Source organism: Electrophorus electricus, chromosome 14, assembly GCF_041902795.1.
Source record: "Electrophorus electricus isolate QZ-2024a chromosome 14, ASM4190279v1, whole genome shotgun sequence".
Classification (NCBI taxonomy): Eukaryota; Metazoa; Chordata; class Actinopteri; order Gymnotiformes; family Gymnotidae; genus Electrophorus; species Electrophorus electricus.
Genome location: NC_137510.1, coordinates 15675521 through 15747609, shown reverse-complemented (window position 1 = coordinate 15747609; position 72089 = coordinate 15675521). Strand labels below are relative to the sequence as shown.

Here is a 72089-nt window from a genome sequence, read left to right as displayed (position 1 = left end):
TCTATAATCTATTTGTTACCATAAACAATTTGCATTAGCCAGGCCCCAGTCCTATATCAACAATCAGATTCAGCAGTAAACTTGTTATAGCTCTACACTCATAACCATGGACCTAAACAGTGCTTTGAAAATTTTAAATTTCACTTCACTGTCCCAGTGCTTATAAGTAAATCAGTAATTAGTAAATTATTTAGGGTCCAGATGGCATATATTATTTCCATTTTAGACCTATAAATAAAAATATTGGTTATGTGGGCTGCATGCACAAACATTTTGGGGTGAGTGTAGAAACAATTAATTCTCAATTTTTAAATTTTACAATTCAAGTCTTGCTTGGAATAATGGTATAAATCTCTACTCCAGAATACCTCCAGGGACACAACATTTGTTTACACATAATTTGAATGAAATAACAAGCATCATCCCAGTAAAAGGAACATTTTCTCCAGGATGACTTGGCCTACACTGTGATTTAAAATGATCTCTTTTTGTATGGAAGAACTCAGATAAAAAGTCTAGCAAATGCCAAGCTGCTCTTGGGTTCTCATTCAGAATATAAGACTTTGAGAAACCATTCTCCCTGGGAAGCAGTTCCCCCTGAGAAACCCCCTGGCTAACATCAGAAGTAATCCTCTGATCAGTTGCTTGCATCCACTGTGAGTTTCATCAACGTAATAAGACATGCTGTAAAGCAGTTATTACACTCCTTTGTATGAGAGAAACTACTGCTGTTTCCCCCCTCCCCAAAATATATAAATAAAATAATGGGAATCCCTATCTTCAAACAGTACTTGACTTAAAACCTAGTGTGTGTGTGTGTGGGGGGGGGGGGGGGGGGGGTGGATGGATTATTGCAATAAAGGTTTATTAATTTCCTTTAAAGCTGAAAAGACAGAAAAGAACTCAAAAGAAGTAATTTCTGCATGTTCTAGCATAAAAAAAGGATTAGTCTACCAAAGATTATTCCAAGCAAGTTAACTAAAGTTTAAAGTAAGTTTTAAAGTAAGTTAAATCTACAATACCTTTAATGTACTCTAGCATTTTCAGCTTCACTGCAGTTTAGCCTTCAGAAATACTTTGCTTGCACAGCAATACATATATGCCTGTTCTACAGCATTTATGGCCAAAGTGAATGTGAGCAAAGAACTTAATAAAGTACATGTGGAGCTGAAGCATGATGGAACTCTTTCAGTGGACACTGGGAATATGTAACAGCTTCTAAAATGTGTCTGAGAACCACAGGACTCTTGTCTGAGAAATACCAAGGACAACTCTTCATGACAGGCATATGACCATATCTGAACTGCTTCTTCCTGCACGCCACAATTGTCCAGGAATGCTTCTATAAAAATATCAGCAGTGGCTTCCATAGTCACTGGACCTTAATCCTGTCCCCTGAGTAGCCCCTTTATTAGATGCAATTAAGTGCAAGCTGGGGGTTTCCAGATTCCCCCTTCATGACATGGTAAACTTGTTAGAGTTGGGGCCTCACTAAAGCTCTGAAATCTTACCACAGGGTGCTAGTCCTTGTGGCTGATCTTTTGAGCTGTTCCCTGGATTAAACTGAGACGTAGTGATTAGAGAGGCCAGTGTCATGAGATTCTTTTACTTCATACCGCTACCGTCATTCAGATGAAGATCTAATTAAACTATTGCTTTGTGGAAACACACACCATGGTATCATGTCACTGAGTCTACAATTCACTTTACCCTAGAAATATACAATAATATAAATACCATAGGTTACTTAACAAGTGCTAATTACCTATGGCATTATAATATTACTGTTACCCATATAAATTATAACATAATGCAAAATCAGAATTATTTGACAAGAGCAGTGCAGACAAATGTTTGTTTAATTTATGCTGTCATTAAATAATTTGTCTAAGAGACACCAATTCAGATTGTGAATTGTTATCTTCATCCCAGCATTTCAGTTGTCACATGCAAATCTATGTGAATTGTGCTGCATACTTAATTTAATGTTAATGTTGCATCCTTCAGTCTGGCTTTTGGGATTTTAGGAATTTTAGTCTAAAAACAGTCATTACATCAGGCTGAGCATGTGGCCCTGGCACAGTGGGTTTTGATAGCGACTGTAGGCTCTGCCACCTGGGGTGCTGCTGGCCTTAAGATGAGAAGTAGTGGTCACATTGTATTGGTCCTGCATAATGATAAATAAGAGCACAAATATGGCTTGTTTTTCACATGTAATTGTATGTAATTGTGAATGTGCACAGGAGGGCATTAATGTATTTAAGTGCTCCTTTACATGGTAAATTCATTCATTCGATCCATATCAGTATTTATATTATTTACTAACATTATTTTTACCATTCAGCTGAACTCTTTAAAATCAACTTTTCAAAATAGTTATGATACACATTGAGCCTCCCCAGTAATTCATAAATCTCCATCAACCATAAAGTTGTTTTACACCTACTTTCCTGTTGTTCTATAACCTTTCAGCCCAAGAGGGGTAGTTATTTCCTGTGTAATTTGACACTGTATCTTTTGCCCAGCGTAACCTGTCTCTGTTAGATTACCGTCAAATGCACTGAAGCTGAAACAAAGACAAAAACAGTAAAATGTAATGAGTGTGGATAAATCAGAAACACAAAGCGAAGCAAATGCAATAATCACAAGATTGGTGCTACATTGCCCCATTGGTATATTAACACAGCAGGAAAATGCAGTAAGCAATTTGCAAATATTTGCAACTGCATCATAGTTATTGGGATATATGGACAAAATTATTATGATAATTAGGAATGGCAGACATTGAAAGTATTAGTTGTTGAAATCTTTCATAAACTATCAATATTTAAGAGGCAGGATCTGTTATTTAAGAGGCAGAAAGGTTTATTTATTTGTTTACGTACTGAACTATAATAACCCCCTCACCTTTACATTTTGATTTGACCATATTCACAAACAGCAGCAGCAGCAGCAGCAACAACAATAACAAACTCAGTACAGTGAAGAATTCCCAAATGCAGGACACAAACAAACACTGCAAAAATTAAATCTGCACTGGAAATTGTGCTGTGTGTAAACCCAGAAAAGCCCAAGGGGCCGAGAGATACGTCCTCCCCTCCTACACGCAACAAAGGTGTCTATAGTATAATAATAATAATCACAACAACAACAATAATAGTAATAACATATTATGAAACACCATACGACTCCTTGCCATGCGAAAGTAACTGATTTGAGTTCCCTGGAGTTGGAAACAGTGCTGTATATTTAATGCTGAGCCAGACCTAGTTAGAACACTTTCTTGTTCTTTATTAGTCAACGGCACGCATCTTCGACGTTGTCCATGAACACGTTGATATTATGGGAGGATTTTCGCAACAGCTTGCTTTTATTATTTGTTATAGACTATTTATTTAATTACGGTCAGATTACCATATCAGGTAACACTTTCGAGCCTCCCACTGATTCCATCATTTTCCGAAAGTTATTTCAGCCTATTTTTGCTGTAGGCTCTTGACGGTTGTCCACTTCGATAATTTAACGCTATAGCTCTATAAGTGTACTTAACTGTACTTAACCTTACATTTCTAAGTGATATATTAAATACGGAACCTGGCCATCCAATATTCTGACTAGTTCGATGATGACGACGAAAGATAACCAGGGAAACAAAACATATTGTGTTTTCCTGGTTGTCGATATTTTACAGTCCGAAGCAAGTGAAGTTTTACGTTCTTACTCTAGCATCACCTAAGCGGTCAATTCTGAGCGTTACTCTTTCACATGCATCGGCGGTATATATAACGGCGTATGTCGGCTATTTAATGCTACATGTAAAGGGGATTTTATATACCTTCCACTGTGTTAACTCTGTTTATATGCTTTCGAGTCCTAAATAATTACAGAAACGTGACCACAAAATGAAAATGATCTGGAAACATGATTAGAGACTAGATGTTCTCAATCTCAGTCGCTTAAAGACTCCAGGAACAGCTGCATATGTTACTTATATGTTTATTTGTTTTTTGGCATGGAAAGTTTAAGTATTTGGAGAGATTGTTGTATTTTGTAGAACAAGTTTAACAGCAAAAGAAACATTTTTAATTATTTTATTTTATTTTATTTACTATTTTCTTATTTTTCGCTTAGAAAGACTACTCCAACGATGACTCCATCACAGGTTTTTCGTCTCTCACCAGTATGTGGTGATGTAGGGGTGGGGCCAGCTCAATAGTTTGCACGCTGAAATTGCACTGGATGGAGTTGGATGCAAACTTCCTGAGACAGAGGCTCGCCGCGCGGAATTGGATGCTGTCCGGGCTTTAAAATTGGATTTATGTGGAACTTACTTGAGCATGAAAGAGAACAGTAAGGAAACCAAGGCCTTTGAGGGTTTGTTGCAGTTGAATGGATCTAACAGTTTATCAAAAATATTTATTTTTAAAGGTTATAATTTTTCACATTTTGCTTTTAATTTTTTGCAAGCCTTCCATAATTGGTTACGGGAATTATATAGGTTAAATGATACCACATTTTGGTGACATAACTCAGAGACCTTGCTGCAAAACGTTTGTCCCATTGTAGCCTAAAGAGACAAGCTGTTGATCCCTGAAGGTGTTTAGTAACACACATTATTTACAAGCCAGCAAGGATACCCACATAAGCTCTACTGAGGTCCTCCACAACACTGAGATAAAATTGGGAGAACTGGGAGAACTGGGAGTCCTAACGGCACATAGTAGGTAGGTTGAATTATTATTATCATTCAGAATGAATTGTTAGTTATTCACATATGTATTTGTATTTGAAGTGAAGTAATATCAGCTTGTTGACGCATAGGACATGTTTTCTTAAACTATTATGCATATTTACTTATTTTTAAACTCAGGGTTTACTAATAGTTTATCTTCTATTGGGTTAATGTAGGCTAACAAATATTTAGCTGTTTATTGGTTTGCGACTCTTTGAATTTCGTGGTGTAATATATCTTTAGATGTCAGATTTAGAATTTAGGCTATTATTATTATTATTATTATTATTATTATTATTATTATTATTATCATTGCACATGCTACTCACATTTTCCCCTTGTTATGAAATCTGCATGCAAACAAAGAAATATGTTCTCACTAATGTTATTAGATATAATGGTATCTATATTTTTACTGCCTAAGTTGGGCTGAAATATAAACGCCTTAAATTCCTCCATCTGAGTCTAAGTAACATCGCATTTGTTTTAGGGCACACTTTTTAATATCTTTGACTAGTTATGGTCTTTCAAAGCCAATGCACATTTAAGGAACAGGCTACTGGGGAGCTTTATTCTGGCACTGTGCACTTGACATTGCTGATCTGTCTGTGGATAAAACAAGCTTTAGGGTAGAGGGCATGCTTATAGCATTCAGCCTGTTGCCTCTCCCTTCCCTGACCTTTGTGAGTGGTGCTTTATACACTGTGGGAGGGACAGTGATGGAGGTTTTCTTTATTTATTACTTTATCAAATGCCTATTTTATGACAGTTTTCTCAGGGACAATTTCTATGACATCTTTTAACTTTTTTAAAAGCAGTATGTTTGTTCAGTATGATCAAAAATATTCTTGTTATTCACAAAATCCAGTCTTTGCAGTTCTCTCAGGAAAGATTGCCATAGGCTATGTAATGGATGTGAGCTGTGAAAAACTGGGATATACTCAGTGAAACAGTGATACAAACAGCTTGGTTCTTTTTGGATGTCTGGCCCTGGAACCCCAGGTTCCAATCCAGATTCCAGCTGCACAGTTCAGCTTTTACGAGAACCAGTTGGTGGTTTTAGGCAAAGAAATTTGAGTGAACGAGCATGAGTGACATGCAATATGTTTAATGAGAGTACTTTCTCATGGCTGTTTATACGTGTTAAGTGAAAGTGTAGAAGTGGAACATGCTCCTGTTCTGACACAAAAGCTGGAAAGGTGGGTGTGACATGAACAGAGCAGTGCCTTTTTAATTCCTTGGCTGATAAAGGCATGTGAGCTAAAAGCAACAGAAGAAGAACTTCAGGATAGACTCACATTTGTTCCACATTCTGGGCACTTTTAGTATACCGCAGGAGCTGAGCCGAACGTCTGTGGGTCCTGTTCAGGGTGTGTGATGGTGCCAGGTGTTTGAGTGTGCAGATGTTACATTTAGAATTTTGTATGGCTTTATGCCCCGATAATATTAGTGGTGTAAGAAATTAAATGGTACTTTATTGTCTGCATCTTACTCTCACAGAACATTAATCAGCAGACCGAGTTTAAACTTATTTATGTACCATGTCTGTAAAACTGCTCTGTTAAATTTATATATCAATTTTCAGTACGTTACATACACCTGCAATGGACTCTTAAACTGTTAAAACAAGGGTCAGCTCTTTTTCACGAGCTGCCCGGAAGAGACAGCAAAGCTTATCAATTGTCTATGTTTTGCTCTGCTTGCTATAGTGTATAGCTTTTAAGTTAGCTTACTCTTGAACATAGAGCAGACCAGACATCCACTTTGCTTTGTTTGGGGCTTTACCGCTGAGTGTGTTTATGGCCTGTTTATTGCTCTACTCTTTTCAATGTTCCGGTTCAACTTGCAGCTGAAATCTTATGGATTACGCAGGGCTATAGGGCTTTTTGATCTATACCATCATATCTGGGTCTCCTGGATAAGTGGGGTGTGCTATATGTCCTCTGGCTTTTTAGGGCTCATTTTATTGCACCTATACAGGGAATGGGGCATTTGTGTTCCCTCTTTGAATAGTGGCAGCTCCCTTTCAGCACTGTTTAAATAATTAATAAATCTAAAGAATTTACAAAGCGGGCAATTCAATCTACCGAGTGTTAGGCGAGGGGTTTCAGTTGCTAGTTTTAGTTTGAGGTCAGGCTAAAAGGAGGATGCATGGAACAGAGAGACGCCTTGGTAATAGATGGAGAAGCAGAGGCACAGGAGAGGTACCTAAGTGCCCCTCAATAAGACGATCACTCATGCACAGACGATGCCTCCTATTGCGCTGTTAGGGCTGCGTTATTAGATCAGCAAAAGGGCTAGACAGCATAACAATTTTAAGTAGATTAGATTAAAGAGATTACAGAAATATCTTTCTATCAGAACAGTACTCATAATCCCACTGTTTAGCTACAACTAACCTCCCTTTTTAAAATTGTCCTGAAAAAGCTTATTCTGAGACTGGAAACTGGGTCAGCTCTGGCATATCCCTGAGTCAGACGTGATACATCTCGCCCAATTAATATTATTTGACTGGGTCAGGCACTGGGACATTTTTGGCTTGTGCTAATAAATATGAGGAAGGTGTTGAAGACATTTGTCTATTATTCATCGTCATAGACCAATAAACTTTACACGGAGAGGCTACATCCTTTGAGGTGGAGCAGAATGAAAGCTAAGCTGTGGAGATAATGTGAGGGTTATAGCCTACTCAAGAGAGCTCATGCTCATTTAAATTGTGGCTGAAGTGAAAGATGGAAACAATCAAGTTACTTTTGTACATCTGTATTGTGTGTCTCTACTGATGTCTGCACATGTGTGAGTGTGTATGTTAACAATCCTTGGCCACACTATCTGTTGTTGGTAATGGGGTGGGGGTTCTAGATTTTCTTAAACATGACTGAATCTAGTGTACTGCTGATTTTTTTTCCCTATTATCAGCTGCATATCTCACATTTTACAGTGTGGCTCTAGGGCTCAGCCTGGTCACCCTGTTGTGTACACTGTGGTAAATCAGTAGACAGTACAACATGTTGCCTATGGCTCTAGTCAGAGCAGGGGTGGGACTCCCCTCTGAGATGTGTTCCTTTTGCAGATGATATATCACACACTGCAATTAAGCACTGTACTGTTTCACATTAATAATGTTTCACAATGACTTGACTTATTTGCACCGGGGTGGGGGTGGGGGTGGGAGTGAAGGGGGTCCCAAATAAACTTTGACGTGTATTTTCATCTGTTGCTTGAAGAAGGCTGTCTGGTCGATCTCAAGATCAATTCAGATTACTTTTCTGTTGGTCTGTAAACTATGCAGATGGAAAGTTATATTTATCTGCTATGTCTGGCCTTTCTCTGTATACTTCAACTTACTTTTCTTCATTACTGAACAATCAGTTAAATAACAGTTTGCTTACTGAAACTTTCTTTACTCAAAGGATAAAAAACATTTAGAAAAATGTGATCTTATCGATGTGACAGCTGGTGATGTGTAGGGAAACAACAGGATTATCTTGAATGAAATTTAATTGTTTGTAAAGCTGTCAGTATTTAGTATATTTTGGTATGCTAGGAATCAGTGCAAGTCTTCTTCACTTTTAAAATGACGCAATAGCCAAAGGGACTGTAGCCTAATATGGCTCTGCTCTTCGAGATGTTTCCAGGCATGAGGTCTCTTTTGCGTAGATTCAGACTAGGCATCAATTTCCATTCAGACTAGGCATAGCAGTTTCTAGAGTCCATTTCTCTTCTTTAAACAAGTGACAATTTGGATGATTTAATGTCTGAACCTTGTGCTGTGATTTTCTTTTCTGACTTCAGAAAAATTTGTCTGTTTTTTCCATTCATCATCTTTCTCAAAAAGGCAGCATGAAGTGCATTAACAAAAAAATATTTGTGGTATTGGGTTATACTTTGGCTGGTAATGACTGGGGAGGATTTAACCTTGGCTGTGATTATCTTGTTCCACTGAAACATGGGTAACAATCAGTACTATCCTAACTACTGAACTGTTCTTAGAGATTATAAGGATGAAGAAAAGCCTACACTGTTATAATATTAATTCATAAGTTGTATTAAAATATATTGCAATGTACTTTACAGTGTGGTCATGGTTTACATTTACCTCATTCTGTTAAAGAATTTTAGTTCATGCAACATGATTTAGTGAAAAGCTAAAAAATGTCTATCTCCCATTGATTAAGCTATTTGGATTTTCTTTTGTTGTACTGACATAACAGTAATTTGAAAGCTCATCTCATTGTGTTTTTCTCTCTCTCCACCCACCCCACCCACCTTCAACTGTCTCCATTTCCCTCTCTCCCCAGCAGGTGTAGAAGTCCAGAACCTCTCCCCATTATTTTTGTACTCCACCTCTTCCTCCTCCCAGCATCCCTAATAAGATACATGCTCCTGGGCAGGGGCTCTCACTCACACCAGGCTCTCCTGGCTGCTGCTGCTGCTGCTATGGGCTACGAGCTCCGTCCAGCTGTGGTCGGCTTTGTGGGTTGAAGGGCTGCTTGCTCTCTGGTGACAGGATCCTCTCACTATGTCTATTCATGCCTGAGCACCACACCACACCACACCACCTTTTCCACATCCTCCTCAGCCTCATTCAGTCATGGCTTGTGTCCTGGACATGTTTGCACTTGTGACTGCTGTAGCCTGTACTCAAGGGAGTGACAGCCACAGCTGGCAGTAGACTGCCCCAGCATCGCAGCAGCTGCAGTGCTCCACCTGCCCCAGCGCGGAAGTAGGGGGCACCCGCCAGATCCGACTGCCTGCGGGGAGACCCAGCGTGGCTGAGCAGCAGGGACTATGCAGCTGGGACTGGTGGCGCTGGCGGCGATCTTCCTCAGCTCCATGGGTCACGGCGACAACCTCAAGGTCTCCAGAGGAAGGAGGCAGAGACAGAGTGAGTCAGGACATCTGTAATGCTAGCACTCATGATCTCTCTCTCATCCTCTTTGTGTTTCTCTTGCTCTCTCTTGCAGTCCATATCTGTCTCTCTCGCTCACTCTTGTCACAAAGTAATTGCATCCACTGGCACGTTTGTTATAAACGTTTCACCGCAGCAGTAAAGATTACACTTATTTTTAACCGTATTGTTTACTCTGAAGTTTCCTTCAAATAATCTTTTTTTTTTCATTTTAATCATTTTCTTTCTTTACCTTTATATTAAGCTTGTATTTATGTGCAATGTGTATTGTTTTAATGCCTTCTCTCTTAAAGATTGAATATCATGTATAGTATTATAACTCAGACAGACATGCTTTTCAGAACATTGTAGCATTGTAAGCTAAAGTATTTGCAAACATACATAAATAGATGTTTATTTCCTGCAAATAAATGATATAAATACCTTTATGGGTACTGTTCTGTTTGAGGAGTAAAGTGATATTAGATGTTTAACAAATGTCAGATTCAAGATACAATAGCTTTTTGTAAGACAGCGTTAATATATACTAATTGCAATTTCTGCTGAGCACTGATTAATGAAAGAATTGGATTTGAAACTATAGCGCACAGCTAAACTGGCATTAACTAGGAATACTAATTGTCCAATTTTAGTTTGTTTGAAAATATTCAGATACTGTTTGCTGGTATTCTGTCAGAAGCCTTTGTTTCAAATAAAACCAAATTCTTTGGAAGTTATAATATGAAATATTTCCAAAATCATCTCCCACACTTCCAGTTTATAATATTATGGTTAGTGTGTGTTGTTCATTTGCATCCATGTCACATAGTAGTTCTTTCTATAAGGAGCAATCTGGAATTTGTATTGTATAAAAGAGCTCCCTCTAGAGAGTACTGTAGCTAACTAAACACTGGAGGCTTCGCTGAGCAGATTTTTACAATTCAGTAACAGTACATACGTATGTATTTGTGACTAGTTTATGACCTGACATGCTTTTTACCATTGTAATCAAAATCAGTGTGATCAATATGCTCATATGACGATGATATTGTTTCTCTGAATCACAGGGTCTTATAATAAGAAATAAATCATAAGGCATAATTAGTAAAAAGTCATCGTTGCTGATCAAAGTCTGCCTAAATTCTTTGAAGACATTACTTTGATATTCTTTCATGAATGTTATGGGCAAAATTTATTCAGATATCTGCTATTTCAGAACATGCTACTGTCAAATTCTTGTACTTGCGGGTAGTTTATAAATGCAATTTAAACAAAAATGTCTAATTTCATTTTGACCAAGCGTATAATTGTGTTTGGATTTCAGATTGCTTTAGAAAGGATAGATTTCCCTGCATCCCAGTATGATGGCACATTGCCTAATGCATTTTGTTACACAGGAATCAAGTAATCAAGTGATCTACCTGACTCATGGTAGCAATGGAAGAGATGAGATGAGATATGTTTTTGTACATTTTATTAGCTTTTAATAGCTAATCTCACAATCGTTTTTCTAACTGAAATTCAAACATGCAAAATTTAAATGTAATATAGACCTAAGGTTAAATAAATATTTTCCCATGTCACCATTTACCATGTTTTCTTAATATATTAGAATTTTTGGGACTAAATGTCCAGTCTTCTTTTTTTTCTTGGGTTTTGTCACTATTATCTAAATGCCATCCAATTTCCACTAATTCATACAGCTATCTTCACTAACACTGTTCCTAGAAAATGTTTTTGTGTGCTTTCTTGGCCAGAACTGACTTTGAGGCCAAAAATGTCTTGGTTGTGATGTTCAGCTAAGCTGAGCTCAATTCCTGTTTTCAGTTTAGGAAAACAGACTGCAGTTCATTTAGCCTATCCTTGTTCATTCCCTCCAGGATGCTTGAGCAACAGCAGAGAGTTGGGGGCAGATTTGTGCCCTAATGTTGCTTTACTCCAATCCTGATCCTTTCACTGTGAGTTGTTCATGAAGGGTACCCGGTCTATGTTCCTATTACTTCCTATTAGGCTCTATGTGAGCTCTTATTCCAACTAGCTTTTCTGTGTGTAGTGTTGGGTTTCCTACTGTTGCATAACGGCCAATGCAAGAGTATTTAGGCCTGTCCATATATCATGCTAGCTTCATATTTGTTGTTTCTGTAGAGAGGATTTTTTCATTTCTCATAACCCCCAGGAATGGGAAGGAATGCAGTGATCAGATGGAGAATGCCTGGGTGCTTGATGACTTCTGCCCCAGAAGTGTAAATGGTTTGGAAGATGTTTATGTTTAGAGTCACTGGTCAAACTCATTTTGATTCACTTTGAGGTAGGGTTCTGTACTAGGTTACATTGGAGGAACAATATGGATCTCCTCTTGTATGTTTTGTTGATAACTGGGCACTTTCTTGTCTGGCCACATGGTTTAATTGATGTCTGTGATTTATGTAATGAACCTGCATAATGAAAAGAGGAAAAATGGCAATGTTTTGTGCAGATGTTCTCCTCTAGCCTGAGGGTCTCTCATGTCAGCTCCATTTCTTCATGTGCACATGACTTTCTTGCCATATGCTGAGAACGAATCTACTATACTCCCCCTGCCTCTACCTCATATACTGCTGTAGAAGAAGGATAAGAATCAGCATAGCATCAAAAGAGTGTTCCAATGGGCTATTAGAATTGAATTACCAGTATGCTTAAAAATGATGTTGTGTTCCACTTGAGCACCCCTGGCACATCTTTGCCTTCAGTTAAATATTACAAGATATAAGATAATGATTTAAGTATATTACAGGATAATGATTTCCTTAGTGTTATTAGTGGTGGTAAGAGGATTGCTGCATTCTCAGCTGCATGCACACATCCCCATGGAATGATACCATGATGCACTGATGGTACAGCATATTTTCAGCAGGACATTTTTAATGCTCTTACCAACTGCTTTATCTCTGTGAGACAGGCTTCACAGATGAATTGCCTTGAGAGTGTGTATGTGTGTATATTTAGAGCTGATACCACATAGGCCCGTAAATCATCATAGATGACCGTGGCTCTGGCAGAGACTAGCCCCAGAAACAGGATATGCACTTTGTACAGAGATGAGCATTTTTCTGCCATAAAACAGAGTGACACTGCAAATGCACATATGTAAGAGGAACAAAGTGGAGAATTTGTGAGTTTCTTTAGCTATAAGTTATATGTGAGTTTATAAATAGAAGTCCCTCTGTATCTCTTATCTCCATGAGCAGGCTAATTGTATTACTGATGGTGCTGTGATGCCCAAATCATCCCACATCCCTCTATAACGGAAATGCCTTCTAGTAAAAATCTGTTGAGGATCTCATACAGTGAGATTAAACATTGTGAGAACATTAGAACAATATTGCTCAGCATGCTTTTAGTTGAACTAGAAGCAAATATTAAACTCATTTTGTTTAATAGCTTTGTAGCCTAAAGCATCTTTAAGATAAAAGTCTTTCAGGGAGTGTTAAGTAAGTCTTATTTTTTGAATGAGTCATACTGATGCCATTGGAGCATCATTTCCACATATTCTTTTATTGATGCTTATAATATTTGGTCTTCTGCTTCTTTCTTGTGTCCCTTACTGTGTCCCAACAGCAAGCACGGATGGACCGGCATCTTGCTCCAGTGGCTGTGAAAGCTGCTCAGAATACAATGGATGCACAAAATGCCGTCCACGCCTTTTTATCCTTTTGGAGAGGAATGACATTCGTCAGACAGGGGTGTGCCTCGCCACCTGTCCTGTAGGATATTATGGCATTCGAAATCGTGATGTGAACAGGTGCACACGTGAGTATTGGTGGATGGGAAACGGCATTGTAACATGCTTAAAAAAAATTAGTAATCAAAGCAGGTTTTAAACTTGACGGCTCCACCTGGAACTGAATTCTTGGTTCCCCCTATTTTCCTACAAATGAGCAAATGGAACTACTAATGTTAGTGGACCTGATAGATTTTGTTTCTGAACAACTGTTCAGTTGGCCCTTTCTTTAGCATGTGCTCTATAGGTTTCTTTGATGATGTGAAAATAGGGAAACATTCACTGCATGTATTTATTGTTTATTTTAAGAACTCCATCAGTACTAGTAAACCAATGCAGCTTGTCCAGCCAAGCCAATGATCTGTTTTCTTTTACTTTGTGTGTAAAAAACAGGATCCCGGGGGGGGGGGGGGGGTAAAGGAAAACATTGGTCCTACACTGTTTGTTTCTTTAAAGAGGGCTACATTATAGCTTTGGTCAGTAAATGCAGTGTTTATGATAATCATAACTCATAAGTTGCTTATATACTAAATTATTATCTACATTTTAAAGGGATTTCCATTTCATCTCATGTATGTGTACTGAATATGAATGCACTGAGGTCTATGATACCAACAGGTGTGAACATTTTAGTGTAATTAAAAGAATGATCTGGGAAAATCCTGAATAAACAGTTGCACAGTGTCTATTATGAGCTGGTTGAGGGTATCTTGTTATGGAAAAGAATTATTTATCTTTAGCATTTTCCTACTTTGATCCAAGGGAGCTTTTCCAGTTGTAAATTGAATGGGCCTTTCCTTTTTGATGTAGGAGCACTTTTTGATAGCCAATTACTGTGAACTGCACCTTGGACTCATTATATATTGTTACAGGAAGAAAATGACTTTTGTTTTGCGGGATACACTCTTGCATCACATCACTTAATACCTCTCAGATGTTGAGGTGATTCAGATCTTTTCTAAATGATCATTAAAGGTAATCTTAATACAGACATAACAGGGAAGCTATTTCCCTGTGGTGTTTATTTTTCACAAGCAAAGCCAGTCTTTTTGAAGTTTAACATTGTTGATAGCCTGTCTCCTTAGTAGTGCTATGTACTGACAGGGACCCATTTGACAGAACAATTGCCCTTGTTATCAGCAGTAAGAGTTGGTGTTTCCACAGATGTGGACCTGTCCAGGCTATTGTAGCTTTACTATACATAATATTTAATATTCATAATAACATTTGTGCTGCCTTAAACTGATGTAAGAGGACAAAGGAAGGGAAACGTGAGCTAATGAATGGGAAATGAGTATTCAATATTCACTATTGTGTGTTGTTGTGTGTTGTCTCTGCTCCAGTGGCTCACTCACTGCAGTCATTCAATTGGTCTCTTGCATTTGATTCATCTCCGTATTTCCAACATGTCTAGTTAACAACATTTATCTTAGATTAAAGGTACATTTGCAGATGCTTGAGTTCAAATATATTCTCTCCAAACATTAGAAATGTCAAATTTACTTGTTAAGTATTTTAATATAGTAATTGAGAGCAGAGGTTATAATAAAAACCATGAACCAAGAATTCTCCAAATCCCTCTCGTGTCTTTGGCTCAGGCCCAGCTGGAGTAGATAAGAATGTGTAACTGCCTCAAAGGTGTCTACTCAAAATGGGTTTTTTTGACAGGTTCCCATGCTGCAAACTAGATTTTCTTCCCCGTATCCCCCTTTATCATGACCTTCTCAATGGAAACATGTTTAAATCTTGCCTGAAACAGATACTGTCGAGACCCCATCTATAAATTCAGGCATTTAGATTAATGTATGAAACATTATGTGACATGATCCAAAATGCAAAGAAATGAATTGGCTCTGTTTTAAGTGCAGAATTAATGATGTTGGGGTTTAGGGTGGGGAAGCATATTCCAGTAGTCTTGTTGGTAGGTGTTTGTTATTCATTCTGTCAACATGTAGAGCTGTCTCTAATTTAAAGTAGTTTGATTGGGGTTTTTTTTTGAAAGAAGATGCTAAACTTGTAATGAGCTAGAGGTGTGTGAAAACGCATACAGCTCTGACGTGCAGGTCTCTTGGACTGGGCCTGCTGCTTTTAAAGGGTGACTGGATAGGAAGCTGCAGGTAGAGGTCAACACATGGTTTTAAAAGGTTTTGGATGTTATTTATGGTATACTTTAATGCCTGTATATGTGGTCTCCCTTGATGATTGTAGTTTCCTCCTCTACCAATAAATCTCCAAAGAGCGTTTACTCAGCTTGCAAAGTTCACTTAAAAATGTTCATGACTCACCTTCCCTAACTTCTTCTAAGTAAGGTCAGCCATATACATTTTGAATCTGTTTTACTCTAATCATAGAAAATGGATAGTGTTGAATAGTGTAAATTCACTGACAGCATTAAGTTCAGCAAATGATGAAAGGCACTACCACAACCATCTTTTTTTTCTTTCTTCCAGAATGCAAGATCGAAAACTGTGTAGACTGCTTTAGTCGAACATTTTGTGCAAAATGTAAGGAAGGTTTATATTCACACAGTGGCCGGTGTTACCACAGCTGCCCAGAAGGCTTAAGTACCATCAACAGCACAATGGAATGTGCAGGTGAGCGACCTTATATTTCCCAAACTTGTGCATGATGACAATAAGGAAACGCTACATGTGGAACACTGTGTTACTAGTGATACTCTTGACATATTTTATGTTATATATTACATTGACTTGTATTATATTACATTGACTTGCATTATGTTATAGTATAAATATATCAGCTGCTGCCAACAGATACCTTGCAATATTTGTATACTATAAGAGTTGCTACTACTTGGTAAACATTTTCATTTACTCTCTATATTACTGTTTTATCATGTATTTTATCTGAATCTTAAAACACTACTGTTAACTTCATGCTGTTTCATATAAAAGGACAATCTACACCATTGGTTATCTAGAAAAGGAAGACTCATTTTATATTGGTATTATATAATATATTAAAAAAAACAAAAAACAGGCTAGGTCCAATGCCAGTAAAGACAAATGGCTAGGCAGACCAAACTGACAAGGGATAGGCAAAAAGTAAAAAAAAAAAATACAACAAGAAGAGATAAGTACAAACAACACCATCTTGGAAATGCTAGAAAAATGCTGAGCAAGACTTTGTGAAACAAAAGTAAAACAGGCAGGTATAAATACTGTACACAGAGATATTAGGGACATTAGACACAGACAAACTTAATAAAGAGGGCATTGGGAATGAACAGGAGGATTATGAGAATGTAGTCCACTGGAGGTAGGCTGGAGGCTACATGTGGATGCAGCCTTGAAAGCTTTAATATTAGTTCTTTGAAAAATCAAGATTGGTACCTGTTAAAAATATGGGATTCTGTTTCCAAACACAAGTATTAATTGCAGCATTCACAGAGCAATAGAGGAAACTTGCAGGGATACAGGGCCTTGTTTCATTACTGTTTTATCTTGGGCTTCTCAGTCACTAGAGAGAGGAACACTAGAGAGAGCACTGCTGGATGAGATGAACTTAATTTGTTTTGAAAATAAGCCAGAAAAACACAGTGCTAATGACATGGCTGCTCTTGCTCCTCTAAGCAGTCGGCCTTTAAATTAGGAGTCTCAGCCTCCAAGGCATTACTCTCTTACCTTTATCAACAGTCAGGGCAGCACATATTGTCATATTTTTCTCTGTATGTTGCTGTCTTTGGCAACATCAAGTTCCTTCACCTTTTCTGCTACACACACACACACACACACACACACACACACACACACACACACACACACACACACACACACACACACTCACACACACACACACACACAAAACACTTCCAGATATTCAAGAATACCCCAAAAAGTACAAAAAATAAAATGATGAAATTCAGTCTATAATTGAAAACAGCCCATGCCACATGGAAATCAAGATTGAGGCTTGAGAATGTGTCAATGTTGGACAAAAATGGAGTTCACCACATATAATAAAAGTGCTGTGCTTTTTAGTGTAGAGAAATAAGAAAAATATTGATGCTGGACATCACAACCATCATACACCCCTTACAGTTCACAGATATGTTTGTTTAACTCTTGATCTGCACCTCAGACACTGAATCAGTGTGATCTTGGAAATAAAAGTTTTTTCGCACTGAAGAACAAGCTGTTTTGTTCAGCTTTACTCTTTTGCTCATTGCAGTACAATGTGAGCTGGGTGAATGGAGTCAGTGGGGCCCTTGCATGAAGAAAAACAAAATCTGTGGTTTCAAAAAGGGCAACCAGAGCCGCAGGAGGCAGCCCATGCAGGCTCCTAGCCCAGCCACTGTCACTGGGGCTGCGTCCTCCACCTGTGCTCCTGAGACTGAGATCCAGAGGTGCAGCTTGCCAAAGAGGATCCCATGTGGAAAAGGTATGATGGGGCAGAGGGCCACGGGGCATAGAGGGGTCACCTTGGAGGTGATGATGGCTTATGTGAAAAGGTAGGCCTGGATGTTGTTTTTGAACTTGGACATATTTGTGGGCATTTGCAGTAAAGCAAATATTTACTCAGTGGAACAGTAATGAGGTAGATGGATATCTGCTTATGGAGAACCTATGCCACCACCCCATGGTCATGTATGTATTCCCAGCTAATCTTCCATGGCTCTCCTTACACGTCCATATGGGCACAGCAGCTAGAAGCCAAGTTAGATTTGTTTTTGTAGTTTAAGGTGCCATAATTGGGTTATATTATATTGAAATAATCTGTAAACATGAGCGATAAACAACCAGCAGCAATTATCAGTATAATAACCTGCACTTGGTCTATATATATTAGATTTAAATAAACCCATTTCTGAAATTCAACTTGCATTTTAGAACCTAACTATATTTCAGGCATTTGCTATCATATATCTCATTACCACAACTTATTATGGAGTTCCGTGAAAAATGTTCATTGGCCAGTTTGCTGTAGTAACTAAAATGTCTTGGGCACTACATTGAGTTTATTAGATTTAATGATTTATATCAGGGATATCATGTTTGGCCAGCTTGTTTTCAAGAAAACTTAAATTTTCTTCCTTGCTTATAAAGTGGTCCTTGTGAAACATTTGAACTCTAATTGCATTAAGGTCCATGCTTGGGAGAGCTCCCAACCTTGTGAGGAGATTATTCAGGCTCCAAGTGCAAAGGGTGGCCATTTTATGCAATTGCACTTGAGATTGCTGTTCCAAATTTTTGCTTTTGTTCCTCTCTTGTTCACATTATCTGTTCTGTAGTGATTAGCATTGCAGTGGTCCCATTTCCTGAGTGCAGTTCTGCTCACGCCACCCTACACACAGCAGGGAGCTTTGCAGGAGCCTCTGTGAAGTTTTTTTATTTTTATTTTAGCTTGACCCCTCATTAACTCACAACGTCTGTCTGAATACTGCTGCACATGTACCCCTTTCAGTGCTAGATGATGCTTGCAACATGCCCTTCATAAAGTTGTTAAAGATGACATTGAGTGAACAGCAATTAAGAAAAAAAGCGTATTACATAATTATTACCTAATTATGAAAAAATAATTTACATAATTCAAGCACCACATTTTCATCCCATGAAGTTTTTACTCTTTTTTAAACTTTTGTTTCAAGTCCACTGAGACGTGTGTTCTTCTTTGGCGAGAAGCGGGTTCTCTGCTAGGCTGTATGTGACAGAACAATCTGAAAAATGAGGGGCCCATTATACTGTACTGAACCTGCATTTTGGAAAGAATTCCAAACCTGGATCTAAATAACATAAATTATAAACTACCTCATAAAAGTTTGATACTGCCTTCCAAATGTGTGTGTTTGCTGAACAATTTAGAAAAATCCAGACCTAAAGCTCTGATGCGACATGTTAATGGGAAGCTGCGTTTATTATTTGCCTCTGCTTTTTATAGTCATAGTAGGAATGTGAGAAAGATCATCCTCTGTTGGAAATGCATATGTATGTCTAAGTGCTGGGTACCTTGATCTCACTGTCACCTTTTCCCTCCATATGTGTAAATGTACATTTTGTGCTAAATTAGCAAGGCTGTAAATGCATCTGCTGCAATTGTCCAACTAGGCTGCTGTAAAAATCACAGGGGGCAGTGCTTGTATAACACCAGTGATTTACTGCTCTGCAGATCTCATGCTTTGTGTCAATTTGGCTGAGTTCTTGCTATTTTTTCCTCACCTCCCTCTTCATAGAGCTTAATAGATAGGTTTGTACGAAAACAAATTTGCTGAACGTGTGATTGCCTTTGTCTGGCCGCTGTGTTTAGGTTGGGTTGAGGAGAGTTGTAATCACTGCTGTCATAAATGAATGGAGCCTGGCCCCGGACCCATTAGCGATCTATCAGAGGTGAGCTAATGAGGGCACTCCGCTGTGAGCACGAGGGCAGGCTTCCTCTCCCCCTGAGTGATAGGGGGCCTTGCTCTTTTTAAACTCACTCTAGCCTGTGAATCATCATTATGAGAGCCTCAAAATGAAGGCATATTGTGAATTTGTAACTAAATTCCTTTTGCAAGTTGGAGTGTTTTATACAGAGCAAACAGTAATACAGTACAGACCCTTGGGAAATAGTGGGGTCTGGATGTCTCCAGGTATTGTCTCATTGACAGACTTGTGATTTAACATCTTACATTTAGCTAGAGACTGTCCAGGATAGTAGCTCAAATACATTAAAACCCACATCAGAACTTCTTATTCAGTCTTGTGCCAGGCCCTTGTTAAATGCACTTAAGGAATTCAAATTATTACACATGTTGTTGCAGGAGTCAAACTCAATTAAAAGTTCAATATTTAGAATTGTTCTGCCAAAATCATCATAAAAGGGCACACACTGAGCTTTTCCTCGCTTTAATGTTCTCTTCTTATCAACAAATTATAGATGTTAAAGGTTATATTCATAGTTTATAAAAATGTTTTAGAACATTTTCATGCACACAAGGCATGTTTGTAAACATGGAATTTATTCTAGCAGGCAAAATTGTTTGAGAATTCTGAGATTTTGAGATTTTGATACAACTTTCTTTAGTGTTCATGCCTCTCTTTTAAAAGTGGTACTCACCGTCACAGATTTTGTACATTTTTTTGTTTTTGTTGTTTTTGTCTTCATAAATATATGTTCACGATAGAACATTTACAATCTTTATTGAAGAAAGAGACTGAATAAGATCCTGGAACATTTTTACTTAGGCTGTAGTTACTGAGTAGTGTATCAATTGTATGTATGTCAGATTTCTAAGTGTAAATTCCAAACAGTTTAACACTGTTTTAATATTGCATTATCATCAAGCTGTTAATACAGGTCAAACTCCGAAACAGAGCATAGAGTGACACACTCAATCAAACAAGCATCAGTACCCCCTTAACCAGAATTGGCCAAATCTATTACAGGCTTGATCTAGAGAGAGAAATACTCATAGAGCAGTGAAACTTAATCTCTGAGTTATTTCTTGCACCCCTTCACTGAAACCTGATCATAGGCGACTCTGAAAATAAGCCTTTATAGAAAAGATATCTTGAAAAAAGATCCACTGAACACAAGAACTAGAACTATTGCATCTGTGATTAGTATTCTCAGATTTTCTGGCCAGTAATCAATTGCATTAATTGCATGCATAAGATATTGAATCTTAACCTGTATTTACATCCCTGGTCATGCCATGCTGAGTTTCAGCCAAGGGTTAAATGTTTTATAGGCACAATGGTAATCTTGCATTTCGACAAAAATGACATCACCATCATGTTACTCTAGATATATTTGGCAGCTTTTCACTTGATCCAATAGGTTTTTTTTTTGCGCGTGTGTGTGTGTGTGTGTGTGTGTGTGTGTGTGTGTGTGTGTGTGTGTGTGTGTGTGTGTGTGTAAACCATGTCGCCTTCAAGGTCGGCAGACTGCTACCAAGACACAGAACAGATGAGATTTCTTTTTTGGGGTGGGGTTTGGTGGGGGGGAAGGGGAGTCAAAGGACTATAAAGCTTTAAGGTGAACAGAGCGCCAGTGTGAGCAGTGCAGAGTCGCCGTAAGGCTCATGTCATCAAACACGAAGCAAATGCTCTCCAGCCCCATATGAGTGTTGACTCTGTTTCCAGGAAACTGAGACTCACAACACCAACTTCATAACAAACCTCAGACAGCATGGAGGGCCTCACTCCTTACAGTAGTGCTGGTGAGACTGGAGAGAAATGGACCAGCCTGTGTTCCTTTCCCCTTGTTTTTGAGAGTTCTATGGCTGAAGTTTCAGTGAGCGTGCTTTGGGCCTGACCAGCCTGGTTAATGTATTGCATCTTACACATAACTCTGATTCTAAATGTTGTATTGATATGTAAAGCAGCACTAGTCCAGGACCAGCTGACTATTTGGAGTTATCATATTCTGGCCTTCTCACGTTCATGCTTGGCGGTATTTCTCTCTCTGACCCCAGGTCTTTGAAAGCCTCTCTAATGGATGTTTGTACTGATGAAGTGGTTATGCACTTAAAATAAGTGACAGACACATACACACAAAGAGGTTAGTTGTGAGAGGAGAGCTTTTGGAAGAGCGACTCACCTCAGCCAGCTTCAGTGTTTATAAAGACCATTATGTTCCTGCTAGCTTTGTCTCCTTGAGTGTTGAGACTTCTCCAGCCCTGGGCGTCAACCTTCACGAGGCCTTGATTATTAATGTCTGAGCCACAGTTATGGCATACGGAGGACTGGTGTGTGTTGCCTGTCATCATCAGACTGTGCTGCATTGCATCATTATGGCATTCACAAACAACTCTGCACTCTTACTTTAGAAATAATGACTATGAAAGCAAGAAGCTTTTAATTTCTAAAAAACAATGTCACAATCTAATCCCAGCTGCATTGTTATTTAATCCCATTTTTGAATTACAAAGATGAATTTAGTCTCATGTTTGAAATACCTATAGTTCTTCAAACTAAACATAGGTAGTGAGCCACAAGCATTCTAAAGGTATGAATTTCCTTGTCTTGTTCAGGAGAAAAGGGTCCTCCAAAGAACCGAGGAGCATCAAATGGCAAAAGCCGTGGCCGAGACTCCAAGGAGAGTGGCAAAGGGGGTGGCAAGAGGAAAAATACCCATAGCCCAGCAAGCACTATTAGACCCACTACAACAAGCACCACGACTTAGCCTTGCAGCAGCAGCGGGCGGGGCTACAGACCAGGAACAGCGTCGAGCGCCCCCAGATGACTGCCGGGTTTCTCCATTCAACAGGGACAGTGTCAAAGTGATGCTGAAGAGGAACAACGCTGCTGATTATTGATGGAAATGCTGAAAGAGAACTGGAGGACTACTGCAATAAATAATGATGTCTATGTACTGTATACATCTAGGCAAGGAGTAGCAAGAAGGCATTTTGGTTGTGCAGTTGGAAGCACTTTTGAAAGGCCGTGCTTGTGAAAGGTCGGCCCTCCGTCCATGTGCCCGTAAGGAAGGTTTAGTGGGTGAAATGTTTTGATCCCGCTCTTGTATCTAACTGAAGCGTCTTCCTCCTCATGTTTAACAGTCAATTTCTGTTGGCATGTTTTCCTTATGACAAACAATTCGTTTTCCTACTCCGGTGTTGGCTGTGTTTACTTTTGGAATAAGTACGGAACAAAAGTAGGCATGGGAAAAATCAACACTATCAAGACACTTTAGTTTTTTATTTCTATTTTATGATGAAACAAAAAAAGTCACTGGAACTAATGAGTGGTTTAGTGAAAGAGAAGAACAAAGCTTTTATCATTGTTGTGACAGTCTGATTCAAAATCAGTTGAAACATTCATCATCAGTCAGACAAGTTTTCTATTTCAGTTCACTCTGGCTACCTATATTTACTGGCCAATCAAACTAAAACACAGTAATCTGCAAAGTAACGACAGAATGTAAAAGGTATGTTTGAGAAATATGTGATCTATGCTTGAGTTTGTGTGTCTTTGTTTATGTCTTTGTTTTCATAGGTTCAGGAGGAAAAGAGATGAAGCTCGTTTGAATGTTCAGAATGATTTGTGAGGAAATGCAGATGTACATGTGACCAGGCCAGAGAAAAAGGATACATTGCAGCAGCACAGATAGGCTTCATATAAAGTACAGCAATCTACATACTATATGGCGGGACAGTTATTTTACCTATATGTTTGCAACAGGGTCAGATATATTTAGCAAGTAATCCATAACATCCAGCAGTATACAGCAGTTGCAGAGAATACATCATTCTATCATACATCATTCTATCATACAAGTGATGCAATAGGACTTTCATTGACTTTTTTGTAGCATTTTCTTGGTCTTTTTGCTTAACACAAAAATATTTGCTTCCTTAGTAGATTTTCATAATGGACATTTGTGATGAGGATTCTAACGCTGAAATTGTCATCTTCAGTTATATTGATCCTGATTACTTCATTAATACAATATTCTTTGTTATTGTATATTTTATTATTTGAAACTCATGCATAAAATAAAATTACTTGTCATCTACTCACATTGCATTGCTACATTCATTTACATGTTCTCTGTAACACTTTTACATTTATTTTAAATTTTAGTTTAGTTTAATTTTATTGTAATTTTTATCATTCATTTGATTTTACAAAAGAGGTCTCATTATTAACATTTACCTGAAACAAAGAGGATAATTTGTGGAGCACTCTGTAGAGCAGTTGAATCCAAATTCAGGAGTCATTAGGCTAGGATATGCAGGCCTGTTTTTAATAAAAGTGCAGGAAGTGTCCCACCAGTGATGACACTCCCACACTTCCTCATCTGCGGGTGCTGGAGTGTGTGTGTGTGACAAGACGAGCAGCAAGTCTAAGAGATACATTATTGATTAGTGATTTGGGTTTCCAGGCCATGTCTCTGAGAGATGGGATGCCGTCTTGGCACGTATGAGTGATCGCGTGCCGTGCTCATCCAACACAGTGAGTGTGGGTCAGAAAGCATAGCTGTGGCTGGCGTCCAGGCAAGAGCTGTAAAAGCAGAGACAGAAATAAAAACTAATGATGTGACATGGCCAGGGGGCGGGGTCTAAAGTGAACTATGCCCTGCAACCTCAACAGCCGTTTCTCATTTTGGAGGGGAGGACTGGATAATGGTAGGGAGTTCTCCATATATCATGCCTTCATTCCCCTTCCTGACCATAAATTCTTGCGTGGACTCCCTAGGATGCAGCTCTCCCTCATTCACTTTGTCCCTCACCCCTCTCATTCACCCTATTCCACTGCTCCTCACCCCTCTCATTCACCCTATCCCACTGCTCCTCACCCCTCTCATTCACCCTATTCCACTGCTCCTCACCCCTCTCATTCACCCTATCCCACTGTTCCTCACCTCTCTCATTCACCCTATTCCACTGCTCCTTACCTCTCTCATTCACCCTATCACTCTGCTCCTCACCCCTCTCATTCACCCTATCCCACTGTTCCTCACCCCTCTCATTCACCCTATCCCACTGCTCCTCACCTCTCTCATTCACCCTATCCCACTGCTCCTCACCTCTCTCATTCACCCTATCCCACTGCTCCTCACCTCTTTCATTCACCCTATCCCACTGCTCCTCACCTCTCTCATTCACCCTATCCCACTGCTCCTCACCTCTCTCATTCACCCTATCACTCTGCTCCTCACCTCTCTCATTCACCCTATCCCACTGCTCCTCACCTCTCTCATTCACCCTATCCCACTGCTCCTCACCTCTCTCATTCACCCTATCCCACTGCTCCTCACCTCTCTCATTCACCCTATCACTCTGCTCCTCACCCCTCTCATTCACCCTATCCCACTGCTCCTCACCCCTCTCATTCACCCTATCACTCTGTTCCCTACTCCTCTCCATAGAGCTTTTGCTTCTCTCTATCACCTTGCTCTCTCTCAGTCCTCAGTCCGTCTCACTGGCCCTACCCAGTGGTGGATTGATGTTGCCTCTGATGTGTTGACTGTACTAGACGCACCGTACTGGTAAATCATCCCATATTTAAATTACTTCTCTATTTAGAAAACCTTGCAAGACCTAACTGCCATTGGTAGTAGTGCCAATTCTTTTTTGTTTTTATGAGGTATGTCAATGACATCATTCTTCTGTTGATTTTCACTCCACCCCAAACACATTTGAGTCCTTTTTCTCTTCTTTCTACCTCATGTTCCAAATGTGCAATCTCCTACCAACTGTCACTCAGTATATAAATGACTTACAATTGGAGATAAAATGGAACACAATTGCAGGGTTGAAGCTTGAGGGAGCAGAGACCAAGACAGTGGTAAGACTGTTACTCCTTGCCTCTCTGCCTGGCCAACTTCAGTGCAACCTGTCAGCATCACTGACTGCTACCCTACCAGCTCAGAGCGCAAACCACTCTGGCTCCCTTCTCCCATGGTGAACTTTTCTGGGGCACCTGAGGCCATTGGTCTCCTGCATATCATGACACTGTGCAATTTTATCCAGTTCACCAATCAAAACAGAACGCAACTCTCCTCTGATGAACTCAGGGATATCCCCTGAGAGAAGCCTGCTCCTCGGCTTCCAGCTCTCCCACTCTGAAGCACAACAGCCCTTTGCATGGCTCAAGATCTGAAGAAGGGTGAAGAGGGGGCCAAAAAGAAAAAGGTTCAAAAGGGAGGGCCTCTGGAACTGGGATTGATCGAGTGCAAAGGCAGAGGGATTTATATGCTGGCAGATTGTTTGTGTTGTCTAGCACTGAACTATTCGTGCCAGTGGATGAGATGGTATAACCAGACCTTAGCAGCTTTTAAAGCTTAGACAGCTGAAAAAAATCCAACAGGCTGTTCGGTAAAACTAACTGAGATACTTTTTTGCTGGCTGGATTGATTTGATATCTAATTTGCTTCATTACCTCCATTTGTAGGAGCTGATTAATCAAAAGATGCCTTTACTTTAGGCAACATAGTTATTCAGGCATGTCTTCAGCAGCCTGAACAGAAGCAAAAATAAATCTGTTTGTTTTTGCTTCTGTTCAGACTGCTGAAGACATGTCTGAATAACAAGTTGATCAGTGCAAGCCTCCTTTGGAGAGACATGGGGTTCTGGCTCTGTGCAGACATGCTGAAACAGGATGCAGCTAAAGTAGTGGGCAGCCCTGCTGAAAGAACAGTCCACTCCACTACCATGAGGTGTGGAGAGGCTGGGAGACTCATATGCGTGTCAGCCTCAGCACACTGGGCCTCTGTTATGAAGCCAGTTGCTCTGCAGTTGGCTCTCCCAGTTACTGTACTCTAGTATTTGTAGTATCAACTAGCAGGCCAGACCCAGCTGGGAGTCTTACGGGTATCAACATCCACCAACTGGGAAAGAGGGGAGTTTGGAGGACTTGTTTAAAGCAGTCTTGTATAGCTATGATCACCATTGCTATACTTAACAATCATAATTCTTAGAGTACTTAAATATTTATCCCCACTTGTTGAGTGTAAGTGCTATTTTCTGTTTAATGACCTATATTTAGAAGACAGTGACATATGATGGACCATAAATCACAAGTTGAGTTTTCAGTAACATGGAATCAAACAGATCAGAGAGAAGAAAATGCTATAGATGACCCATGTACAGGCAGCAGTACAATTCATCCGTTGCAGTAAATAAGTTGACATTGAAAAGCACATGTGACTAGAAGACTAGGGCTAAAGTGTATAATCATGAAGCATCTGAGCACTAAGGAGGCTAACTCATAATTTGGTTTTGTGACTGAGATCACTGTAGACAGAGATTGACCATAATGTGAGTTTGCGGTTCAACTCTGATTTTTCATACATAAAAATACAGATTTTCATGTAGTTCAAATATGGTGTCAAAGCATCCAAGAGGAAATCTATACTTTACAGCTATAAATGTGAAGGAAGAGGTATTTAAACACAGTAGTGTAAGCCAGCATTTTCTTTCATCACTACTGTGCACATACTGATGTTTCTCCATATGTGGAACAGGTGAAATGTTAATTAGTGGCTCATGACTTCCACCTGCTGTGCTGGAAAGTACAATATTTAAATACTATATTGAATGTGAAAATGAGAGTGAAAGGGAGAAAGGGTGAATGAAAGTTCTGTTTTTACTGCATTTTAAGGATGTTTAGTGGAGAAAAAATTAACTTTACAACTCAGTGGTTGCAATTCTCCAGGGTTGCGTGTCTATCTAAAGAACAAAATACAAATGACTAGATTCCCAATTTACTATTTCGAAAGTTTCTACCTGTTAAAGTGGTGCTCTCTAGCTTCTCCATGTACCTGTGGAAATAACATCACCTTGATCATCAGCATTCAGATTGATAAACCTTTATACAATGCTGCCCCTTAGTGGATTTAGTATCACAACAGTTTACCCACACCATTTGAGGTTAGATTATTGGACTTTTGGATTATTAGATTTATTAGATCTATGTAAAACATATCTATTTGTAACATTCTGAATATGTTATTTTGCAGAATAACTTCTGGCTGCAGTAATTACTATGACCACCCACTGGTTATTGATAAGACTTGAAGATTTATTTATTGATTTATTTTTTAAAGCATGAACCACTTGTTCATAAGTAGCATCATCATTGCTGTCTTCATCATGATTTCATCACATAATTCTGCCACATTTTTTCCTTTTTCTTTTGCATAGCTGAATTATATTTACTGTTTTGAAAGAAGTCTACATATCCCTGGAAAGTTGCGGCAATGTTGACAACTTCATCCTGATGGTTAGTCAGATTTACAGTTACCAAATACAGTTTCAAAATAATAGACCACCAATCAAACCACTAATAAAACAATTATACTCCTTATTAAAACAAATTGGATTGTTTAAACATTTACAGTCTTTGATAGCGAAAATATGTGAATCTATGCATTTATAAACTGGCCGATTATCCTTCAGCAGAAAAAAAATCTCTGTATCTGTTGTTTGTGCCTGCAAATTTGTTATGAGAATGCTTTTAATCATTCCTCTTTACACATCTGTTTCAGTTCAGTTTATTTCTGGGATTTCTGGGATTCTAGAATTGTGTTAGTCACTTAATCCTGTGTTTTGGGTCACTCTGATATTCTGACTGTAACCTTTCTTGATATAGTTTTGAATGCATCATTCTTCTGCACGCTGCACAGATTTTACAGCAGGAAAGCAGCCCTAAATTATTATGGTCAAACCTGGATTTGGCTCCTGCATGGCTCACATTAACACCTCTTTGTTGAGAAAGGCAGACTGTCAGTAAGTCTATGTGTGCCTTTTTTATAGGGCAGGGCACCTCCAAGCCACACCTCCAGTGTCATCCCTTTGAGTGGAACACCTGATTCCAATTACCTTCTAGAGAAGTCGTTAACCACAGGGCACAGCTGTTCAACTCAAGTACTGGATTTATTGCCCTCGAAAATTCTGTTCCAGCCCCAATATATAATACTATCTAACCAGTTAATGTCTTCAAACTCTGCAAGGCAGTAAATCTCCCCCACCAGACTTCAGCACCCCTGGCTTAAAGGTTTATATACTCTTTATATAAGTCTGGATTGTGAATATATGAAGGATGTGTTCAGTATTGAAGAAGTACAGTTGTTAATGTGTTATTAATGTAAGCCAATTGTATTTATCTATTACTGTAACGCTGCCTGTGTACCAAAGGGCGTGGAGCAGGACGCACAGACTTCCTCGACAAGGACGAACATTTAATTGAAACATAAAAGACAACGGCACTCGCATGATTTACACACAAATAAACACCACATGGTTAACACGGAATAAACACGGCAACATTTAACACTAACATTAACACCTTACGTCAACAATAACCAACAACACTGCACACAACGACAAGAGTTTAAATACACAGAAGACGAACACAATACAGGTGTGTGCAGGTGTGGCTACGAAACAGGATCCTCCCACTGCACGTGGCGGGCCATCCATGTGACTCGCGGGAGGCGAGCGTTCTTTGACAATTACCATGAGTTAAAGATCAGACCACATTTGTATGAATAATCCACAAATTCCAGGCAACTCCAAAGGTTTACAAACCTTTTCTTGCAACTATATTTGAAAAGGTTTAGCTGTAGTCAGACCTAATCATTTTACCATTGTATTCCAATAATTAATATTAATTATCCATATAACTAACATCAGTGCAAAAGGGCAGTTATTATCTATTCCTAGAGATGTGTAAGCTACGCTTATAAGTGGGGAACTATAATATGAACAGCAAATGCAAGCTGATAAGAGGTAGCCATTGATATTTTACAAATATCAGTTAGTTGCATAAGAATTGCTGTAGGAGATCTTCTCAGTATGTTAGGGACCTCATTCACTGCACCTCTTCTTGTTTTTCCTGCTTCCTGCTTAATGTAACACTTACAATCTGATGGAGCACAAAACAGCCACTGCATACTATATTAGGAGAGTTATAAAGCATGTATGGGGTTATATTTCAGTGAAATTTTCTCTTGACAAAAGCTTATGAATTTTCCAGATGATTTCCCTCACAGTTTCTCCTGTAGCTGGACTCAGAATTCATGTGTTTTATAAATACTGAGGAACATTACAAAACCTATATCAATAAATCAAGTTAAACATTTATAGGTCATTTTAATCCTTAACAATGATCTAACTGTCCCACAACATTAACTGGCATAAACACACGGACACAATAAAGAGAAGCAAGAAGAGGAATGTTTTCAATACATCTGAAAACCCCAAAATGAATAAATCAAGTATTTGTTTAAATATCTTATAATTTAGTCTATGATGAATTGGTGCAACAAGGCATTGAGCTTATACTGAGCCACAATAGAGGCTGTAACTGGCATCATGTGGAATCTTGTGTGTAGTAAGGATTTTGTCCACATGAGAGCACTACAGCATGCAAAATACTTATATCACAGTATTGCAGCTTGTACGTCAACTGAACTGTAAATCAGGAAAGAAATAACCGCCTCTACTATATTTCATTTGATTTGCACTATTTGATTTTCTTAAGCCCTGTGATAAGTACTTATAGTGTAGTTAAATTCAACAAAGCACAAATAGTTTATTCTGAATTTAAATTCCAAAATGCCTTTTGATGTAAATTTGCAGGAAAGACCAATCTAACATGATGTTGCTTCCCAAGTGTCTCTCCAGTGTGTATCAGTCATCATGACAAAATATACAATATGGTGTGACTAAACAGCTGCTACTCACCATGTCACTTTATTTGTAAGATAACTGGTGATTTGTTCTTTGGATTTAGCTCATTTTTGATTGATGACTTCAACATGACCAGGTGTGTATATGTATGTTTGTCTGTATGTCTGTGCGTGTGTGTGTGTGTGTGTGTGTGTGAGAGAGGGAGAGAGAGAGACCTAGAGAGAAAGTGTGAATGCACACAAGCATGTCTTTCTGAGTATAATCTTGCTGAATTTTAAATGACTGGTTGAGAGATGTCTATAGAATGCCATTTAAGCTTTTAATCCTACTTTTGCTGACATCAAGAAATATATTTTGAAATAAAAATGTAATTTTCATTAGTTACATTTCAATTCCTGATATAAAAACACCCAAAACCTTTGACCAGTAACAATCTAATTTCTGATATAAAAAATTACTTCCTGATATTAAAAGTTATGGCCAGTACTTTTAGCTTTTATTCATACTTTCTCGAATATCATGAATTTAATTTATGCATATGATAATTCTCGATATCAAGAATTTTTACTTGTTGAAATGTATGCAGATGAATATGTAAAGTGCCCGTTAAATCCAGCGATTAGTAGCTTAGTATCACTACCTGTAGGAGAGTCTGTAAACGTCCATGGATGCCAAGTCTTAAACCTGTTCATAAAATGTAGTTTGTCATAATAAAATTAATGTAGGGGAGTGAACAGAATTATTTTTTTAATTTTAATGTTTAGATAACTCAGTTCATTAGCTTAGGTTTTTAAGTCTTTGTTCCAAAAGACTCTTTGATTTTTTCATTTGTGAAAAATGTCATATGAGTGGCAATCACCTGTACAATATACTGATGTTGAACCTGGCATGATGAACTGATTGCAAAGCAGAGGTTATAAAGCTGGAAACGTCAGCTGAAGAATTCTGCAAACAGGATAAGTTTATTCTTCTAAATGTAATGGCCCCCTTCTCTACCTCCTCCTCCATGTGGTGCTACTCACCATGTTGTTTTGCATCTTTGTTTTGTCCTCTGTTTTGTTTCTTTCCTTCCCTCACATGTTAAGAATACAATTTGTATTCTTTTTGTGTTTTTGGACTCACACCTGCATACTGCCTCTTTTGGCACCACACACTATGCAGAGTCACAGAATAACTGACCCCACAAGGTTGCAGTGAGCCCAGGTGGAAAGAACTGCCATAAAGGCATTAGTAAAGGGGACTTACCTGATGACCCCAAGCAGGCTTGTGAGACTAATAGGCATTCAGCTCATTGCCTGGCTGATGTGCTGGATGATCATGTTGGGAGGGACTCCACCAACTGGGGAGATTGCCAGTTGGCTTGCCTTTCTGGCGATCTGTCTGCGTTCCTGGATAAATATGAGGCAGGCCTGTCCCAGGTGGGAACTCTTCCTGTAAGGGAAGAGGAGCTAGCCTGGTGCAGCGATTCTCCCCAACTATGAGCCCAAGGGGGATGTCCCTGGCAAGCCTAGCCAGCGATGACAAAAAAAGCAGAGGAGAAGAACCAGCCCAAGCCTGCTCTTGGGCCAGAGCTTCCTGCTGCCCCTGTCCTGGTGGCCCAGCTCTCCTTATGCCTGGAGGAGGGAGGCCCCCCTGGAATTTCTTAGGGGGGCTAGGGTCTCCTGAGTCAGGTCCAACAGGGGCTGACTGGTCCCCTTTAGACCACCACCTGGGTGGTCTGGTTGGCCCAGGATGGTGCCCAGGAGTTTGTATATCTGTCTGTCTCTTTCCTGTTCCAGATGTGAATGCCGAAGGTGTGTGGCTGGTGCACCTGATATCACTCTGGATAAGAGCTAAATGCCATAATGATGCACCTGAGGAGGACCACCTCCAACATAATACATATTGGTGGGTACTCTTCCCATTTCTTGCTTGTCAGAGGGTGCTTTTCCTCTGGGCACAGCCTCTGCTGCATCCTGTGCACCCTGCTCACCAAAGAGTGCTCTCCCTCAGGGTTCTACCTTTACTACACACTGTCTCCAGAAGGGCACTGTCCCAGCGATGCTATGTTTGTGGGAGGCCTTGCCTCTGACATGCCACGCATCCAGGATGGTACCTCCTCTGCCACCTCCTCCTCTGCACCTGGCTCCCAGGACTGCACTGCCTTCTGCTCCACAACTCAGGACATTTGCTTGACCTCCCATCCTTTTCCCAGTCACTGTGCTTATCGCTTTGCCTGTCACTTTGCATGTCTGCCTTTGTGTTTCTTTCTGTCCCTATCAGTGTGCCTGTCCCTGTCCTGTTCACTACCCTTGTCCCAACTGCCCCACCTCCTATCCAGTCTGTCACCCAGCTTTCTGCCCCCTGCCTATCCTACAGCGGAGCCCAAAGTCCAGTCCGTCCCAGTTCCTGAGCCTCAAGTCGTCCCTAATGAAAGCACAGGGTCTAGCTCCCACTTCCTACTCCATGGGTGATCTCTTTTTCTGGCTCCTGGCCCACCTAACCTTACTCAACCCCTGGATACTGCCATGCGGCATCAGCCTATGAGCCACTGCCAATCTGGCTCGCGCATTGGAGGGTACTGTAATAGCCCCCTCCTCCACTTCTCTTCCATGTGGTGCTACTCACCACATGATTTTGTGTTTTTGTTTTGTTCTCTGTGTGACCCCATGTGCTTTATGTTTACTTTCCTTCCCTCACCCCCTTGTTCCTTTCCTTAATCTGTATATATATACTCCTCTGTTAGGTCCTTTCAACTTGGTTATTGTATTGTAGTTGCTCTTTGGATGTTTCTGTTGGTTAATGTTCACTACATGTTTGTGTTTTTTTGTGGTTTTGGACCTAGGCTTGTGCTTTGTCATCACCTTGAGACTGGACTACTGTAACTACTACTACTACTACTACTAATGGGACTCGTGCCAGTCTTCCTACGCGTGATGTCCTTGCAACTGGTCCAGAATGCAGCAATGTAGCTCATTGTCCACCTTCTGAAGTTTATCTCTGTCATCCCACTGCTGTATTCCCTTCTATGGCTTCCTGTAAGTGCCTGCATCAGATGTAAAACCCTGATACTTACCTACAAAGCCTAAAGTGGAAACGCTCCACCTTACCTTATGTCAATGGTCAAGTCCCAGTCTACACCTAGATCCCTTTGAGCTTCAACTACAGGCCTTCTTTACCAGCTATGCTTCAAGGTGCGTGGAAGAGATGTGCTCTGCTGTCCTTCGAGCCAGTGGATGAAACGAACTTCCCCTGGCTGTCTGAACAGCAGAGACCCAAACTGTCTTCAAATGGTGACTGAAGACCCATCTCTTTCAAAAGTACTTAAACATACATTAATTTTGTAAGTCACTCTGGATATGAGCATCTGTTAAATGCTAGAATTGTAAATGTGAATAAATGTCCTCATAGTTTTTGGTTAGCAAGTTCATGTGATCTGTTTGATGTTCAGATTTTCTTTTCTTTGTGTACCTCTGGACTGTGACATGGCAGCAAGGCTGTCAGGGTGATCAGGGGTAAGTGCTCTTAGCAGATACTCGAGGAGGGAGGGACCAGGGCCCAGTTCAGGGATTGAAGCAGGGTCCACACTGGTCGAGAACCACCCCTCACCCACCTCCCTATGGAGGTGGCACGCACGCACACGCACACACACACACACACACACACACACACACACACACACACACACACACACACACACACACACACACACAGAGACACACACACACACACACACACACACACACACACACACACAGAGAGAGAGAGAGAGAGAGAGGGGAGACTGTCCCTCAGAGAACAAATCAGAAAAATAGAGTGGCTTTTGCAAAATTATATAGTGTGAAGCCACCTTAGACAGATCAGGTTAAGAAACCTTGATTAGCTCCTGGCTTGTGGCCTCCCTCTGGTGGCTGCTATCTAATGTTGTGATAGCAACTAAAGCCACCCATTACAAGGACACTTATCTTTAAGGAAACGTGTCCTCTTAGCAACTCTTGTTACTTCTGTGATGACCTTTTTAAATAGTATTCTGTTAGCGTTTGTCATGAATGTGTCTTGGTCATAATGAGCAAGTTTGGTGCTTGGTGTTTCTCGACCAGTTGATTCATTTCACCCTGGACATTGTATGAATAGTACGAATGCATGACGAATGCATTGCTTTGATTCTTGCAGTGACTAAGAGACGAGAGAACTGGACAACTGGCCACTGTAGCCTGCATGTATGGTGTGCATGTTACCTTGTAACAGCACACAGGTGCCTTAGTGTCATACAGGGATCTTGAGGAGGTAACATGGAAGTGTCTTCTCTTTTGGCCATTGTAACTTACTTAAGGGGAGTTTGCATGGAGAAGGGGGTGTTTTTTGAACCTTTTGCCGTGTGTGTGTGCGAGAGAGAGACGTGTAGAGCATGAGCACATATGCGGTGTGGAGCCTGATGGAGCGCACCTTTTTTAATCCCAGTCTTCTCCCCAACTTGCTCTCAGGTGCAGTGACTTTTGGTTTTAGATAACATTGTGCATGTACTTGGCATTTATAGATAACACTGATATTGTAGTTTACAAATAAACTTAAAGCTTCTGTTATATTTTCAGATTCTTTGTGTAGCTTCTAATTATATATAGTTATAAACTTACAACTTGTGCTAGCTAAGGATACTTTTCTGAGCAGACAAATTGTGTAAGTCACCCCACATAAGAGTGTCTGCTAAATGCTTAAAATGTAAAAATAAATAAATAAATTCCATAGCCTGCACACCCCACCCACGCATCAACTTCTTCTGATGCCTTATCAAATGTGAAATGTGAAAGGACCCCTGTTTACAACAAAAGGGGGAGGGAGAGATCCTGTAGTAGTACAGAGCTAACAGGAATAGATCATTGCATGATCAGAGTTGGAGCTCAGTAATAACTTTTCACAATACACAGATGTATTAAAAATCTCCGCCCAATTGCACTATGGTCTTACAGGACTTGCATAAGAACAGTAGCAAAGGGTGGCTAAATGGAACTAAAGGAATTCCCTTTGTATAAGGGAATTCAGATATGTGATGCTCTCCACTCTAAAAATTAAGTAGGTTTACTCACTAACTGAATTGATCTGCAGGGAAGATAAGGTGACTGTGCCTAGAGAAAAAGAGAAACTGTATTTATAATCCAAAAAGACATGTTTCAGGGTACAGGTGTGAGCAGTCAATAAAGATAAGTTCAGGTCTGACAGCGACTGGCATGGTTCCTTGGTCTGTGGGTAATTTAAGAACCATTCTATCATATGGGTACTTGTAAGAGTGTCCCCATTTTGCATTCTTATGATTAACTTTAATTATTTATTTATAGCCATAGCTGATAGAAAGGCAACAGAAACTCAAATAACAACTCATTACAACGAAGGATTGCAGAAAAGCATCTCTGATCACACATCATGTCGAACCTTGAAGCAGATGTGCTACAGCAGCAAAAGACCACATCAAAAATGCCACAGCTAAGAACAGGAAACTGAGGCTAGAGTTTCCTTTTCACCAAAATTGGACAATAGAAGACTGGAAAATGCCTGTCTAGTCTGATTAGTCTTGATTACTGCTGTGACATTCAGGTGGTAGGGCCAGAATTTGGTGTAAACAACATGAAAACATGGATCCATCCTGCCTTCTATCAACAGTGCTGGTGGTATAATGGTGTGGGGCATGTTTTCTTGGCATGTTTTGGGCCCCTCAATACCAATTGTGCGTCATTTAAATGCCACAGGCTACCAGAGTATTATTACTGACCATGTCCATCCATTTATCTCCAGTGTACCCATCTTCTGACGGCTACTTCCAGCAGGATAACGTGGCATGTCACAAAGCTCAAATCATCTCAAACTGTTTTCTTGAACATGACAATGATTTCACTGTAAACAAATGGCCTGCGCAGTCACTAGATCTCAATCCAGTAGAGTACCTTTCAGATGTGGTGGAACGGGACATTCACATCATGGATGTGCAGCCGACAAATCTGGAGCAACTGCGTGATGCTATTATGTCAACATGGACCAAAATCTCTAAGGAATGTTTCCGGCACCTTGTTGAATCTATGCCATGAAGAATTAAGGAAGTTCTGAAGGAAAAGGAATTACTAGCAAGGTGTACCTAAGTGGCCGGTGAGAGTGTGTATGTATATACGTATGTATGTATGCATGCAGGCACTTTGCTTTGCTTGCACAGCTGATGAAGGACCTCTGTTGGGTTGCAGTTGATTCAAGATTACTAATAAGACTTTGCTCTTGTCATGCTTTGGCCCACACACACACAACCTATCACCCACACAGCCTCATTCACCCTCCTCCAGCAAATCAGACACTTCCAACCCATCAATCACAAGTCCCTCCACCAATCACAGCACAAACACTTCCACATTCACAGTCACCTATGTATTAATTATCATGCACACTTGCACCTCATTCCATCTTTTCTATTTAAGCCCACAAGACAATCTTTTCAGTGCTTCACACTGACCATCTCCTGTATGAGAAAATGTCTTGGAAGACTACAAACTCCAAGACTATTCAGTGTTTTGTTTGCCTTAGTTCACCTTTTGCTTAAGTTTCCTGTTTCTGTTACATTTTGCCCCCTGTTCGTTCCTGTGCATTTTTCAATTAAAAATAATTTTTTGTCTCTCACTTGCACCTGACTCCTTCACTCCAAAATGTCACAGCTGTTCTGCTGTACTGATACATTCATATCTAAAACACTGTGCTGTATACACACACAAACACAAAATGCCTGCTTGCTGGACAAAGTGGAGAATCAAACAATCTGAGACTGGCCACAGGGCTCATATTGCCTTGACCTCAGAAAGAGAGACACACAGAGACAGAGAGAGAGAGAGAGAGAGAGAGAATGGAAGTGGGGAGACCATAGCCAAACCACATAATCGGCCTCCAAACCTTTACCATCAAACATCAAATCTGAGTGTGACACAACAAGATTTAGAGAACTGTGTGTAGCAATGACACAATAAAATTCTCTCATCACTTTTTAGTCGCAGTGATCACAAACGGCGGTTATATAGATTGATGAACACTGTAAAAAGACAAACAAAAAAAACCCCAAAACAAATATTTGGACCAAACAAATGGAGTCATACTAATGTTAGCAACACATTTTGCAATCTAGGAAAACTGACAAACAAAATCGTCATTTAGCACAGTACTGTAACATTTATCTGCACTCATGATTTGGGATGATATGCTCTACTATTATCAGTTTCCACACAAAGCCCAATGTCTCTGAATGCTGCATACAAAAGACATATCTGTGGCTAAACGAACCCGGGGTACTATGTCAAGTGGACACCCAGGCTAAACCGAATGCTGACAGGGGCCAGATGAGAGCCTCTCAGGGATTATGAGAAAACCCTTGGAATGCACTGCCTGCTTTTACGCTCCTCCAGCACTACACACGTCTGGTGCCACGTTTCACAGAGGCAACAGTGAAAGGTAAACCTTCTCTTTCCTCCTTTTTCCCGTGGCTGCTCCCCCACTCTCAATCTGTCTCTCCCATCTGCTTAAAATATACCACATCTTTGTTTTTTAAATGTAGCCCTCACTTTTTTGTAGTGCAGATTTACACGATGCTTAGTGTTTCGGATTATTCGCACACTAATCCATATGATTTTGTTTGATGGCATGGTCTTTGGACTGACTAGTATATACGAATACCTAGCAGCATGTCGTTTGAGGATTTTAAATGAGGTGCTATAAACCACCCCTGTAAGTATACCACAACTGTACTCAATATCCTGGGTTTCTGGAGCTAAATAAGTATCTGTTTCAATCTAAAACCTCTGGTGATGCTACAATAACAACAAATACAATGGATTTCTCAGATGTGAGATACACAACTTTAAAAGGTTTAGACTTTGAGGTTTAGACAATGTAACATCACAAGAAATACCCCAAGCATGTACTATAAAACAAGGGGGCAGATAAAAAACATTGTGAATGACCAGCAAGAATGTGGCTGTGAATGATCAAATGGCATATAACCAATGTCTTAATATACTACTCTAATTAAGCATTTCTGAGATACATTGTTCTACTACTAGACATTTATGTAAAACCCAAAAATTACTTTAAAAAACACCACATAAAAAACCTGAAAAACCCATCTGAAGTCCTGAAATGCATCCTGCCATCCTGCACTCTCTTTATAGTAACAAAATAGAACGCCTTGGATGCATTTTGGTTAGAACATCATTTCACCAGATTCTTTAATGTTGAGCACTTGTGACAGATGAAACGCATATGAGACAGACAATGTTTATGTGACATACATGTCTGCAGACAGAACTCCTCTCACTGTTACTGTTACCACTCAACAGTAACTGTTGCACAAGGAAATTTAATAAAAGAACAAAAGCAAAAAATAAACTACAGCCACAGAAAAACACTAGGATTGCTAAACAAAGAAACAAGTCAAACTAAGGGCACTCTTCAAAAACTAAGGCAGAAGGTAAACAAGGAAACCCAGACTAGAACAAGTTAGAGCTAATAAAAAACTAACCGTAACAAAGAACTATCTGATCGAGACAAAGTAATATTAGGCACTAAGACAAGAACAGGGATAAGTACAAAGCTTCAGACAGATAGTCAGTGAGAGTATCAGGGAAATCACTGGGTGCATATTGCTGGGGCGGACCCATGACAATTACCACATTCCACATTATGCTCCCACAGCTTAGCTTTAGAATAATGTCAAAGAGCAGTGTTATGGTTCATACTAACCAGTCAGAGGACTTGCCTAGAGACCCACCTATGAGTTTGTCATCCAATAAACGACAGCTTTATACTGGGCAAAATCAACTATGACCTCCAATTGGGATGGGTTTATTTTCCTTGGTGTTGATACAAATGTAGGGAGTTAAGTTCAAGAAGTAATCCTAAAGACTAACAAACATTATCTATTCACTTTAATGCTATTCAAGGCATTATTAAGATTTATGTGGTTTTGTTTCTATCACAGACTTGAATAGAGATCACACTAATTTACACTGTAAACAAGGCTACAGTTTCTCTAATTTAGGCATCAAGTCATAAAAAATTTCAATAAAGCTCAAGTTTTCTGATTTTAGAAAATTGTTCACCTCGTCTGTAAACAAGATTGTTGTGATTCTACGAATGAGCTATGAGAGTCAGCCAGTGTTAAACAACGTCAAGGAGTGAATGGTATTGATAAACGAATGACTTTTTATATTCAGTTAAATGGTTTCACCTTGGTCTTGACCTCTCTTAATGAGATTAGGCAATGGTAAATAAACAAACAAAATACATTTTATATGTTTTAGAACTGGATTAAAAGTGTTGTGTCTTGTGACTAAAGAATGCCATCTTACATCTCAACTAAGCAACTCCATGTGCTTTAAAAACTCTGTGTGTAAGCCCTGAAAACAACTTTCTGGTCCTTCTTTGGTTTTATTACTTTCTTCTTGTTAACACATGTTTTGATGTGTCAGAGGGTTTAGCTGCAGGGACGTTTTCCTTTTTTTTTTTCATTTCTCCATATTCTCTTTAGCTCATTTACTTTAAGAATTCCAGCTCAAAGAAAGCATAGGGCTTCATTTAGCTCATTCCATTACAACGGCCATGAATGAGTGCTGCAGAATGTCAAGTCTTGGCACTCATACAGCCACATGACACACAGATGTGAATTGGGCTGTACAGAGGAATAACGTCAATACTGCCCAAGGCCAGGTGAGTTAAACAGCAAATAAAGAGCAGAACCTATCTGCTGAAATCGTTTAGCACACCAAGGCTGATAAGGCGGAGGGTTAAAGGAGCTGGAAATGTGTGCTACATGTGGAAGCAATCGAGACTGTGTGATCAGAAGCCCTCTTCACTGATTTACAGAATCACTTCCTGTTGAGCCAGAGGATTCTGGCATCTGTCTAGCCCTTCACCAATCACAGAACATATTATAAAGGATCACTTAACTGGCCAGATAAGCACTTCACAGCATGGGCTAGAACAACGGTTCATTAATGGCAATTGTGTATTACAATAATGCGGAAACGCACACAAACACACAATTGCATGCTTTTGTGTGTGTACTTCAACCTTGTGATGACCAAGTATATGTCTCTATGAGGTCCACACACAGAGGAAAAAGTGAATACATATTGTAACTATCAAAGCTAAGAGAGAAATTTCTTTGGCAGTGTCTTACAGTAATGATATGTAAGCACAAACCAAATAATGAATTCAAAATCTTATTGTTTCCCACCATCACTTCATTGTTTAAGAATGCAGAGTCTCTTTTCCTGTCTGGACAGCACTATCAAGGGAACTCACAGACTGACTACACTAAATCAAATAACTGATCATCTTTCTTTTATTTTAGGCATTTTGAGTGAAAGGATTCCTAGTCAGTTTGAACATGTATGAGTAATCTCTTAGTAGTAGCTGGAGTGTTCTCCTCACAAAGTTTACCTATCACCAAAGAATCAGTGAGTAAAGGACATTTGTGTTGGCTGCAGCATTCTCATGTGCTGCCTCTCTTGACTGGATTTGGAAAAGAGAAACTAGGTCCCAAGCACCTGTCTGTTCACATAATTTCATGAAATTAATGGCTATACTCAATTAAATTCAAGTGAATGAACAGAATATTGGAGTAAATCTAAGATATGAATTTATAATTGTCCACTTTTGCCTTCATGACAATGGAGCCTGTGCAGTTGCTGCTAATCCTTTCTGACTGAATCATTTCCTCTTTACAGCATTTCTGGTAGTGCTGTAGGCAGACTTACTCTAAATGAATTGTGTAATACTTCTGTTTCCATGTTGGATGTTGGAAAATCCACTCGAATCAGCAAATAGTGCTGTATGCTCCAAAATGGTTCCAAAATCACTCTTTCTAATCTGACATATATTTGAAGTCCACCATTGTCATAAGAATGTAATCACATAATGCAAAGAGTGTAATACACTACAAAAAATGTTATGCACAACTTTACAGGCACACACACTTTATATTCACAACTGAAAGCACAAACAAAAAAGTTTTGAGTTAATAGAGAACCTAAGTTAAGCAGGAACATGTGCATGTTTCTTCTCCTGGGAGCTATGGTGTGTCGCATACACACACACACACACACACACACACACACACACACACACACACACACACACACACACACCTTATACACTAACTGCTGCTTCTATAGCCATGACTTCTTCGCTACCAAAACGTTCACTTACTTTCCAATCATGATTTTTTAAAATTCCAGTATCATCTTACATCTGCAGGTTATTTGGACCTATTCAGACCGTGCAACTTTTGACACACACACATACACAAGAACATATGCACACGTGCCCCCCAGAACCCCCCCCCCCCCCCCCATACACACACATTCTGTGTACATTGTGGATTTTCTTCAGCGCCCACTCACATTCAGCTTCCAATCCCATCCTCCTTATCCTCACCGGTTCAGTCTTTTTCCCATAAACTCCAGGGCAGTGTTTGCGTATGTGTGTAACTGACCCCCAGTGGCATGGACCAGCTCCAGATGCTTCTATCAGCCCCCACCCCAGCCAAAACCTCTCCCACACACTCCTGCTCCGTCCACCAGCAGCCCTCCGGCCCTCCTCCTCCTGCTACTTTTCCATTGCCTTTTTTGGTGAAAATGCTCAAAGAGAGGATGGGAGAAAGACCCTCCTCTCAGAGGGCCGATTAGTTCTGTCTGCGCCTTTATGAGTCCCCACGTCTCATCAAGGTGATGAAAGAGCACACTCAGAAAACATGCACATTCACATGCCCACACACTCTAACAAATCTTTGATGATGATCTAAACAGCATATCTGAAGACACTGTGGCAGACCTTGCATTTCCTGTTCCTTCTGTGGCAGAAGACTAAAAATCAGTGGGGCAGTCTCAATAAGGAAAAGAAGTGGTACGCTTTAAAATACATATTTTTACAGGAATTATTTTCCTACACTTTATCAGCATTTCCAGTTGATGTGGACTGCCCACTTTAAATCTTGGAGATATTTCCTCCTACATAGCTTGTCTCACAGCCTAATCTACCACACCTGACCAGGTTAGTCACAGTCTTCAGGAGCAGGTGAGTAATACAAAGGTGGGGGAAATTATGGTTGGAAACAGAATCTACTGTACTGCTAGATCTTTAGAAGCAGGATTCATCGACATTTATTCTTAACACTTTTTAAGTGAAACTCTTTTGCAGATCAGGAAATTCTGCCCCGATTCATTTTACTGGTTAAGTAAACTGGGTTAGAAACAATTTCAGTTGTCTCACAATTTAAATATGAACTGATATATTTAATAAATATTAATGTGCTAATGAGATTGGCACAAAATATTTATAATAATATTCAGTAAATTCCTTAAACAACTGCCAACATAAACCCACTGAACTAAATTATTACTACAAGCATAATCTACATGGAGCTACAAAATGACTGAGTTTCCCTCCCATCAAATATGCTTTGTGTCTCAGAATGTTATTTGACTGGCTCTTTCAGACAGTAAGTAGAACTGGATTCTTTCATAAAATATTTATTAACAAATAACATCAGCAAGCATCTTTCGATCTCAACGCGTTTTTCTTTTATTACTCTAACCAAACCCCCAATCTAAATCTCCATTACAGTTTTCAAAAAAGCATTATCTAACTCTGACTAGCCAGCATCAAAGCTCAAGAGAATACATATTATTTGGAAACGTTTTAATTGTGAAATTAGTCAAATGATAGAACAATAACCAATTAAAGATGTGAAAAGAAATAAAGCATGAGCACAGCCTGCATACCATCCTGCTAGCATGGACACTTAGCATCTATGGCTCACAATAAAAAAAATGTAAAGTACATAAGATACAGAGTAGAGGTATAGCAAATACTGGGTAGAGGTATAGCAAGCAGTCCAGGATTAGGGAGTGGTTTTTCTTGTTTATATACAGTGCATGCATGCTGTGGTTTTTTTTTGTTTTGTTTTTTTTTTAACTCTCTGACTACTGTCTGTGCACAAGATATGCTTAATTCCAGCTATAGTGCAAATGCTATAATGTTTTCTCTAAAACACAGTTGCAAACTTCATTTCCCAAATTTTGCAAGAAGTGACTTTTTGTTGTTCTAAATACATGTCTTTGGAATACTCCATTAGAGCATCAAATGTACTCTGACATAAGATACCACTTGTTTAGTAACAATATAGTGAAAGATATGAGCAAACATGGCACCCGAAGTGCTCACTGATTACAGTATTTGGTTGCATTTTACATTATATCACTGCCATTACAGTGTAACTAAAACAGCAATTTCAGTTTAATAAACTGAGTAATAAAGTGTAACAATACATACATAACATAAAGGAAGACAATATCAATGTGTACATTGTAACTACAGAGAGAGAACATGTATTAATACATTCTTACAAATTGTTACCCAGCATATTATACCACAATCAACTGTGTAGTTACACTGTTACAGTGATGGCTGAAAGTGTAAAGCAGCATTCAAACACTCACCCCAGGTTTTTATCAAATCATCACGTTTGTCTTTTAAAGTCTAACTTCTACTACTGGTTGCATCCAAATAAATTTACCAATGTCTGTTTCCTGCTGCTGCTACCTTTGTCCAAAGCCATAAAAGTCTTTGAAGTCTCTGAAACATTTTAGAAAGTGGTATATCTTGTAATCTGATTGCACAGCCAGCCAAGCAAGATTTATGATGGAATCCACTTGAGAATTTTATGGGCTATAACCACTCACTGTTAATTGCTCTAACCAGTCGTGTTTGACTGGGTGGAGCTTTCCACTGTGCTGTTTCCATACTAAAAGTTTTCTCTTGCTGTTTCGATATTAAAATATTTTTCTTACTGTTTCCATATTAAAAGCTATTGCTTTTCAAGCCCTCTTTGGATAAAGGCAACCTACAGGGTGAGAAGTACCGGGTAGTTCTTCTCAGGCACTGCTTCAACAGTGCAAAATGAGCATTGCTGAGTTTGCATATTCTGTCTGTAGATAAGAGTCCCCTAGAGGGCCAAATAGAACAAGATGAGCTCATCTCTACCACACCAATGTCAGAACTACACCAGCCAGCTGGGAAATCTACAAGGAAGAAGTTAAAATAAGTTTAACACTTAGCACTCGCAGATGAACTTGATGTTTTTTGGCTGGTGGATTGAAAAAAAAAAGACCTGTAACAACAGTAATTGGCTATGAATAAAATCTAAAAGGAAATTGCCAAAAGTTAAAAATTATTTTTAAAAAGGCTTAAAACACCTGAAAGGTAAGTAACACTTACTCGTAAGGCAGAATTCTCCATAGATTTACTATTTCTAAGCCTGGTCTTGCATGGACCTTTAGGGAGCTGTATTGCTTTACTGCAAACAGAGAACTGCCTACAAAAACATATTTATCTGAGCAAAAATGTGATGCAGCACGTGCCTCCAGCATGCTGTATGTGTGTTTGTGCCTGTCCAGGTTGAGTATCAAATGCAGATCAGACAGCTGTGCTGTATTCATAGTGGTTCTTGCTGAGCAGGATCAGAATGGGTGAAAGCTCTGGGGATTCTGGGAGTTTAGGAGGGTGGAGGCATGCATGCATGCATGCGTGTGTGTGTGTGGGGGGGGGGGGGGTGTCTGTGAGCGACTGGCAGAATGGGGAGAAGAGTGTAAACAGAGGCTCTATAGTTTGCCGTTGCAATCCCGGCAGAGGATCTCGTCTCTCTCCGGGAAGAAGCCAGCTCCCACGAGTGATACGGAGCATCGGCTGCACATGAAGCACGTCTGGTGCCACTGACGCTCCTCGAATGAGATGTACTTCCCTCCACCGAAACCTGAGAAGGCACATGTGCATGAACTGAGCAGTCAGAAACATGGGCGATCAGGCTTGGCTTGTGCATGCGGCTGGAAGCCACTCCCCCTACCTGTAATTGGCTTGCTACAGGCCTCGCATTTCTTGGCATAGAGGTTGCCAAAGCACTTGAGGCAGTATGGCCTGTCATCTCGTGAGGTGAAGTGCTGGCCAGCCAGCTGGGCCTTACAGCCTGTACACAAGAAGCACTCCTTATGCCAGGGCTCATCACGGTAGGTCACACCACCTTTGCTCAAGATCTGGAAGAAAGAGACTCTATAAATGCCAAACATATTGTGGAAATTATGATGAGAGCTTTTCATCAGCAATATGAAAATAATCTCAAAATACAATATGAAAATGATCTCTTGGTGGATCTGTCCACTAACAGAAAAGACCCAAAGAGCTGGGAAGAGTTCCAGTTCAAGATGGAAAGTTAAATATATCACAGGACTGCTAAATCCTAAATAAAACAACTTTAAGCCACATCTTCTTGGAGAGTGTAGTAAGTTATTTAATTTATGTATCTTATGTAGTTGTTCACAGCCATGCTGGTTTCAGCAAATCTGCTTTGGCCAGTTATGAAAGTGACACTCCATGTCAGTGAGTGACCAATAGCATGGTCAGCGGTAGGCAGCAGGCTGCTGGAATGGTATCACAGTCCAGGACTGGGGAAGCGATCTGGCTTTGGGCCAATTAGGACAACCCGGGGAAGCGGCCTGGAGCCAGGGAGCTAGCGTAGAGAGCCGCACCAGACCTGTTTGCAGCGGGTGCAGCGAGGGGCAAACTTGTTCTCATAGCAGGGCACGCAGTAGTGGTCATCTTTATCTGGGATGAAGGACTTGGAGCCAATAGGCTGTTCACAGCTGCTGCAAATGAAACAGCCCTCATGCCATGTGGAGCCACCATACTCCAGTTTCCTGGTGCCTGAGTGAGAGAGAGAAGACACAGAGAGAGAGAACTGAGAGTGTGAGCCAGTGATCCTGCACCAAGACTAGATGTGATGGAATAATAATCAGTGTACGAAGATAAGCCATGTGTCTCTCACAATAAACATAATTTTATCTTCACTACAAAATGGCATCATGACCTAGATCCAAATGTAAATTCACAAGAAGCAAATGCTCTTTAAAATATCTTTATCTGTGATCACACAGGACTTAATTTTCAGTTTAAATATATATTTAATTTAAATTAATTGAACTTCATTTCAAATAGAATTTCAATTTTCTACTTTAGATTTTATTATATATATTAAGGGAAAACAAGGCAATCTAGGGATGGTGTAATGGTCAGACATCATTAAGGTCAATAATGACCTTGAAAGTGCGCTAGTTCACAAGTTCTACAGATCAAAAGGCCAGCTGGCAACATCCTCATGGAGGCCACATTAAAGGATCAGTGTAGCTTTACTCTGCAAATGGGAGATAGAGCATGTAATCCTCAGTCTTTTTGAAGAAATATTCTGTTACAGCTACTCTATCCCATTCAAGACTCCACAGAGACAGACATAATTTCTTAGCACCAAACACTTGGGGTGAAATTCATCACAGAAAAGAGAGCATATTTCTATATGCAAAGTGTTCAAGTGAATTTCTGTATTACAGAGTCAGAGAACTATTGTTTTAGACTTGTTGACTCCACATCACAATCAGAGGCCCTGACCACTAACTATGTGTTTTTCTCCAGAAGGAAAGCCTTGGTTTAGGACAGCAGAGACAAATCATGCTGTGTTGGATCAAAGCGATCCTTTTCACTGTCTGCTTTCCAGATTATTACTACAGAATATTTAAAAGTGAATGACCTGCTTTTGTGAGGGTCATGTCATGTCATGAACAAAATGCCTATTTACTCATGGACTCCACTGCTGTTTTATGCCTCTTTGGCTGGATCATGGAGTCCCGCTGAAATAGTTTACAGACTTTCTTCCCCTGTCATCAGAAGCTTGGCAGACTGCCACGCATACGGATTTGGCTAAGAGACACCTAGATCAGCAACCTGGCAATTACTCTGTCACATCGAGCCTTGGTGCTGATTGTTTACCTCTCCCATTGCTCTGTTTCTTTCTTTCTTTTCTCTTGCTTTCTCTCTCTGTCTCTCTCTCTATCATCCTTGGAGCAAAGTCATTGTGCTGAAAACTTTTGTTTCTCCACATTCTCAATCTATTCAATGGCTATTTCAAGCTTGTGACAGTAATGTTACCTCCATGCCTGTGGTCATGAATGTTACCTCTCTGCCTGTGGTCATGAGCATCTGTCTCTTCTAGGCACAGGGGGAGGATTTAGAGCCAAACTAATTCAGCAAGAGAAGGAGCGCACTGGGTGAGCCTGACACGAGACACAGTCATGACATGACTCATGTCTGCGGAGGTAATGCTGGGCCAAGGGCCTCCCTACCAGGCATGACGGTCTTGTCACAGGCCACACATTTGGAGGAGAACTCGTTGCAGTAGCAGTCATTGCAGAGCAGGGCGTCATCCTGGCTAGTGAAGGGCTCATCAGCCAGTGAGCGGTCACAGCGGAAACAACGGAAGCAGTGCTCGTGGTAGTGTCTGTCTTCATAGAACAGCTCCTACAAGCGCACACGCACACACACACACACACACGCACGCACGCACACATACACGCACACATACACACATAGTTAGCTTTTGCCCTGGCTCTGATAACAGCCTGTAATACATCTGCACTGCATGCATGGACGTTAGTTAACTACTTCTACCTACTGGAATAGTTTGAAGATCCGGAAGGCAGCTTAGCAGGGGCCTTAGACAGCACAGCAAACCTGAGTTTTATAATTGCTAATACAACTGATACTAGTGTGAAATACCGAAATATACCAAAATTTGCATTTCCTCTTCTAATCAAAGACATATCTGATTAAAACATCAGACGATGAGAAAATCTACTGTACATGTTTGACTTTAATGGACCTCTGTGTGTGTGGGTTTGCATGTTTGGGTGTATCTGTATGGTGGTGCTTCTGAACTCCTCGTGTAATATATACAGGCAGAGAAAGTGTCATTTATCACTTGCATGCTGCAAAGCCAACACAAATGTAGCATTAATTTATTGTCTTCTGTTCTTCAGTGTCAGTAACTCACCTATTGGTGAGATCTGAAGCCACCACAACCATACAGTCATTTCGTGGCCAGCCCTACTGCCCTTAATGAGCTCCTTTGGCTGTTTACACTCTTTATTTGAAGGGGATTAAACTTGCCCTTCACAGTTACTTTCATCTGCTGTAGCACGACCTAACGTTTTACACATTGTGGGTTTGACTAAATTTAATTGAAAATGTGTTTTAGTTGTGTAAAATGCAGCATGATCCATGTCTGGCCCATGTTTGGATGTTGTTGTGCCGTTACGGAGTTTCCATTTGTGTCGGTGTCCTGCTTGGAAATGCAAATTAGCAGCTCGTCTTCATTTTGTTGCTGGGACCTCACCCTGGCATCATGTCCAATGAGTTCCTTGCACTCGTCGCAGGTGTTGGCAAACAGGCTGTCGTAACAGGGAATGCAGTAGGGGTTGGCCTCCGCCTGAATGTACTTCCTCCCATACAGGGATTCTTTGCAGTTGTCGCAGTCAAAGCGCTCGCTCATGTTGCCCTGGTCGGCCGAATGTCTCTAACACACACACACACACACACACGCGCACACACACACACACACACACGCACACACACACCATTAAGTACCAGTGTGTCACAGAACAAGTCAAAGAGAGGCAAGGAAAAAGAAGAGCGAGTGATAGACACAAGGAGATAGCGGTCTAATAAACACACAGCCCATGAACTCTCCTAGCTGTGGGACACAAGGTCAGAGAAAGACACTGAGCTTGTTGCCAAGGGAACTGCCACTCAGAATACATCCACAAACACATGCAACTGCAGTGTTGAATTAATGGAAATATACAGCAATATGAAGGGAAAATCACCCTCAAGACTCAAGAGCTAAATGAATGACCACGCAGCAGACAGGACAAATGATTCTCTGCCACACCTATAAATATTTATAAGAGAAACATTTATGGAGGGGATGTACAGACCACCTATAGAGAGTGTAGGCAAGAAGGAACAGGGTGTGTGTGTGTCTGTGGTGGCAGGATGAATAGAGGTACAGTTGTACAAAACTGAGTGTTCTGACTGTTTTGTTTTTTTTTTAATTAAAACTCGTCCCACACTCTTTTATTTACATAGCATATTTTACACACATAAATCGGTCTTGTATCCCATATACCACAAACACTTGTCACAAGTTCATATTGTTACAGCCTTGCAGCAATGTGATCAGGTTGCCAACACATCATAAGGGAGCTAGAGGGCAGGCACGTTTGCAGGAATGTGCTCCTTGGGCAAGGCTAAGCCAGAATATCTGTTCCTAGCAGCCAGTAATAATAATCATCACACGTGCAATTAAAGTAATGGAGCAGTCCTCAAGCACTGTTTGCGCTGCCTGTCTTACACAGGCCCAGAGGGAGAGCGCAATCACTGGCTGGAGGATAAAAGCGAGACACAGCTTCTCCTGTTTCCTCTTGCCTCCTCCTTGGTTGACAAAAAAGGCCCAAGCGAATGTGGGTGTGAGGAGTTCGGATAAAAGGAGCTCATCCCTCCTCCAGCTCCATAAATAATAAACTGACATGCCTCCGCTAGAGTGACACCACTTACCCTCTCCGGAGAGGCACTCTAAGCGCTCCTTCACGCTGCATCTGCTCATAAATTAGGGAGTGCTCGTATTATCGGCTCCCGCGGCCTCGGGCCGCCCCAGTCTCGCATCATTAGAGATCTGCTAATGAAGGAATCCAAGACTACTGCCGCAGGGCCTTTCATCTTCTGTTACATGCTACGGCAGGCTCCCAGCACACCCAATGTGGCATGTGCTGCCTGCATTAGCCACTATAATAACTGTTTGTACAAGAACAGATATTCATAAGCCGACAGGATCGCTGATGAGTTCAGAGGCAGCTTTAGAGTACCTGGGATTTGACCAAACAGCCATCTGCATCAATCATGGTGACTCACTGCAGCTTGAAATTGTCTTGCACTTACTGGCTAAGTGTGTGGTTGACTGGACATTGCCTGATCAGGTGGGCTAACCTTATAGTTCCATAGCTGCAGGTCTTCAGGAAAATGAACCACCATCTTATTAAAATAGACAGTTCAAATGTTGTACAACTTCTAAAGGTACTAAAGGTATTTTCCTTGAAACTAGCATGACATGTATTTCCTGTAATGTAGTATTAAACCTCCATAAAACATTTTCTCTAGCATTCAGATAAGTTTAAAATACTTTGGATTTTTTTTGGTCAAATGCTTGGTTTTAGTTACACCCAGGCCTATAGGAGGTACCAAAAATGTACCTCCTATAGACTCTACAAGGCATTAATTCCAGAGCATAATTCTTCCATTGTCTATAATATCAAGTACTTTACAAAACATTCCTCCAAGCCTTTAAACTAATCTGAATCCTGAATAACGTATGTATTTGAGGTTTAATACCATAGCACTTCTTTAACTTGTACGTGCTGTACCTGTAGAGAACAGATTGTTGAATCATCTGTGATGCTTAGCTGGATTCAGGGCACTTAGCAACAGACTGCCCCTTTAAACGACACATGCATCTAGAGAAGAAGTAGATTTTAGTGAGAGTAACTTCCCTGAAAACATCACTGAGGATTACAGGACTTAAGAATTAAGAATTAAGGAGTCCAACACAAGCCTGCTCCTAACCCAAAGCTTGATACATATATAAGTGTTTTACCAAGGGTGAGGATTATTATTATTGTTGCACTCTGGCAAGCATTTAAAACACTGCACAGGCCAAAAAGCAACACAAGCATGAGGAACACAAGGCAGTGCATGATTTAGTTCTCAGACAGGGTAGGATGATGTCATCACTGACCCTGGGTCAAAGCATGATTGAACCCAGAAGCTGGGAACATGAAATAACCCCTTTGCCTTCACTTGAAAGACTCGGAATGGCTTTGCTTAGAGGGAATGATTCTCACCAGCCCAGCAGCACTTCAGCTGAGGCATGGCTGGCACACCACATGTGGCAGTGACATGAACACATGGATAAGCCCTAATTTTACTCTTGAAAAAAGTACCATGAAGACCTATGTTATGCTTCTATACACTGCCTCTAGGAGAAGTCTTCCTAAGGCCATATACAACCGCTTCTCAGTGGTTTTCTAAACCTGAAAATTGAATTTTTAGGGACCCTTTAAGAGCACATACACTTCATTGGTGACTAAGATGGATCAGCTTGTGGTTAAATACCAAAACTCTGAGTGCAGAAGTCCCTGGGGGATAAGGATGTTTAACTTCCTGTGTAAAACCTATGACCAACAATTCTGGAGAGGATGTTTTTTGAGATAAAGTCATTGGCACATACAAGACTGCCAGTATAAACCATGATCATATAAACATCATGTTGACCCTGGTGAATGACACTGAGATAAGGGTGAGAATAATAATGAAATGAATAATAATAAATAATGAAACTTAAAATAATCTTAACTAACACTGTATCTAATGTTCTGCTACCGCCACATAAAGGACAAGTCTGTGAGATTCCTTCGGAAGGCCGGGGTCATGATGGCATGTTTGGGAAGTTCAGGAGTCGCAGTGGGGTGGGGGGGCAGCTTGGCATGTTAACCCGCTCCCAAATCCTGCTGCAGACACATAGACAGCAGCACTAATCCTCCCACATCACGCTCAGGTTAGGCTTAAGCAGGCCGTCTGTACTTCCCACTGGGAAACATGCCCCTGCTCTTCCGGCCCCTGGGGCTGACAAGGCTTCTGTCTGTCAATCGTAACGAGAGACAATGCGTTCCACATCACTGATGATGGCTGTATTACCTTTAAACTTTAGTGACAGCTGAAAATGGTAGCACTGATATATAAAATGTAGTGATCTTCAATCCCTTATCCATTAGTAAATCATGGTATACTCTAGGTGTGGCTAATAAAGTGATGAGTGAACACATACACAAGCACAAACATGAGTGCAGTTATAAGGTAAGTGTTTCAAATAAAGTGACTGCCAATTGTGTGCATGTTCTTTTCATATCTAATATGATTCCTGGATTCCAAGACAACCACAGAAACTTAAGCTATTGATGTGCATATTGCTCTCTTGTTTCACACAATAAGAGGGTACAGAGAGCAGAACCCAGACAAACTAGACAAAGAAGACTGCAAGATTCTAGAAGAATCCCTTGCTGTGCTTTAAATCAAACCTTGCGAAAGGCTGCATTTAAGTAAACACACACAAGCACACTGTGATCAGTCTACTGTCTGCAGGCCATCCAAACAGACCAAAGCTCCCTGTATGATTTATAGAAAGGAGAAAACACAGCAGAAATGTAGTGTGTATCATATAAGGCCCAGGAAGCCACATTGAAATTAGCATCCAAAGATGAAATCACAGTAAGAGCAGTTAATTTGTGCAATACGAATTAAATGAAGCGTAAGATCAGTTTATTCAGATTTCATTTTGGATTTCATCTGCCAAAGGTATGTGCATGTGGGACGCTGCCACCACTACTCTCAGTTTTAAAGTGGGCCAGTGAAAGGATATGTCCACAAACTGGGACCATGCATCTGCTGGGTTTTGTGTCTTTATTGTCCCATAGGTTATTCTCACAGTATTACACTACCCTGGGATCACTCATTTCAGATCTGTTTAAAGATCAAAGGCTTTTTTGTGCAGCATGTAACACATTATTAAAGCAAAAACACTCAAGCATACACTGCACAAAACGTGCTCTGCATTTTCGTGTGCTCTTCCCGACCTTCTGATGAATCACTTGATTTCTGCACAGCCTCTACATGCAGCAAGCTGGATGATCCTTTTTCTGAGGTCAAACAAGCCTGACGGAAAAGAGTACAGGTGCTAAAGATGAGGAGATGACAGATTCCAGGGACAAGATCAGGATACTGTCTGCCTGACAAGACTCCTGTGCCGTATTGCTGACGTCTCAAAATACTTTATCGCTAAAAACCACATGGTGAAAAGTGAAGACGCTGTATGCGTGTACTTGCTGTTCCCTCTGGCGCTAGCTCTCGCTTCATCAGATAAGGCCAGACATTCAGAAAAAAAGAGGAAAGTGAGGGAGAGAATTAGTTTTATCAGAGGAAATGAGGAGGAGGTGATAACGACATAAAAACAGATCCGAATGCTCACACTAGCACATTCAAAACATTGTCTCCACCAAACTGCTGTAACACAGCCTACAGGGAGTTTTCGTTCTGACCGATTTCTAAAATGGCTGAGAAACATCCATGGTTTTCCTTCCCTCTCCCACTAAAAAACCGCGAGGAACCTCACGCCACACGGGACCTGCTCTGTCTGCTCCAGTGAGGCCGTATCATGGCCATGCATGGAAGGAGAAGAGCCCAGGCCTTGGTGTTTACCTTTCAGCACTGACACTGAGCTGGGGTTTGGACACTGTTAGTAAACAGTGACTGTTTTTCAGTCTAACTCTGACCTCAGAGCTGTCATCTCTCACATTTGTCTTTCATGCAGAGGACAGAAGTGTCTACCTGCAAACTGTATTCAGACTTGCACAGCTGCGGGAAAGTCTAGCTGTCTGGCCAGCACGCCAAATCTTTGTGTGTGTGCAGTACTGAATTTACTAATATTTTTCTATCTTTTTGTTTCTTTGAATATATAAATATATATGTCTCAAGTAGAATGGGAAAGCATTATATTTATTTATACAGTAGTAAAATGTTATTGAAAAAGCACACATAGCATGTAAGAGACAGAAAATAGCCTGGAAGCACATCATCTTTCAGGACATGCATTTTGAAGTAGACAATTTTCAAAATGTGTACTTAAGCACAACTGATGAAGGCTTTGTCTCATTACATTTTTACTCAATTGCTACTCCCACTCTAACATAAGTAGCACTTGACAACATCTGGTTTGAGGCAACCGTTTAACACCATCAGCAGAAGCAAAAAAAAGCTGCAGCTGTAGTCGGCATACACTGCTAAACACGGTGTGCTGGTGCATACATCACACCAGACAACAGGAAAACAATGCATGGGAAAGCGAACATATACTTGTTGAACCTCCTAGGGTCTCACTCCATAAACAGTTCTCTAACACAACAACAACATTGAGTTCATTAGGTTTGTTGACAAAAGGTGCAGGTGTTCCTGCCTGGCTGAACAGGGTGGGCTCTACACTGAGGCCTTGACTCTCTGCTGTTTTAGCATTTGTGGGATCAGGGATGGGCAGAGGAACAGACGTATACAAGGTGCAACCTGTCATTCCCCTGAGCCCAAAAACACAGCCTTCTGCTACTGGGAGAGGCACAGATCACTCTACTGGAGGTAAACCTCATAAACATCAAGGACCTGAAATGGGTACTTGTCGCGGGGGCTGTTATTGCCAGCTGTGTAATTTGTCATTGTCCTGGCTTTTAACCAGAGGAGAGGTGGAAAGGTATGCCCCACACAGTGTTCCACCAGACCGCAGGCCTTGAAGCACCATGTTGGGCAGCTCCTCCAGGCTATGAGAGATCTGTGAGATGTCATTCCATGGAGACGCCTTTGCCCCCTCTTTAAAGGGCCTGGAATTAATCCTCCTTTCCTGCTTTCCGTCGGTGCCCCCTGACCCTGTGTAGCTCTAGCTCTACTTCAACGCAGAGAGCTGCTGTAACTGTGACATTTTGCTGTGTCAGTGTGCTGAATAAGCCAATGCTGCAGTGAATGCTGCTGTGAACGGTCAATATGCTGAAAATTAATTATCAACCAACTGCCCTCTAGAATCTTGAAAACCTCACGGAAACAATGCTGATGGCCTTTTAGAGTTTGTTTCACCATTTTGAACCCTGATTCAAAGTGACATGACTGTACCTTATCATATTTTGGTGTGACAGAGTAGTGTGCATCAGTCTTCTAGCAAGTATTAGATGAGCTAGCAGTGTGTGTTGTAGAAGACTTTACTCTTGCTTCAGAGGAGGCTTACATTTTACACAGGCATTTGCAGACCTTTTCAAGAGCAGCGGTGGACCAAAAAAAAAGAGAAAAAAATGACTTAAAACAAGAAGAAAAAAATATGTTCAAGATCACCATCATGTGAAAGCTTAGTGTAAATGATCTCGCTTTAAAAAACACAACGCATATCTGACAGGAAGGGCAGAACTTTATCTCAGAATACGGTGTGCAACACTGTCTAAATGTGCATTTTATATTATTGCTGACTGGATAAATATTTGAGAAATCTGACACTTGGCAGCCTTAGGAAGCCATGGCTAGGATCTGTTCTGCCTTTTGCTGTGTGAGCTCACTGGTTACGCCCCACTCCATTCCAAATGAACATGTGCATATGGAGCAGAGCAGCACCAGTGGCTCTCAACAAATCTTTCTTCCTAACAAGTCCTGCTACTACCAAGGTCAGTCAAGCAACTGAAAACAGACAGTTTTATGTTATATTTATAGCTGTAGAGATGGTCAAAAGAAGTCTTGCCTACCTATTTCTCTGTGCAGAGAGCAAAAATACCATACATTACAATTTCACATCTGGTTTCCATTGACAGAAATATGCAGCGGGCTGCAGTATGCCAGACGAGCTTTGGGAGAGTCGTTGCCTGGAGAATGCAGAGAAGGTCGTCTTTTTCTACACTTTGCTGTGATATTTGCCGGTGAGGGCTTAGCCGGCCGAGGGAATGCAGAAAGAGAGGTGGGAAGGACATGAAGAGAGGGGAGAAGATGGTGAGCTGAGCAGCCAAGCTGGGGAGGACCTGCTGAGGTGTTGGAAGGAATGCAGAAGACAGCAGCCAAGTGGCAGGATGGTTCTGCGTCTGCAGTCCCAGAAGGACAGTGTGTCCAGAGGCCACCATGGAACCTCACGACAGATCACGAGTGTGTTATTCCACCCAGAATAAACAAACACGATCCTAATCCCAGGAGCCTGATCTCTCCTCCCTTTCCCACTGACCATACAGAGCAAATTTATGACCAAACATGGCCATTGTCATCACTATCCTTCCTTTGTCATGAGCCCACTGCAACAGGATAGGTCTGTGCTTTCATCTGTAACAACTACAACATAGCCCACTGCCATGGAGCCTAATGAGGCTGGTTCTCAAGCTCTAGCAGTGTTCTCTTTGCGCTAATGCACCTCGTGCAGGTCTTGATGAGCTCATGAGGGTCAGGTATGTTATAGCTGGGGAACTGTGACACAGACCTCCATGAGGTGGTGCACCTCCAACTGTGGTGCATTTGCTGCAAAATTCCACAACACCAATGGGTTTACGTGGTCCACAAAGAAAGAAAAGTAAGACAGTGATATGGCACCTACTTTTTGGCACTGTTGCCCTTGATGAAGTGCAAATGTCATCATTCAAATGACCCACAGCTTGAGTGAATATCAGCCTTTGAGATACTAAGAGATAGAAACCTTTGAGAGAGGGAACCTTTGACCCAAGCACCCTTTAGCTGGAAAATACAACATCGTGCAATAACTATGCCTTTATTACTGAGATGTTACCAAAGCCCAAATGACAGTGATGGTGACCTGAACAGCCAGCACATCTGCTGTAAGAGATTCTGGAGACTCGTTACAGTTCCAGCGTGAAAGTTTCCAGTAGAGCCCATTGAACTGAGCACTTCAGGGGTCTGGCAGTGCTATGCATCCAATGTCTGGAGCCATCCCTCTTAAACGCTGAACAGAAAATAAGTACATGGTGTAGTGGTCTGGCAAACCTGATGTGGCCTTTGTACACCATTTCCTCGAGCAAAGGGTAGGTTTCTAAATTTGAGTGGTGGTTCACTATATAATATGTGAAAGAGACTTTTGACCTAAGAGCACTTGACTTGATCGTTTGCTTATTGGTATTACTAGTAGAATCATGCTTGAACAAATATATACAGAGTATTTCAAGGAGGAAGAAAAATAAATTGTAATATGAGAAATTAATAATTATTGCAATGGGCTGAGTGAATATCTGGGCTTAAGCCCAGCTTTTAGGGGTGACAATGACCGTAAGCCCAGCTTGACAGCAGTGGCCTGTATGAATTACATGTTTATACTGATAAAACAACAGCATAATTGTAGGGTCCAAATTCACCCACCCAGTTAAGAACCCTGGGAATGACTTCAAGAGCAACATCCCTCTCTGCAGCTGAAATCTAAGAGAATACCCCCCCCCCCCACCTTTATACCAATGGGCAGTATCAGTAGCATTAAATCATTATTAACTCACTCTTAGCCACAGCCAAAACTGCTTACTGTTCTACTATTGCTTGAAATAAGTGCAGTCAGTTTAGTTGTTTCTGCCAGACATAACAACTTTGCAAGGTGACCGAGAATGGCCCGTTATGTCTAAATCCCCAAGGCCATGGGTATGGAGGGTTGCTCTACCAACTAATATGAAGAAAGCTAAAATTTGTTGAAGCAATGAGAATGTCTTTTTTTTTTTTTTTTTTTTTTTTTTAACTGTAAACCTAACTATAGGATTCCTTATCCTCATAATGTATCGCCTGAGTCATTTAAATTCATGCATACCCAAAGGCTTTATTCCAACCCTAACATTCTTCCCTACCTAAGACTGTAGAAACAGAAATGAAATACTGGGTCAGTGAAAGTAAGGCTAACATGCCTTGCATGACATCTCTAGGCAAAGCAACTGATCCACTTGCTTGGATAAGACACAATAGAGAGCGACATCGGCAGTCTGCCTAACTCTGCTAATTTCAAAAGCCACAGCACTAAGTCTGAGCCACAAGGAGCATGTTGCTAATTTGTGCTGGAATCAGTGGCTACTCCCAGATGGGCTCAGTGTGGATTCTGATGCATAAGCACTAATTCGGGACGCCCAGTGGATCGGAGCCGAAATGGAGGTGCAGTGGTCGCTTGCTCAGCGATTTTCCCATCTGATGATGGCCACACACAATCACACCACAACTGCAAGCAATTACCCTTGACATATGGCTGCTGGTAAAGGCTGTGGGTATGGCAATGACTGACCTTTGGGTTAATGCACCAGAGCTGTGGTAAACCTGCTTATGCTACTTTATCATCATCCCACTTTCTCTCTCTCCTTCCCTCTCTCTGTCTCTCTCTCAGACTTGATGACTCTTGTCTTTTCCATTAATGTTCGTATTGGTTCAGGAAGCAGAGACTCTCTCTAAGCATGGCAAAGGTGAGGTGACAGAAGGACAAAAGATCACACATGCCAGAAAATGTGAAGGAATGCTGCAAAATAGGAAGTGACTGGGGATAAATAACCATTACATGCCATTTGCAGTATTTTCTGCTTCTTTTTTCTTTCAGGTTTATGACTCTTCTCCTTGCTAACATGTAAACAGTGCCCTGATCCTATGTGCATGAAAAAGTGTAGCAGTGATTGCAGCTCTGAGAGGTCAGTGCAACATGTAGACATAATTTCACAAGAAACTACCCCCCCCAACACACACACACAGAGATTAGTTTCCATTACAACCTTAAGTAATAAAAAGGCCCCAAGATCTTTAAATTTATTTTAAGATTAAGGAAGTAAACAAAGCAATCAATCAATAAATAAAATAAAGTATCCACTAACAATACGAGGCAAGATTCCATTTGAGTAGAAGGCATGATGCCTGGATGTAAATTATATTGTTCTGTTACGGAACAAAGGATTGAATAAAAATTGTCCCAGAGTTCTTTTTACTTGACATGAGTGCTCGTTCCTTTTTTATAGTAATAAGCACATGGTGGATATTATCCTTTGACCTGCTGTTTTGAAGTGGGCCCCAAAACAGGTTGGCTTCCTGCTGGATAGTGACCTTGGGACATCTGCAGAACAAGCTCCAGGTCTGTAGAAGCACTCTAATCACATAGGCCTTAAACACACTATGCTGTACATTACACAGCAAAACTAATCTCAAGTTAAACCAAAGGCCTGCATGTACTATCACTGGCCTTAACAGTGGAAACATATGTTGAGCTGGTCTGCTTCCTGTGTGTGTCGGCAAACTATAGCTATCTCACACCATGCGACAAGCATGAAAACAAGCCCACACAGTGCCAGATGGGCAGCCTGCTCTTCATGTTCCGTACCGAAGCGCTCACATACAGGCGGAGAGAGGAAAACGGATAACACCGACACTCACACACACACACACACACTCGTCACTGGGTTCAAAGCCACCAAAATAAACAGAATGCCGGCAGCAGCAGTAGATCTGGGACACAATGGAGAAGTTGTTGAGGAAGAGCTGACGCTACAAGCAGCTGCCTGCACTGCTGACCCAACCCCCCCACCCCTTTATCTCCCTCTGTGGTGGTGTTCCAGTGAGTCATGCAGGAAAACACACAGCACTCTTGATTTATTACCAATTAGCTTCATTTGATCCATTCAGTCACAAACATGGTTCAACACACCCCCCCCACCCCCCCAGTGGGACAACCAGATGATTGTTGACACTGAGACATAGGTCAAAAATGCCCATAAATGTCCAAATTAATCAAATAAATTCATAGTAATTCCCATTGCAGTCCAAAGTGTTTGTCTCCATGGCTACCCAAGCCGTGCTAGGCGGCCCACTATTTTCTTTATAAATCACACAGTGAGGCATGTGCTACCTTACTGTAAGGGGCTTCCACTGAGTCCAGTAGCTGCACATATCTACAATCGAAGACCAGCTTTCTCATAATCACACAGCCTTTACATAAATTCTCACACCATTATAGAACTACTGTCACATCCAAGCACTGTGAACCTGGAATGTGAGTCTACATATGGATTTTGTGGGGCTACAAATCAGTGGTAGGGTTGAAAAAGTTGGCAAAAGAGAAGGCCTGTAAAATCTTGCGTCCATCAAATATTGTTATGTTTCTTTCACTAAGCCATGATGACTGTATTCAGAAATGTCAGCTAATCATGGCTCTAAACACATTATTGATTTACATTAACGAATCAACCAGACTGTTACAAACTACTGAGGATGCATATTTGCACACATGCAGATACAGCAACCTTAGGAACAAACATTTCTTGTGGTGGACAGTCAAGGGAAAGCCCAAGTGGAGTTGTCTTCCATGGTCTTCTGCTCTGGGCTCAAACATGTCTCGTATGTCTTGCATGCTCAACTATTACGAATGTCAGTGGACCCATACCAAGCTCACCAACTTCACTCATCCCCTTTGTTTCCTGCCTGGTTTTTCTCTCACATTCAGAGGAGGCATGGGGGGAAATGTCACGTGCAGAAAAATGAGCCCCAGGGAAAAGGCCCTCACGTGCTCATTTTATCACAAGGCCAGATACATCCTGATAAATTGCCAGAAACTAAGGAAGCGTGCATGTGAATTCAGACAGCCATGGGGGTCAGCTCCTAGACCCCCCTACTCTCCCCCCATGTTGCAACAGGGAGCATGCAGCAGGCTTTGAGGAGCGGAAGGCAGGCCGTGTGGCTGGAGCAGGCACCCTTCAGAGGTGTCTATAAATCAATCCTCCATGGCCCCCAACCCCCCTTTAACTTCCCCATCGTTCTGCAGCGTTAAGATGCAGAGGCATGCGTGTGCCAGCAAGCGCATGAGACGTTACCTCATAGACACAGAAGCCTGGCTCCTGCTGCCACTGCCTATGGCTGCTCCTGGCTCTGACTCCACCCCATTGGCATCTCTGCATGCTCCTTCTCTGCCCTCATGCTATACTCCTTAAGCAATGACTAACAAAGGGTAGCCTTTGTCTCCGTGGAGACGTTCTGTGTTTACCTTAAGTAAGACAGTCACTCTACTAAAGTGCTTTAGGGTTGGTCAGTGTTAATGTCAGTCTCACTACTACAGACTAAAGGGGTGTGCTTTTTCAAGGGGCCTGAATTTAGTTCACCAAAATGTATCAAATAGCAGAAAAATATCAGTCACATGTGATGACTTTTATAACGCATGAATGGGAAAGCTCCTTTGCATAGCTCTTGGTTTTCTGAGTTTTTGACTTTGCAAAGGAAGAGAAGCTGCAATCCATCATGTCGTTATCTCTCTGGGTCACATGGTACACTCTTTATCATGCAGCAATGCAAAACACCATTTGTCTTTGGCGCCTAATTCATTGCTGGTGATAAAATGCAAAGTCCCTTTTTTGTCTGAATAAACATTGCGTGTGGGTAGCTTGGTAAACACAGATAACGAGGGTAAATTATGTAGATGTCCAATCAGATGTGGCTATCTTACTGCTAATCAAACTCAAATACCCTTTCTCCAAAGTCACTGTAAATCTATGATACTGCCTTAAAATAGTCAGAAAGCCCACCTCAGACATATTTGTTCCAGTCCCTTTTATCAATCCCAACCCCATGTCTGCAGATTCCACATACAATCCAGGAATGAAATGGATAACAACGGAGATTCCCTTTTAACAAAATGTAGGCTAGTCTGTGACGCCGCTTATTTTTTTCCACTTATTACAACAAACCTTGCAGAAAAACGGAGTGCAGTGTAGCATTTTGCAGTGAAAGCAGATTAAGAGTGGAGCAGTTCACCAAAGACAAATGAACATACAGGCAGCCAGACAACCAAAAGCCAGACAGAAAGGCAGTTGTCTGAAGTAGCAACTGCTGCCACGTTCTCCAAAAGGCTTTCTGAAACTAATCCTCCAAAAGTACACATGTAGTCATACACAGATACCGATCCTTTGTTTCAGTGGCAGACCTACTGCATGGAAGAACTAGTGTAACTTTGATGAGAGTGGAAACTATAAGTATATTACCAAAAATCTGTTGAGTTCTTCACACCTGTTTTGCACATAGGACAGTATTTAATTACAGCAGTATTAACAGTATTAATAAATATTAATAAGTATATCACTGCACACTATGACAAATCTGGCATTGGCATACTGTTCTGCCTGCCTAGTCTTTTCGAACTCTCAAGTTTGGTCCTCAGTGCTCAAAATGCACAAAATCTTTGTTTGCACTGCTATAAAGATGTTGAAAGATTTCTTGGCTTGTGACAGCACAGTCACATTAGCCTTTGACATGTAATAATGACAGGAGGAGGAAGGAGGACAAAGGGCAACGTCTCCCTCGCAAGCACCTCCTCAAGCGTCATGGCATCAGTGCTTGTCCAGCCAGATCACTGGGAAGTAGATCACAGCAGCGTCCTGGACTTACCTCCTCTGCTCCCAGCCCTTAAAGGTAATTGTTAATTGGGCATGATATGCTATCGCTGGTCTAGAGGGTAACCTTTGGGGACATATTTTGCTTTAGCTTTCTCTTGATAACCACGCGCATGACTTAATGCAGCGACTGCTGTAGGAAGCCATGTCAACAGTGACCCATTGCTTAGGAAACGGTGCCAGCATCTGCCCAACAGTGTCTCTCTCCTTTTTACTCATCCCCTTATAGCCTCTCCTGTCCTGGCACAGAGATGTGTAAAGACCTCTTGAAAACACTCGTCCAGGCCTTCTGGTCTAAATCAGCTTCATCCTCTACCAGCCGCCATCCTTTTATAGGCTCCCCACCGACAATTTCTCCCTTTTATGGGCTCCTGTGAGGAGAGCAGCCAGGGCTGCAGACAGCAAAAGAGTCCTGGCAAGGTGTTCTGACAAAGGAGGAAACATCTACCTCCACCCTATCTCCCCTCCACGGATCACTGCCATCCTCCAAAGCCCTTTTTGTTGGTGCCAACCTGTACCTAGAAGGTGCCAATAAACATTGGTCATCGTGTATATTGGAGAAGAGGGTGTTGGAGAACAGCCTTGCTGTTTATGGTCTAGCAGCCACTGCCCAGCCAACACCTCATTCCTCATGGCACGGCTGGCTTGTCTCAGCCTGCTGCTTTTGAAGGGAGTTCATCACATCCTGAGCTAGGCCTCTGCGCAGAGTGCATGACAGCCGAGGTGCACGTTCCCACTGTCGGCTCACAACCAGTACTCAGAATGCGCAAAAAGGATTCTGGAGAGTTTACTTAACAAAGAAGAACACACTTGCGCACAGCTGTACACCAAATAAACATTGATGAAAATTCAACAGGGATGAGAGTCAAAAACAGTAAAGTATCCAAGTGAACAGCTTATAGTGTGTTCCTTTGACACACACACTGTAGGTCAGCTGGGGTGAACCAATCCATTGTGCATAACTGAAGATTATAACAGGCTGTCTGCTGTTAAAGTCTAGGTTTGTTTAGGGCTCCAGAAATAACAAAACTGAGGCATATGTTAAGATGTGCAACTACGCATGCACGCACGTGCACACACACACACACACACACACACACACACACACACACACACTCACAAAATGGAAACATGTGTGGTGTTTCTCCGATTACGTCTCATCTCCCATGATGTCACAGTCATTTGCTCTCATGCCATACAGTGGAGGCTAATTAAGTGTTGGGAAGTAATCAGTACTAATAATCCAATTTTGGCACTCTCTTTAAATGTGTTCATGTGAGTGTGTGTTGAGTGGAAGACTTTTCATGACACCTAGCAGTGATGTCAGTACTGTGGAGCAAACAGTAGGCTCTGTGAGAGTGAATTACGTTCTCCTAAGACGTCATGCCTGTGATTACTGCATGTTAGTGCCTTGTTACACAATGGCAGTAGCTGCTACCATTGACGTCAGCTCCAAAACACAACACATTGGCCTAGATGCTTTTGGCAAACTGAACCGGCCAGTAAGCTGTCGGACATTTCTTAAAAGGCTCATCCCAATTATAGGGACTCAGATACAGATATCACTAGACCAACCCAACCACACAGACAGGAGGTGGACTGCATACCACTCACCAGTCACACCATTAAATACACCAGTACAAAGAGTGTCAAAGTGATGCGTTCATGGTGGTACATTAAAAATCAAGTATTTAGTGTCGAAAAGATATGACCCGTCTCCCTGCACATAATATATGCAACCAGTTACTTCAAATTCTCATTTATAGTTATTTTACAATGTAACATATTATCAATAGCACATTGGTAATCCTGCAGCAGTTTTGTACTGTACAGTCCCTATGGTTTTCCAACTCCTTTAAAACTCAATTATTATTTACTTTGGACATATTACAGCATTCTCAACCATTACCCACGTGTATCCCCCCCCCGAGACTCTAGGAAAATTTTACAGTCTACGTGACAGTGGGAACTGTGAGTGCCAAGCAGGCAAAGTCAGGGCCAATAGGGCGTGGCTCTCGCAGGGCGTGGCTCTCGCAGGGCGTGACCCTCACGGGACATGATGGCATATTCGCACGTTCCAGGCCTGCTCCTCTGACACAGCCACAGGAGGAACAGCATATAGATGTCTCGCTGTGTGTGACGGCATGTCTCACAACTCTGCTCTCACATCCACCCGAGCAGGCCTTGGTGAGGGCCAGCTCATGAGTCAGGGCCTGTGGCTGAGTGGCAGTGATCTCCACACATGTGCAGAGCACACTAGTATATCTGCATCTGATTCTGCCAGAGACGCAGTACAGCACTATATGAGTTTGCTGGCATATATTAGTCACTTCCATGTGCTTAAGAATAAAAGTGTGCATAGGAAATACAAGCATATATGGTTAGTAAGGCGCTCCACCAAGCTTAGGCCAGAGCACTGCATTGTGAGGTGAAGACACTGAAAGGCTTGCATTAACAAATTGTGCAAAACTGTAAGGAAAAGATGGAAAAATAAGCTTAATACAGACAGGAAGTGACAGAAGCAGCCAGTGTCCATTTGGACAGCAAAGCCCCCCGAGAGGAAGAGGGGCAGTGAGGGAGAAAGGGTAAACAAACAGGACAACAGTCAGCGAGACGGAGCGGCACAGTGCCTCCCACAGGGCCCAAATGAAAAGGATCTGATTGCAGCCTAATGACCTCCCCAGCCAGAGAGGAAGCCACCAGCCACTCAAAGAGCGGCAGCAGCAGCACCTGGAGCCCCCAGCGCAGCAAGCCTGAGGTCTCCATTCAACACCCGCACCAGGCCCCCAAATGGCAGACACGTGCACCCACGCCACTTCAGCCAAGAAGGGGGAAGCCTGAGGAGGAAAAGGCCTGAGGTAGGCCCAGCCGGTGGCATATGCCACGCCCAGTTCCTCTGCAGAATTTCATTACTTCCACTAGTCTGTAGTATTTCAACTTTAATATGCAAACTACACAGCATAAATAATAAGGATAAAAGGCAAGCATTCTTTTGGTTGATTCAAAGTCACATTCTGTTCTTTGACTGTTCTGTTTTTCACAACTGCTTCTGAATACATTTCATGTCTGAACTAACTTGTCCTTTATAACAAGTTGGGGTTTGCACTCATGTTCTATGGAATTTGCAAGAAAGCACCAAGGCAAGCTGGGAGCGAGTAAACATCAAGTGCAAGTAAGCACTTCTCTCCTTCAGCAGGAATGGAGAGGAACACCGTCAGTGCTATCAAACTCAGGTCCAGACCACATGCCAAGACTAGGGTCACGGCTACTGAGAAACCAAGGTAATTAAAAAAAGAAAAAAAAAGAAAAGAAAAAAAAAAAAGCAAATTTAAAATATCTTCAGGAACTTCCAAAAGTGAGCCTACATGTCCAACTCTGCTCTCCCTTTAGAATGACACTGTCAGTGGCAACGGTTCAGTGCCTGAGAAAGACTAACCTTAGAAAAACATGCAGCTCTGAAAGAATGTGACCGTAGCAAAGGCTCACCGGAGTCTCACAGCCTTGACCCAGCACAGAAGAAGGGGAGAGACAACACAAACAAATTCATGTTCAGCCTTTCGACGTCTGTCAGAACTCAAATACCAGACACTAAAATTACATGGGGGGGATGGTGGAGTGGAGATTTTAGACTTTTTGTCTCATTATCCCTGCATGAAAACAGCGAGAGGAGAAAACATAGGGTTCAACATTAAAATAACTGGCACCAAAACTTGAGACACTGTAATTTTTATATGGGAAGACCTGGTATGGCCAATCACTCAGAAGGAGAGAATATTTTAGTTCAAACTAGGAAGTCACCTTATACACTAATGAGTTATAACCTAATCAAATTCTACATGTGTAGAGATTAAATATCACGCCCAGATTTACTATATTCAATAACTGTTTAATCTTTTTCTCGGCTTTGCTCACCCTGTTATGATTGCAATTTAAACAGGCCTATCGGCTAATGGCTAGTCACATGGTGGCCATGTGTTTTAGTGCAATATCAGAATAGGAAATAATTTCAGAATACCTTGCTACTCCCAAAAAAGGACATCCCAGTTCATGGGCTACTGTTGTTTACTGCTCATGTATTGTAAACTCAAATTCACTTTCCTAAAAACGATTTTCTAGAACACTTTTTTTTGTTGTCATGAAAGACCTCCAAGTTAAGGAAATAACTAAATGAGGGTTTCCAGGTGGCTCTTTTTTTTCTAAGATTATAATGCAGATTCAGATTCAGTATGATATTTTAAACAGACACAACTACAAGCAAAAATTCCAAACCCAGACCAAAAAACTGAGAAAGCCTGCTTCACAAGTAGGGTTTCAGAGAGTAGTGGAAACTCCAGTCATTGTGAAGTCCATTATTCTGTATGAGATACACAGATGGCTCAGTAATTTTGTTGCATTTATACGAAAGATCTAAAACATAGTTTTAAAGAGGTGATTTACACTTGTTTCTCACGATTACTTCTAAGCTACCTCTTTACATATCCCTGAATGAACAAAGATTGCAATGAAATCTGACATCAGTTTCCTTGAATACAGTATAAATGCACATCTTAATAAAAAAATACTTCCCCCCATCCCATGCCAATACACACACATACACACACACATAAAGTGCTGTACCTCACACCAGTAAAACTTCCTTGTGAATGTGTTTACAGTGGGCTAACGACCAGCTGTGATGCTCACAGGATGCTCCTGGACAGCTTTCAATTAGGGGAGTTTGGCTAGAGGTTTGAAAAAAAAGAAGAAGAAACAAGCAGAAAGGCAGCACCTGTTCAATCTGTGCTCAGCTCCCTTTCACTTGGCTGCTGTGTTATGGACATTACTCATTTCCTCTGTGCACAAAGAAGCTTACTCAAGTGAAATGTCAACGTATTTAAATTGTAACAGTGTGAGATATGAAATGGGCATGTGAATCACTGAGGTGCAGCCTGTAGATACTTATGACTCATAAATGAGTTAATCAAATGAGCCTGTGCAATTCCAGGTGTGTCCTAATGAATCCTGTCCGATATGAAAGGAACACTTATCAATATGGCTGCCTGTACCACTTCCTTTGCTCTGAATTGGTCTGATCTTAATTTTGTATTTGCATGGTCAGTATGTACAATGGGATAGAAAGCTGCATCTGATAGAAACAGAGAAGTATGCAAAGAAGCAACAGTCTAGTTCTGAGTCTCTGATGTGAATGTTCTTATGACAGAACTAAAAAAAAATCATTACATGGTGAAAAACTATTCTATAAAAAGTGCATGGATACACTTTTAAAAGTTACTTAAAATAATGTGTGCAAAGTCTTAACATTAGAGTTAGGCCTAGGTATGCAGTGGTGAATTGTAAATGTTTTTAAGCTATCAGTATTCCATCCATCAGTATTACTCATCTTATAAAATATGTGCAAGCTGTGTGCCCTTGTCTCTTTTTTCTTTTGGATAAGAAATGTGTAGCCAGATTATTTATCAAGACGAAATTTCAACAGGTGCTGAGGGCGTCAGCATATTCTCAGATGAACTGAAATTCTATACAAACATCACCTTGGACTATAAGTATAAGGGGTTTGTTAAGAAAATAACTAAACTTGAAAGAATCGGGTCACTTGTCTCAGTGACATAGGTTACAAGACGGAAGATTTACTAAGTACCCGCCCCAAACTTGTCTACAAACCAGAAAAAAGTCCGAGTTAATGGAATATAGTATACATTACATATGTAGAATTAAACCAAGCTCATCTCTGGTTACCGAAGAAAAGATTAACATAAAAAATGGATTGTCAGTAACGTATTATATGGTGCGCTGAGGTAAAGTGGTCTAAGACAGAAAAGTAATTGCACTTACCTAGAAAAGTAGCGTAGTCTGCAAAGCCTAAAGATGGTACAACTTCACTATTCACACTCGAACATTAAAAAGTTGTTTCTTCTTTATTGCCTATTCCTGTTTCTCGGACGCACAGACGTATTGTGCTCTTTCCCCAAAGCCTAAACGAGAGTGATAGCGTTCAACAGCTCCATGCGCTACTATAGCCTACCAAGGAAGTTAGTGAGTCACAAGGTCCCGCCCCAGTTATGAAAAAATTTCTTCTCTTTCCAGAAATAGTCATAGCTACAATGAATATAGTACACAATTAAGCATTGTATGTTAATGAAATTTGCGTTAAAAACTTTTCTATAGCATACAAACATTTGATACACTTTAATGGGTGAACGACTACAAGACGCCGCAGACATGGCCTACCTGTTAACTCATACATCAATCTGGAGAATAATTTCATGACAATAAACACGCTTTCCGTTGCTTTGATCAGGGACACTACTTTATTTATATATAAACCCATCCAAACTTTGAAGAACTTATGCAACTGCGCAAACACTATTTTTATAATGTGTTTATTTTACATGTACAAGACCAGAAAAGACATAGTAGCTAAATTAGAACCTCACGGAAGCTTTGTCGTTATAGAAACGACTACTATTTTTATTTCACACAATTATGATTATTATCAACACTCCTCACCTCCCCATCTGTCTTTTTCCTTTTATACAATATTTGTGGACAATATAATACAAAGGCATAAAGCTGTTATAAAGGTGTAAGCATAAAGAATTTAGTTATTATGATACCATTGGGTGTGTGAATGGACAGAGTTCCCAATATTATTCCCCCTACTAACTCTACCAGGTAGCTGGAATGCGCTTGCTCATGTCTTACAAAAACTACAGGAGCCACGTTGTCTCTACTCCTTAGTACTAGCGGTTATATTCCCACTGTGAATATTAAGTAAATATAAACCTCAAGGTTTTATTTCAGCCACCAGGGAACAAACAAAGAAAACTAAATGTTTAAATGTCCTTTTTAAAGCACTGCGTTTGTGCCAGTTCAAGGAAGTAGCTATTATTCGAGACTATTCTCAAGAATGTGAACTTTAAGCGATGTGTTGTGTACGAGGGAAGCTGATGCATGTTGTTTTGAACTTTTTTTTTCATGGAGTGTCCTGCATGAAACAGTAAACAAAGCCGGATTTTTTGTGAGAACGGAAGAGTTTCTTTTTCCAAACACAAGTGACTTAGTTTGTTTCACATTTTTGGTTTAAAGGATTTAAAAGATTACTCTGTGTACGTGTGTTCGTGTGTGTTTTCTATTGCTCTTCCCTCTTCCTCTCTCACTCTCTAAATTATAAACTCTAATTTTACACACTGCACATCGTATTTGAAGACAAATGTTGCCTTGTTTCTCATGAGCTTATGAAGAAAGCATAAAAGCCTTAATCCAATACCAGGCTAAACTAAAGGAAACTTTCTCATATAAAAAGTAAATTTAGCATCCATAGTAATATTCCCTGTGTGCAATCTTGATAACCTATTTGTGATTCAGATGTTTGTTTAATCCTCTTGGCTATCTAATAATGAAACAATTCACACAGACAAATCACAGTATAAAAAGCTTTAAGTGGATGTCTGGGTCAATGATTAGGTAGTGCTTCATATTCAGAGCTCACAAACACTGTAATTACGAATGAACATGCATTATAGTGGTGGACTACATGAAGAGTTGTATTACTGTAACCACGAGCAATATACAATGCTATAATATACTTGCATGAACAGAGAAATTTGCTTCAAATTGGAAGATTTCACACAAAGTAACAAAGGAACACACAGCAGTAGGAGACCACTAGAATAATGTCATCAAATCTTAAAAATACTACAAACTACAGAGAGAGAATAACTTCAGCAATCACTTTGAACCACAACAGATGTGGCATGGTATTCAGCCAGTCACTGACTACAAGAGCAGAGCCACTCATGTAAGAACCACTGACGCCTCTATGCCGAATATGCTCAACACGCATGTGCTTGCTTTGAAAGCAGCAACAAGGAGTGAACTGGAAAGGCTACAGCTCCTACTGACTACAAGGGCCTCTCATGAGAGTGAATACCTGCAAAGCTGTCCGAGCTAATCCTGTACCAAGCCAAATGCTTAAAGCATGGTACTGTCTACTGGGCCACCTTCACTGACATTTTAAATATATGCCTGGCCCAGGATACTCTCCAACTCTGATTTAAGACACTGCCCACACTCCAATCACATTGCAGTGCTTTGACACACTTGAGAAGAGAAGAATGTATGAATGCTATTTATTGATTCCAGTTCAGCGTTCCACACTGTCAAGTTGATTACTCAAGATCTTTAGCCTAGATTGAGATTTGCTCACCTATGGTCTGTTAAGATGATAGGTTGCACTTCCACCACACTTGGAACAGGCCATGTTCCATAAGACTGTGCTGCACGGTGTGACTCAAACCCCATCATCAGGTTTGTCGCCAACACTTCTTTTGTGGGCTTCATCACCAGCATGTTGAAACACCCCATAGGGATGAGAAGAAACTCTTTACAGCAGAGTACTTGAACAGAAACTTGCCTCCCAAAGATGACAAAGCAAAAGAGGTAATTGTCAGCTTCAGGACAGTGGGCGGGGCATGTGCTCCTATAAGCATCAATAGTGGAAAGACTTCGTATACCTTTAAAGAGCACATCACTTAATTGCTTTCCTGAACCATCAACAACTTGCGCCTCATTAAAAAGGCACAGCAGAACCAATAACTATGGAGGCGGAGGAAAGTCAATATTTCTGACTGGATTCTGGACAACTACAGTCACCTGGTGAAGAGCGGACTCACCAACTGCATCATGGCCTAATAAGGAAGTATAAGGTGCCAAAACAAGTGATGAAAACACCTTGGCTCATTACTGAAGCCATACAAGAATATGAGGAAAGCACAGCATCATTAGAAATCCTACACTCTACACCCAGTGTATATTTTTTACTTGCTGCTGTCTGCCAGGTGGTGCCACAGCATTTGGTCTGCACTGCCAGATTCAGAAACAGTTTCGCCTCTGAGCCGTCAAGCTGCTGACCTGATGCGTACGTGCCCTTTTCCACTGCCTGCTTAATAAATAAGTAGCTTGGCTGAAGTTGGTTCAGTCCCCACTTCATGGCACTGCAGATAGCTTAGGAGGATGTATGTATATAACAATTCTTCTTTTCCTTGAAGGAAAGAAGCATTGTTACATATATATGTTGTTATATAAATCAAAGAAATGGCCTTTTTGGACGAATAGGGCTATATTGTTTCTAAGGAAAGAAGTAAGAAGTGTAATGTGTTTATCAGCTAATGAAAACATTCCCTGTTGACAGGAAATCCCCTAGAGTCATTCATTCATCACCCCCACATCCCCCTCCATGAACTGCTGGTCCAGTCACACTGTACTTCCCAATATGCTCTTAACTCTCAGAATGCTTTTAACAATTCTGAAGACTCATTAGTGTATGCAACAAGACAGACACCAGGGTCTCCTTCATCTGATCTCTTTTAGAGCACAGCGTATTAAAAAGCCTGTGGCATATATGGGGGGAATGGGAGAAACTGAGCCCCTGCTAATGGTAATGGCCTTCCCCTCTGGGTAGGGGGCAGAAGGAACACTGCTGTGGCCAGAGGAGACATTCCAATTTACTGAGCTCAGCTCCTGCCCAGCAGCATCACGTCATTTGTGTTACTTTCACAAGCTTGCATTAAAGGAACCAAATACTAATATATCTGTCAAGTGATGGCATTCCAGACATCCTGACCCATGGTAAACCAGTGACCCCATATGCCCTGTCGTGCATTTCCCTTTAGCTAAATACTAGCTCATCT

General features: G+C 40.9%; 2 protein-coding genes across 5 annotated transcripts; one reads left to right on the top strand and one right to left on the bottom strand.

Annotated features, from left to right (window-relative positions):
• The first annotated feature begins 4232 nt into the window (after window positions 1–4232).
• Window positions 4233–23838, top strand: rspo1 (R-spondin 1). 3 transcript variants are annotated; one of them, XM_081696897.1, is made up of 6 exons: window positions 4233–4720; window positions 9037–9620; window positions 13221–13412; window positions 15834–15977; window positions 17575–17784; window positions 22355–23838. In XM_081696897.1, the coding sequence occupies exons 2-6, from the start codon at window positions 9524–9526 to the stop codon at window positions 22504–22506; spliced, it is 795 nt and encodes a 264-aa protein (XP_081553023.1). In that variant the 5' UTR covers window positions 4233–4720; window positions 9037–9523; the 3' UTR covers window positions 22507–23838. The 3 variants fall into 3 exon arrangements, with proteins under 3 accessions (XP_081553023.1, XP_026857327.1, XP_026857326.1); XM_027001526.3 differs by having other exon boundaries at window positions 4233–4724; XM_027001525.3 differs by having other exon boundaries at window positions 4233–4724; window positions 9034–9620.
• A 19180-nt stretch (window positions 23839–43018) lies between these two features.
• On the bottom strand, window positions 43019–68410 carry fhl3a (four and a half LIM domains 3a). 2 transcript variants are annotated; one of them, XM_027001590.3, is made up of 6 exons: window positions 68233–68410; window positions 48735–48914; window positions 47686–47860; window positions 46047–46216; window positions 45363–45549; window positions 43019–45272 (listed from the first exon to the last, which is right to left on the bottom strand). In XM_027001590.3, exons 2-6 carry the CDS (start codon window positions 48888–48890, stop codon window positions 45121–45123), a joined length of 840 nt encoding a protein of 279 aa, XP_026857391.1. In that variant the 5' UTR covers window positions 48891–48914; window positions 68233–68410; the 3' UTR covers window positions 43019–45120. The 2 variants fall into 2 exon arrangements, with proteins under 2 accessions (XP_026857391.1, XP_081552268.1); XM_081696142.1 differs by lacking the exon at window positions 68233–68410 and adding an exon at window positions 48015–48054 and having other exon boundaries at window positions 48735–48866.
• Window positions 68411–72089: the final 3679 nt, after the last annotated feature.

Excerpts from the sequence above, each read along its gene's own strand:
- rspo1 (XM_081696897.1), top strand. The coding sequence starts at position 9,524 with ATGCAGCTGGGACTGGTGGCGCTGGCGGCGATCTTCCTCAGCTCCATG. Across the intron at positions 13,413-15,833 it reads TGATGTGAACAGGTGCACAC|AATGCAAGATCGAAAACTGT; the intron begins GTGAGTATTGGT and ends TCTTTCTTCCAG. Across the intron at positions 17,785-22,354 it reads GAGGATCCCATGTGGAAAAG|GAGAAAAGGGTCCTCCAAAG; the intron begins GTATGATGGGGC and ends TGTCTTGTTCAG.
- fhl3a (XM_027001590.3), bottom strand. The coding sequence starts at position 48,890 with ATGAGCGAGCGCTTTGACTGCGACAACTGCAAAGAATCCCTGTATGGG. Across the intron at positions 46,217-47,685 it reads TGACAAGACCGTCATGCCTG|GCACCAGGAAACTGGAGTAT; the intron begins GTAGGGAGGCCC and ends TCTCTCACTCAG. Across the intron at positions 45,273-45,362 it reads CTGTAGCAAGCCAATTACAG|GTTTCGGTGGAGGGAAGTAC; the intron begins GTAGGGGGAGTG and ends GTGCCTTCTCAG.